We start from the raw sequence: 72,089 nt of genomic DNA on the forward strand, positions 1-72,089 counted from the left end.
GAAGGAGAATGTTGCCAAGGCCAATGGTACCAAGGTGGCCAAAAGAACAAAGAAGTGTTCAAATTATCATGTTTTGTATCCATTTTGGCACTACAAATTGTAACATTTTTCTCAGGTCTGTAGTACAATGCATTGAGATTGTAAACGCACGCGTCCGTCTGCGGTTCCCTAACCGAGACATGCTCTGTTGATGCTGTCACGACTGGTACGTTGCATAGTGACGAGGGGCTGCTACCAATTAAGCTGGCCCTGCAGAACGAATCGATCTCTCTGCCGACTTTGCACTCGAGCCCATCGATTGGTGGGATGTCGAGCCTGTAGATGCCATATTGATCGGTCGTTTTGTCTGCTGTGACTGAAACCTCGGCATGCGATGCGGAGTTCACTTTGAAGTTGCAGTTTATCCGGACTTGAGCACCTGATTTGAATCCAGAATTGAGATGAAGATACAATTACTGAGAATTGATCTATATATGAAAGAAAGGTAATGTACTTGTTTGGGAAATGGTGTAAATTGGTGAAAGAAATTAAGGCTTGAATACATAATAAAGGCAGGAACAAGATAAATTTGACTATTACTTCCTTTTTCCTTTCTAAGAGTTATCATCATTTATATATATTATACATACTTTTATTAGCAAAATTAAGTAAAGGAAAAGCAAGCAAGAAATATCATATGAGATAAAACAATTAATATAAATCTGTTAAAATTGTCTTTTACATCCTCCAATCAAATTTCAACAGTGCAAACTTTTATTTAAAAATGATGCTAAACAACAAAATGTCATACTAATAAGATAATTGCAAGTTTGCAACCAAACAAGCGAGCAATGCAAATTATATAAAAACTTGAAAATGTGAAGAAAAAAAAAAAAACTTGAGGGAATTAGAAATGAAAATTACCTGATATGAAGTAGCTGTGCTTGGAGAAAGTGCTGTCACAGCAGGCATCACAAAACACAGTGCCTATCACTGTTATATTTGAAATTGTTCTAACATCTGGATTTGGATTTGGATTGGGATCAAGCTCCAATGAACAGCATTGCACGAATAGAAGCGCCAATACCAACACAACAACTGCGCCATTCATGGTTTCAGTTGGGTGTTTTAATTCTATACTTTTTTTGAGACCTCTCTCACACACTCTAGGCTATATGGAAGCTAGTGAGTGTGACCAGTTATTCTATAAGCGTGGGGCAATTTATGGCCTTGCAAATTATAGCGGGTTCATGGGTCGAATCACACAAACCCGTTAAGCATTTTTTTAAATCAATCAGCTATATTTTTGTGTTAACATCCTGTAAATTTAAAAGGTCAGTTTCCCTACAAAGAATTATTACTCTATAAGCGAAGAACTTAACAGGTTATTATTTATTTATATTGGATTAATATTATGGGGTGTTTATAACTGAACCGAATTAGGCAAATTAAAGTTATAGTTCGGTTTAAAAAATAGAACTGAACCGAACCGAACCAAAGGTTATTTCAGTTTGTTCAGTTTGTTCGGTTTGTTCGTTTCAAATCGAAATATATTAATTTTTTATTTAAAACAATTGATTTATAATAAACCGAAGTATATTAAGAAATAAACTGGGACAGTCTGGACCAATTTCATAATATATAAAAGTTCGGTTAGTTCGGTTATTTTGGTTTTGAAAATTTCAAAACCGAACCGAACCGAAGCTATAATTCAGTTTTAAAAAACATACCGAACCGAACCATTAAACCAAAAAAAACAAACTGTTTGGTCCAAACTAATTCGGTTCGGTTCAAAACCGACTAAACCGGACCCAATGGACCCCTAATTAGAATGTCTATATCGGGTTATCAGGTTTGGATGCATGGGGAAACCATGAATTGAATCCGTTTAAGGGCAGGAAAAGCCGGAAAGGCATGGAATTATGGAAAGGGGGATAGCATCACATGAAACAAAGGCATGTGAGAGGCAACTTTTGGGCTTTTGTGAGGCATTTCATGATTGACAAACAATTTTCGGCTCTATTCACGGGTTAACTATTCTCTCATATCTTCTAAGCCCATAACATATTGTACTTTTTTTTTTTTTTTTTTTTTTTTAAGATTAGGCTTGTTGGCAGATGGTTTGTCTGATCTCGCCAATTTCTCCAAGTTGTGCTTCTCTTGTTGACATGTTTACAGATAATGTCGACCTAATCCCAATTACTTATGTTTTTAATGTCAATCCTTAACTTATAAAAAATTAAAAATATCGCGTGTTAAGAGATTTGGTTTAATTTTTTTTTTTTTTTTTATAGTTTGTAGTGAGTACATGTGAAGAGTAGTTATTGTAATACTTATTTTTTTATGTGGCATTGAAGAAATATCTGTCACTGAAAATTCGATATATGTCTGAACAAGTCGAATCTCTCGATTATAACCATCAAACAGAGCATCTACATCCGAGCAACTTAAATGAATTTCTAAATAACTGTTAACCACATTTTAGAAATTAAGATTTCTAAAGTTTTCAACTCTCACGTCTCTGAAATTAATTTTAGAGTTTCTATTAAAACACATCAGTAACAAATTAAAAATGAGAATTCATTTGAGTCAATTATTTGGCCAGCATAAAGTTTATAAATAGTTTCTTACTAAGTAACTTCTCTGAAATTGGATTAAAAACTGCTAAATCAGATTAGAAACTCTAATAATACCAGAAATGTAGATGTCCTTAGTTTTAAGTTTTATTGCATTGAGTTGAACTGGAGGCAGGAACTTCTACTCATCCAATTCACCTATTTTGCTCTTGTATCCCCGTATGGTAAATAATTTGTATAATAAAATACATCATTTAGAGAGGATATTAGGGAATGACTAACAATATCTCTCATTCAGTCCCCTATTTGTCCCCCGCACTAAAAGACAAAAAAAAGTACAACGGGGGACCACTAACTGACTCGCACGTGGTAATTACCACCAATGAGTAGGGTTAGCGCGATTTTATTAATCGTCAAAACGTATAATATTCATACCTACGAATTTATAGTATTCATACTTATTATCTATAATATTCGTCATATGTAAACACAAACTGGAGGGGATCATTAATCTTGGGGACCATTAATGACCAGGGGGGCCGTTGATGACGTCTGACAGCCTGTATTGGGGACCGCAACCGCCTGAAAGCGATATTTGCCAAGATTGAAGACCACTACAACGAATCTATACAATGAAGTATTCATATCTAACTAATTACGCATTCATATCTAAATAATGAAGTATTCTTATCTAACAAATGAACTATTCATATCTAACAAATGAAATATTTATATGCTAACAACATGAAGTATTCATATCTAACTAATGAAGTATTCATATCTAACCAATGAAGTATTCACACCTGACACTAACAAATATTTATATATGACACTAACAATATTCATACTGAAGATTACGAAGTATTCATACATGTACGAAATAATTTATACAATTCAAAATCAGACACCTCTTCATTTTACTTAAAAGTCTTTTTTTTATAGTAAATATGTTGTGTTTATATCTAACTAATGAAGTATTTATAACTAATTAATATAAATATGAAGTATGCATATCTAACTAATAAAATATTCATATGTTGCACTCTGACAACCTTCACTGGGCTAGCATGGACCCCCTCCGACAATGCACCACGCTCTCCCCACCAGATCTCATCGGAGACGAGGTAAGATTGTGCCGGATCGCACTGGATCTCTTCGTCGGATCTTGACGGTGCACCACGCTCTCCTCACCGGATCTCGACGGTGCACCACGCTTTCCTCTCCGGATCTCGACGGTGCACCACTCTCTCCGACGGTGCATCACGCTCTCCTGTGGTCGGCGATCACAACTGGATGAGCGAAGGAGCAGTGATGTGTGAGGGAACAAGATTAGAGAAGATAGCGTGAGGTGGAGTGAGAGAGACGCGTTATTTTTTTAGATATAAATAAAGATGGTTAGTTAGTTAGGAGGGATTGTTAGAGGACAGAAGTTAAACTCATACTTTAACAATCTGTATCGGGTTCAATATTTAATTTTGTATTAGAAAAAACAAATAACATGATTATCTGGCGGGTTTTTGGCTTTCTCCAGTGTTCATTCCATCTGCACATATAGCTGCACCTTAGAAGAACCAAGAGAGAGTACTACTGCCTACTGTCTTTTGATCATTGGGAACAAAATAATATATATATATATATTCTCTCTCTCTATAGTCTATATATATATTTTTCATTTTGCAAATTCTGGATACATCTTTCCAAATAACAAAGCGTACATTTGGTTTAGACTTTTCTGATGGCAGCGTTGAAACGTTCATTTGATAATAATAATAATAATGGGTTTTTTGTCACTATTGATAGGTGCACCTAACATAGCATTTCCAAACAAACTATATATAGTAATATAGGATCGTGGTCCCCATGTGGGCTATGGTTTGTGTGTTGTGTGTGTGTGTGGGAGGGGGTTTGGTTCCCATTAAGTATTTTAGTTTATCCTGGAGTTAGTCTATATATGGTACTATGCATATCACGATTTGATCCGTAATATGAATCAATATTTCTCTTTTTTAAATTCTAACACTCAATCTGAACCATTTAAAATGATTTTTATATGAATATGTACTTGTAGACCAAATTTTATATTTTTTAGAATTTTTTTTTTACTATTTTTGAAGACAGGTAGGAAATCACTGTTTTTGGATGGCCCAGAATTTTCAAATCAAGTGATTTTCTATCTATCTTAAAAAATATTAGAAAAATATTAAAAAATATAAAATTCAATTTGCAAATACATATTCACATGAGATCATGTTGAATAGTTCGGATCAACAATTAGAATTTTAAAAACAGAAATATTAATTCGTATTACGAACCAACTCGTAATATGCATAGTAGATAGTACCATAGACTCACTCTTTATCCTGCTATTAATTTACTGTTTGTTGAGAGTTACTGGCAATGACATAATGGAAGCACCAAGCATCAAATTAGTAAATCAGATGAAAACCTAATATTCAAAATATATAGATTGGTATAGTTCCATCAACTATTCCAAATAAAAACTCCATAAAATAGAAATAAGGATTAAAACATCACATTAATGGTGCAACTTTTAGTATCAATGTAGCAAGTGAATGTAAACCCAACATCACACAGCATTTAAAAATAAATTGAAAGAAGACTGTTGACAAGAAACAAGAACACGCACACCATAGAAAGATGGTGCAGCAGCTAACCAGACCAGAGTGAAAAATATATTTATATATATGAAACAGTCAGAATGAGGTATAAATTCGCACAAATATTTCCAGTCGAAAGACAAACATGACACCAAGGGAAATATATGTATAGCATGGAGCCATCTCCTTGACCATGAACTGGCTTGCAACAACAAGTAAAAAAACTAAGTACACACACCATAAATTCTACTTAGCGAGATGCACGAATAAACCTCCACCCCTGAGTCTCATTTTCTTCCAATTTCATTTCTTTCTTTTGTTTCATCTTTACTTCTCTAGACCACGCAAAAGACAAGTCCTGTGGGAGAGAGAGGGAGAGAGAGAGAAGAGCTCATAAAATTGAACAAGAACAGACTGGTGTCTTTTGTGTATCGTCCACTTTCTTCTTCTCTGAAAAAGCAATAAAAATAAAATTAAGTTCAAGATTGACAATTTTCATATTAACACACCATTAAAGAAAAGGATTGAAAGAATACCAGTTTTAGACTTGGTGAGAGAAGGCTGAACGACAACATGCATAGTTAGCACACCTGCAGGTGGGTCCCCCCCAAAAGCTGGTCTACACTGAGCGACAGTCTTGTTGTTCTCTAGAATCTTCCCCGCACTTATTAATTTAACATCATTTGCAACCCTGGGTATTATCTTCTTATCTGCTTTTCATTAATCACAGTACATTCATCATAAAGGGTTCAATAATGTTTATAACAATACCTATGCCAGTAACTGACTAGAATCTATTAAATTAACAGTAACAAAAGTAATAGTAAGGATAATTCAAGAACTTCCATTACAGATTTTGGCACAGCTGTAACATATCAATAACTACTCAGTATACCAGGTATTGCTGGTTGAAGTCAACAATTACCTTCATTTTTGTCTCATGAGTGTTCAATTGATGTCATGTACATGTATCAAAAGCTTAATTGCATTTAATTTATACCATCAATCATAAAAAAGAAAAACAATACAAAAGCAAAAAGTTTATATATTAAATGCATTTTACTCCAACACAAAGCACATTTTATAACCAAGCATTACAGGAAATTTCCTTTAACCATGGTACTATTGAGTAGATACATGAACCCTTGGCATATATTTATTGAATTTGTCAAAAAAGATAATATTACACAAACCTATGGCTGCTAAATTTGTGACTGTTACTGACAGAAGCCAAGCAACAATTCAAGGTCATAAATGATGTGTAGACCATAAACACAGTAAATATTTTTTAAGGATTTGCAGAAACCAAGCAACAATTTAAGGTCATAAATGAAGACTGTGAAGTGTGGACTAATAACATACTCATTGAAACAAATATAAGCAAAATACATAAAGATCATTGCATAGATATAACAATCTGACAGGTAAAACTCGTACACAACCAATTCTCTTTCTTTCGTTATACCACTAAAGCAAGCAAAATCCAACATGAAGCTAGCTAAGGTTGCCTAATTTCCAATTCCCAAATCAATACTCTCAAATCATCTAAGTATACGAATTAAGACCAATAAATTGAACAAAAAAATAAAAATAAAATGGAAGCAGCAAATTACCAAACCGAGGTCATATGTACACCAAATATGAAAGCGAATATTAAAAATTACAGATGTAAAACGCGAAGGAGATCGCACCTTTAGGCCACTCAGACAAGATCCGTTCTTTGACCATGGTGATTGTCGAGGAAGCAGCATAGCGAATCGGCCCGATATCGGATCCATCATACAACCGAAATTTGAGCTCGATAAATTCCTCCTCTGCCATTTAATCCTCGATTTTCCCTTCCTTCTCCCTTTCCTCAATTCCTAAGCCGCTCCTCTCCAATCCCTGAATCCTACTCGCGCAAGATGCTATCACAGATTAACCCAACTCGATCAACGACGAACCAATAATATTAAAAAATAAAGCGCAAAATAAAATAAAAAATAAAGAAATTAGAACCTTTTACGAGAAATTGAAAGAAAAGCGCGTAAAGATGGACAGATTGGTATTAGGAAGAGAAAGAGAGATATTTGCGCTCGATCCGGAGTTTCCTCGGGTTAGGGTTAGGGTTAAGGGGAAGAAGGGGGAAGATAGAGAGAGAGAGAGAGAGATTATTTTATTTTCTTCTTCTAGTTTTTTGGTTGGTGATACTAATCGTTATTTTTTTTTTGGGTTTTAAATTTAAATAAAAAATGATAATGTATGTCGACAGGCTTCCATGATCACTGTACTTCTCATTTTCGTTTCTTTTTCTAACAAAACACGCTTCGTAATTAATTAATTAATTATATAGCAAATAATGTTCAATTGTTACCAATTTACCATACATACATGTCTTGCATTGTATATGGTGAAGTACTTTATGAAGTGTTTTTTTTACAGTGAAGGAATATACCACACAGAAAGAAAAAAGTTATTTTCCAAAGTGGCGCTTGGCTGGTCTGTTTGTAATGCTACGGTTGACTATTGACCACAGTCAACAACTGAAACGCTTTTGTAATGGCGTTTAAACGGTTGCATTTGTTTGGTTTTAGTTTAATTTAAAATTATTTTGAATAAAATGATTTAATTTAGTTTTTGTAAAAAAAAAAAAAATCTGATAGTTCGATTTCAATAGTTATATGTTAAGAGGAGGGATCATTATTTTTGGTGATACCCGATTATATCTTACATTTCTAAAGTTTTTAAAGTCTAAACAGTCAATTCAAACATTTAACATGATGGATATATTAAAATGTGTTTGCTGATCAAAATTTTACATTTGTTATTTTTTTCATATTTATTAAGTATTTTACAAAATCATTGTTTTCAGATCATTGAATTTTTGTACCCATCTTAATAAATAGTAAAATTATTCAAAAAAAATGTAAAATTTGATATGCAAGCACATTTAATATATCTATCATGTTAAATTGTTTTATTTATTTAATTAATTTTTTTTTTTTAAAAACTGATAGTTCGATTTCAATAGTTATATGTTAAATAAATATCAAATAAGTTAAACAAACAAAAATATTAGTAAATATTATGTTTCTATTGTAATGTCATATGTATGAGTAGGGATCCACTTGCATCGTTTTTTGGTGACACTATATTACATCTTATATTTTTAAAGTTCAAACCATCCATTCAAACAATATGATAGATAAATTAAAATGTATTTGCATATCAAATTTTACATTTTTAAACAAAAATTCAATGATATGAAAACAACGATTTTGTAAAATAATTAATAAATTGTAAAAAGATTAAAAAAAATGTAAAATTTGATTTGCAAGTACATTTTAATACATTCATCCTGTTGAATAATTTGGATCGACTGTTTAGACTTTGAAAATGTAGGTGTAAATGGGTGTCACCAAAAACTGTGTAAATGGATCCCTCCTCATATATTAATATACAATTATCAAATTAATACGTGTATTAGTTATAACTTAAAATTTGTATTAATTTGATTTAATCGAACCAAATAAATTAGAGTTCGATTATATGATTCAATTTTTACTTCGGTTGTTTAAATTATGTGCTCAGGTTGATTTATATTAATGCAAACTGAATAAAACTTTAATGAATTAAATTTTAATTTGATTTGAATCCAACATATCAATAAACATTCTGCGTATTACACGCTCTTTTACAGATTCCGAATTGCAAATTCCTACCAATTTACTTCCGAGGGATTTTAGCTAGCTTCAACCGACAGTATTTTTCCTGAGTTGAAAGAAAAGATAGGAAATTTGTCTTTTTAGAATTATCGTCCGAATAAAAAAATTATTCTTGTTATAGGTCTTGTTTCTGATTAGAAATATAGTAAAATTGTCTTTTTCATTCTTTCTTCAGACCCTTCGACGAAGAAAGTGACGAAACTAGAAAATTTGAATAAGGGACCAATTTATAAAATGTAATATGTGAAAAAGACAAAAATAATGTGATTAGTGGGAATTGAATCCATGACTTTACACATATCAACGAGAACTCAAACCACTGGACTATTAACAAATATTTGTTATTTTATGAGAAGGGTTAGATTATATAAAAGTTTAAAAAAAATAAAAAAAGTTTAATAAATTTTAATGTACATAATTAATTTTTTTTTGAAATTATAGAGTGACTTAGCACTCCTCACATATACGTAAATCGGCACAGACTTCTTTCTAAAATAAATAGGCAACGATGTGCGGTTCATATTAATTTACAAGATCGTGTCTAAATTTTCAATTAATTATTTTTATAATAATATAAAATTTTCTGGTTGTAGTATACATCACTTGTGTTATGTGTTAGTGTGACCATACTATCTTTTGTGAAAGTATTTTGCCTAATTTGTTACTTTCTAATTTTCATGCCATCATTACTTCCAAGTTCAGTTTACTGTAAAATTCTGACATTTCAATTGTAATTTTTTTGGGAAATTTTCCTGAATTTGTTTTCGAGATTTTTGTATGCAATATAACTCCACAGTCAAGACACCTCGGATAAGAAATACAATACAAACAGGTAAGTATTTATTTATTGAGAAAATTGATTATTTGTCATTCTAAAACCTTCAAATTTGAAAAATATCATTCCGAAATTTGAAATTGTAATAATGTCACTCTAAACTTCATTAATTTTTAATTTTGTCACTCCAAATAATTAATAACTAAAATACTCTCAGGCTCTTCCTCTCCATCCGACTCTCTTCCTCTTCTCTCCTTGCCTGATACATTAGAGATGATGCACATTTTGTTCTAAACATTTGCTTTATAATTTTCTCAAGCGACAATTTCCAAATCAAAATTTAGGAATAATGAACAGCTCACTGTTCGTGACCTAAGTAATTAGCAAAGTTACCCACTCGATTACACTTCGACAAAGAAAAAAGAGAGATAATGAAGTTATAACAGGGGTAGATATTAAGAAGCGGGACCTACCTGGAAGTGAAAGTCAGAAGCAAGGTGTATTTTTCACAGAGCGGCAGCCAGGCTTCTTGCCGACATGGCGTCGAACTACGGGGGAGACGAAGGCAAAGATACAACCTCTGTGCTGGTGCCTCCAGTGGGAACACGGCAACTACTCCGATCAAATTGGAAGCTTATAAAATGAACAGCACTGTATCAGACAATGAGAGGGGAGGAAGAGATGGAGAGGAAGAACCCGAGGATATTTTAGTCATTAATTATTTGGAGTGGCAAAATTAAAAATTAATGAAGTTTAGAGTGGCATTATTACAATTTCAAATTTCGAAATGATATTTTTCAAATTTGAAGATTTTGAAGTGACAAATAACCAATATTCCCTTATTTATTTTGCAAAAGTACACTCGCTTTCCCAACCCAACCCAACAAAGGCGCAGCAACGAGAAGAGACTGTCGTCATTTAGATCGGATGAGCTTATGGCTGTGTTGTGTTCTATAGTCAAGCTTGTCATGATGAAAATGACTATTATTTTATACAGGTTGTATTTAAAGAAAGTAAAACAGATGTGAGTTGAAATCTCTTTAACTTTGTAATTATTTTTAAATAAATCAAAACATAGATTTAATAAAACAAATTAAGATGTTCGATGTAATTAATATGAATTTTTCTATGCACACAAAATTTCACATTGATTTTTTCGAACTTTTTAAAAATAAAGTCAAGGATATGTTAAGAATAACCTTTCGTTTTATTAAAATAAAGTCAAAATATTATAATTCGTTGTCTATAGATACATCCATATTTTGCCATTTCAATTCTTGAATTTTATAAAGTGTTTAAAAAGTATAGATAAAAATTAATGACATTTGAATGAGCTTGTCTATCTTTGTTTCTTCGTCGCTGACCATGTCTAGATCTGATATGAAGTTATCCATGTTCACAATTTGCTTCAACCTTGCATCACATTCTCTCTACTTTATGAGAATAAGTCATTAGTTTAGTAATAAAAAAAATATTTCTTTTGTGTGGGATGCCACAGATTTTAAACTCAAAAGAAACAATTATTTGTAAATATTAAATAATTGTTGTCCCTAACGACACATATGGAGATATGGAGATGTTTAAAATTTAACCTCTATAAATTGTAACTATCAATTGTTTGAAAGTCATTAACGTGTATAAGTAATCTATCTACTTTAAGTTCCTGGCGGAATCAAGAGCTTATAAATTAAATAAATAATAAAGTACATTAAAGTAAATAAATAGAGTTAGAGAAATTGACACATGAGTTGTTAACGGAGTTTGGCCACTAAAATACCTACGTCTCTGGGGCAACGCAACCTAACCGACGCGTCTTTCTATTTATCCAGTGAAGATAGGAATACAAGTTGTGACCGGTGAGACAATACTCTTACAGTCCACACAAACAGACAGATGAGCATAACAACTCAAAGAGATAAGTGAGCACAACAGCTCAAAGTAGGCGAGCAACAAAGGCTCTAAGTCTAGATAATTACTAACTTCACTCTAATCTCACAATGATCAATTTAGGTGAATTATATTTGAGGTTACTGGAAAGATAATTGAAGTTTAGGCACAAGCAACAATAGATTAGGTTAAACCTCTTAAAGGATTCTAAGTGCGAGATTTGTGAGGGTCATATGCCGACTTCAATGAAGGCACCACTGTTCTAATGAAGGCTAAGACTTCAAAATCAACATCTACTCTTCACAAGCTTTCCGAAAAGTGGTAATATGCCGAAATTGGACACTCAAGCACCAAGATACGCCTGTTTGAAGAGTGCTGAAGTTCCAGAACAGTTGATGACTGTTATAACGGTCCAGTGACCGTTACAATGATAAAAATACCAACAACAATGGTTAAATTCATCTGGATCGTCACCTGATGGTCTGGGTTCGAGAGGCTGACCGTTGCCAGGACCGTTGCAATAAATAATTCCATCAGCCTGCACACCTTTCGTATTTTGGCCGCCGTTTGGTCATACGTCTGATTTGAGTGAATCAAAGCTTGAAATTTCCAAGAGACTGAGATCTAAAACTTGTATGTATTAACTTTGTTCAAAATATGAACGTATGGATTTCTATAGGCTGTGGAAGACAGACGTCAGATATGGTAACGTCTATAAACCTAGATTTGCTTCTCTCCCTTTATATAGAAGCCAATGCTAGGTTTCTTGTGTGTGCTCCAGCCGTCAATCATCTTCTTCTCAACTCAAATAAAGAGCTACCTTGGTTGCTTGATCTTGAAACTTCAATACTTATTCAACAACCGAAAATCTACTCCACCATACTCAATCTATTGTAAGAATTAGAGTGATTTGTGAGAGATCTTTTATTCATTCAAACCTTATAGCCTTGAGTGCTCGCTTCTCTTGTATTAGAGCCTTTAGTGCTCTTGAGCCATTTCCGTGCTCGGGCCGTGTGACTTTCCAAGCTTTGTAAGGGCTCATCGGTTCCACCTTGTACTCCTTTCTCATTGGGTAAAGAAAGGCGCATCATCAAGAAGGTGTTAGTGCCGAACTCCGTAAACATCTCTCGTGTCAAGTGTCTCTAAACTCTACTATTTACTTTATTTATTTTATATTTTAGTTTAGATTCAAGTTATTCGAATTTCCGTCGAGAATAACTTATAGACACGCTAGATAATTTTAATTTAGATTAAAAGTTTAAAAATACCTATTCAGCCCCTCTAGGTGCCTTTGAGACCAACAAGTATCTCATTAATATCCAACATTCCAAATGACCCGTGTGAATCTTCCATCAGATCATTGATAACACCAATTTATATAGCGAAAATCACTACTTTTTAATACGAAAAATTATGGAAAAGCATATACAAAGTATCAATTTTTCCGAATTATTCACCGCCAACGTATTTTAGGCTATTTTGGCAGGTTTTGGAGAAAGTTGCAAATTTAGGCCGAAAACGGAGCAAAAATGTTATATTTAGGTTGATTTTGAAGGAAACGTCAAAATATGGCATCACATGGAGTATGCAAACACCTCACACAAAGTGCACGACATGTAACATGGTGAAATTCACTGAAATTCAGCTAAGTACAGTGCCGTACGATATAAACCTATACTGTATGTGGGTTCAGGCCAGTACCGCACAGGCATACGGATCCAATTCGTGGACTGTCTAGTTTGGATGAAATCTCGGCTGTTAAGCAGCAACCTTCTAGAAGGACGAACCTACAGATGTGGCAAGCCTTGCTATGATTGGAAGTCTACTTTTAGCGCTCCAATTTGGGAATAAATCTATAATTGGATCTCCAAATATTGCATGAAAGGCTATAATTGGCCTCCATGTTCTCCAAGACTACACGCTTAGGATTACTATATAAACCCTTCATGTAATAGAAATTAGTATACATGTTTTAGTTGTGTAAGTCCATAGATTAGAGTAGAATAGTGCGTGTAAATTTTGGAGTTGGAGAAGGGAAAGCACTCGAAGTCCAAGACGGAAGAAAAATACGTCATCTAAGGAAGAGGTCTCCTATTTTTGCAAGGGTTTTAGGTATGTCTTTCTTATTTAATTCCTTTTATTTTGTCATGGTTTCGAGTAGCTAAGCTTCTCCTCTCTAGGGTTTGGATGTATTGAATTCTATATTATCTCTTTATTATATTTATTTTTCTTTTATGTCTATTTGAGATTTCATTATTCTTTGAATGTTGTTGAAATATGTCCTTGCATACATAGTTATGTCTACTATATACCAATGTCCTCCACATACCTATAGGTGTTAAGTCATTATACCTCGGTGTGAGAGGGGATAAAAGTAAGTACTATGAACACTTTGACTAACAAGGCTTGGTAGCGGTTCAAAGACTAGGGTTAGAACCCAGTGGGCTCCCTTGGCAGGATATAGATTAGATAGCATATTGAATTATAATTAGGAATTTATTTATTACTTGTAATAAGTAGGGTTTGGGGTTATTACTTAGCGAGTAATAGGGGAATGTGATTAATTAGATTAGTGTGAGTGATTTAATTATATTACATCTTGTGATAATCTGAATTGTCCCCCCCCCCCCACAAACCAATCTTAGAGTAGAAGAACCTTTCAAATACACATAGAACCGAACCCTGGCATTCGTAGGGAATAATAGTACTGGTATGCGGCTCTGTCTGCAGGGTGGTCTATATCGCATGCGGTAGTGACAGTATCGTATACGGGTCCGTATGCGGCAGTGATAGAAGGTTGTATACGGGTAGACATGAGTGCCATAAATATGTATTGAGATAATTAGAAGGATTTCATCTAAAACCCTAGAGGCTCTCTATTCTTGGCTTACAACAATTAGCATCTCCACCTATCAATCTGCCAGAGTAAACTGTAAAATCAATCTGCATCTATGTTATTTATAATTTATTAAGTATACATGCTACCAAACAAATTTGAAGAACCTAGACTAGTGCTAATATTGTTAAATAACTTAAAATCTATCCCTGTGGATCGACACCCGACACTACTACATGGTAGGATTATGCGCTTGTAATCCGACATAGTAGAATTATGGTAAGTAAATATATATTTATATATACTAAAAGTTAGTAGTACTTATTTAGAGTCATCAATCATTTGTGTCAAATCATTCCTTGTAGCTCGAGGAGATCATGTATCTGATTATCCTGTGCAGCTTGTTGTGCCGACTTGTCATGATTTGCACCTTTGACTTGTTTTGACCTTTGGACACAACTTATTACATCAACTTGTCATAATATATATCGTTGACTTGTTTTGACCTTCAGACGTAACAACTGAACCAATATACATCTCAAACAATGAAATTGTAAAATTCAGTGTTTATATGCTTTACAAATTAGTCAAACAATACAGAATATTGCTTACAACAAGTAACTTAACTTCCAACCTTAACTTAAAAAAACATTCCATCTCCTTTATGAATTTTCTTAAAAAAAGATCGGCTTTACAAATGCATTTATTTATATCCTATTAGAAACTTTAGTTTGGGATGGATTTTTTTTTAAAGCCCTTGTCTCGTCAATAAGAACATCCGATGTATTTTGTTACTTTTTTGTTTAACATATATTTTATTTTCCAATTAATACATAGAATTACTTAAACTTTGCAACCCTTATTAAAAAATTGTATGTCCTTGGACCTTAGTGTTAGTTTGTAATAATCTAGAAGTCAATAATACGATAATTTATCATAAAGCTTTGTTCATGAATTGAATGTTTATTTATATATCATTTTGTTGCCTTGAGTATTATTGAATTTATGGATCATTTCGAGTTCATGACTGAAATTGTGAAACTCCATAATATAGATAATATATACTCTTAAAAGGTCACTGACCAAGGTAATTAGCAGGAACACTAATTACCGCGATAAGGTTAGTATGTGGATTAAAAATGGTTAAGTTTTACAAACCACCTGACACGAGATGTCATTTTAATCACATAGATACATGTTCTAGGAACATGGTATTTGACAGACCCCGAATGAAACATTAAATAGAATTGTGTTCGTGTCATTTATGTTTTATTCAGTGTCACGTTCTACAGTATGAGGTATTTATCGTTCCCACTGAGAAATATGTATGTGTAATTGTTATCTACCGCTGTCCGTAAAAAGCTGTCATAACGGTAGCATTTCCATATGTATAGCTTAGCTGAGGAAGTGATAGTTTACCAAGAATACTATTTGTCCCTCGTATCTCTATACGAGCTATAGCATCACTGGGCCCCTTGATAGAGTATGATTATCTGCTAGCGGTATAATTACAAGAGTAATTATATTTGATAATCTGCTCAAGATCAAGAAAAGATTCAGTTAGCAAGGATGACACACATCTACCTTGAAACTAATCTGATAGCTATGAGACAGAAGAACTGACACAAGTAAATAGTTTACTGGATCGTGATATTGTACAGTACAACATCATCTGTGTAATTGGATGGTCATGATGTGTTGCCAGATACCACTCATGATTATAGAAGTTAAAACAGTTTTAACTCTGTTTACCAACATAACACAGATCCTATTGGGTCACACCATATATGAGCTACTCGGAGAATCTTACTGATTAATTATAAATTGATTATAATTAATATTAAGATGGTTATAATTAATTATACGTGATATAATTAAATTATAAATGTCATTTAGAATGACAAGCATAAACAACGGTTAATTTATAAACGTACACGTTACGTTGTATAAAAGTTACCGAACAACAACCGAAAAGAAATATAATTGTATATGACAATTATATATATTTGATTTGGATTTTAATTTGTTAATTATGGATTTGAATTATGGGTTTAAAAGCCCAAAATAATCAAAGCCTTAATTAAAATTAAAAGCCCAAAGTCAAAGCCCAAAATCAAAGCCTTTTACTATTCATGCCTTAATGGGCCAAGGGCAAAATTATCATTTCACACCTATGCCACCTTGCATGACACCTTAGGGTGTAGAAGCATGGAGAAGAGTGTGGAAGGGTGTGGAAGGAGTATTTTGGTCTTTTCACATATAAAAGGATGAGGTGTTAAGGGTTTTTGGTAAATAGATTTGTTTTGAGGGGTATTTCGGTCTTTTGCGAATCTCCTCAAAACACTATAAATAGAGGGGGTGAGGGTAGAGAGAAAACTTACTAATTCACATGTTAATCTGATTAATTCGTTAATCGGAATTTCTCTCTTCCCCGGTTTTGGTTATTACGAGATTTGGAAAAATATATTTTTGCAAACTCTGCGGTATTTCTTGTTTTGCTTTTAAGTGAAACGGAATAACTTGGAGTCTTAAATATATTTATTCTATCCCTAGTTTGGTGAATAGTGTTTCTGCAGAATTCCGCAGTTTATAGTATTTCTGGCAGAAGAAATAAATCGCTCTCCGGTTAGTCCTGGTGGATAACTAATAGAGGTATCACACGTGTGATACTCCGAGTCGATTCCTTCCCTGGTGAGGCTCTACTCGCTCGGTCTGCATTCCAACTGTGATTTGGAAACAATGTATAAATATGTTATATTAATCTATTTAATTGGTAAGTAGATTAAAGTTTTAGAAATCAATCATGGAGTAGATCTGTAAAAAGGATTAAATTGGGTTTTGATGTCAAAGGAATACTGAAGGTGGACCGCCTTGGAAAGTTTCCTGACATACTCCGTTTAATCCTGAGCTTAAGTTGGCCGTTGAAATTTTTGTTCTACGGTCATTCCGCAACTTAAGCCTAAACGAGTTTTGGTTACCCCAAAACGCAACACTTGGACATTTATTATCGACTGAATAGAAATAATACAAGTATTTAGAAGAAATATATTTTTTATATTTTGTATTATTTGGTCTTCTATTAAAGAAAATATTTTTGAATGACATAATTCCCATTCTTTAGCATTACTATCAGAAGTTTTTTTTTTTTTTTTACATTTTACTAAAATTTCTAAAAAATTGTTTTGCTAAAGAGTAGGGTCAAAATATCTTATCGGTTTTTGTCCCATCATGCTCCAACATCGTTATCTCTATTTTCAAAATTTAAATAGTCGATCATAACTACTCAATATAATCTTCATATTAAAATATACTTGGATACAAAATTTTATAATTTTTTTGAATTTTTTTTGTTATTTTTTAAAATAGGTACAAAATAACTCTTTTTAGAAGATTCTAAACTATTCAATAATAATGATTTTGTACCTCTCCAAAGTCCAAACAATTAGTAAAAAAATTCTAAAAATTATATAACTGGTTATCCAGAAAAATTTTAGTATGAAGATCAGTTGAACAATTCAGATTGATTATATAAACTTTGAAAATAGAGATAATAATGTTGAGTGATGATGAAGCACAAAACTAATGGATGGAACATTTTAACCATACTCTTTGTTAAATTAAGAATGCTCATTTATTAAAGTAAAGCTAGGGTGTGATGTACTCACCAAGAGGATTTGGTGACCACAACTCCAAAAGTATATCAGATTGACTTCAAATATCGAATTCAAACCGTTGAAATCCATATACTTCATGAGTGATGCATGTACAAGCAAAATTTTGAAAGTTTCGAATTTATTTGCTACAAGGTCAAGTGGTCAAAGGAATGAACATTTTATAAATTAATTTATAAGTTTTTTTATATATTCAATTTTTATCATTTCTTTGACCGCTTGACCTTTAGTAAATAAATTCGAAATTTTCAAAATTTTGCATGTACATGCATTACTTATGAAGTACATGAATTTCAACGGTTTGAATTCAGCATTTAAAATTGATCTGATATACTTTTAAAGTTGTACTCACCAAACTCTCTTAGTGAGCACATCACACTCTAGTTTTACTCCATTTATTAGATCGGATACTATAAAATATCTCGAAGCTTTCTGTCATTTGAAAATATTAATATAGAATTATAAGAAGCAAAGAGAGAGACCGAAGCAGCACAAAACTTCTTTTGATCTACTTTTTGTCGTAATCTCCTAAATTATCTGAAACGAGTACACTCATTAGTGGTTCACTTTTCAAAAAGTAGGCATATATACGCGCTAATCACTTTTTAACATCTCCAGGTGTTAAATTGCATCTGAATAAAAAAAGGAAAACAAAAAAATCCTCTTCCAGAACAAATAAATGTCTCCGTATTCTACAACTTGAGAGAAGAAGAAAAATAACATTCAAACGCTCACTTACGAACCAGTCAAATTTGGGTGGCGGCCACGTAATTGCTCTCTTAAACGTGCTTACCATCACACGAAAGACATGCCAACCAAAATTGACAAAACTTGAATTATATCTCATCACTTTCATAGGCCAAAATTTCTTAATCAATCAATTTTATAAACCAATAATTTGATAATTTTTCACATGTTCTTTTCTAGAGCTACAAAAATCTTTAAGACTACTCTGGTCCACCTCCCCTTCATCGGAAATTTTAACACCGTACGAAGCCAACTTACGCACATCCCGCGAAATGGGGCTCTGCCATGTCTCATCCCACCATGCAGGGGGCAACACCGGTGTTGCCGTGCATTGGTCGGTCTGATTCTGACAGCTCAGGGGCCCTGCAAATCGGTTCCACACATGGCCCCACCCAACCTGGCTCGATAGCCCATCTGTTAATAAGTTTCTCTGGAAACTACTGAAGAATGTGAAATTGGAACCTTCCATATAGTTACCTATGATAGTAAAAATTTAAGTACTCGGAAAATAAGGAAATGGCAGGTGTAGAAAAAAAAAAGAATGAGACAGTACCTTGATGATTTGCTGTGGCAAGTGCAGCAATGAGTTGTGCGTAAGTAGTCCCAACACGACGGTGTGCCCCAGAGACCACCGCATGTTTGGCACGGGAAGCAAGAAAGAAATCAACGAAAGCAACCCATCTCGGTGCCGGTCCCCAATCCTTCGCTCTGAATTCCAATCTCTGTAATGCAAAGAGAGAATATATTTTTTTAATAAAGGGAAAATAAGACCAACTTCAGACTGGCCATTAATACTCATATTCAACTTATATTTACTTTTCTTATTTTAGCTACTCAGCGACTTATCTGAGGCCAAATAAAGCCTTCGTTACCCTCAAGCTGGTATGTGTTTTGTTTGTTTGTAAACACTGGTACTGCATTAGAGAGAGAGATACCTTATGCGATGTATTGATGCTCATACCAGACCTACCACTGGCTTCATAAGACTTGTAATCAAAATGCAATACCTGCTTGCATTAAAAAAAAAAATTTAGCAAATATAGTGTCACCACAATTAAATTAATTTTATCTAAGCCATGTATTACCTCAGCAAATTCCGAAATAAATGGTGTTATCTCTCTGACAAAGGAAGGTGTATCGGAGACCAGTACTATACGAGGCCTCAAAATCCTGGCACAGCATCTTTCTACTGCTTTCTTTATACACTCTATAGCTGATTTAGTTGCTCTAATTGACCTAAATTCACAACGAAAACAAAATGAAGAATAGAATAACATTATTTTGAGGCCAGTTATGGGTTACATAAGCAAAACTAAAACACAACAAATACCTCAGGAAATAAGAAATATCATGCATGCACCCACAAAAGATGGGAATATCAGATAGAACTCTGCAAAAGGATAAATAAATATGACATGCAACCACTTCATCACTCTGTACGACATTCACAATTTTCCAAACAACCCAATTTACGTCCCTGGTGAAGAACAAAGGCAGTGCAGTTTGAGCAATTTGAGGAAACCATAAACCGAGCCACATGTTACATTGGATATGAGGACGAATGATGTTGATATTTTCTCCTGATGCATTATGTTGAAATTGTCATACTTTTTTATACCTATTGGAAAGCATGCGCATGTGCAGTGCAACATCAGGATCTACACCATTAAGGACCCAATTGACAGCTTCTCTAATTGAATCCGACGGAGCAGCAAGTACCCGCATCAGCTCCCCAAAGACATTAGGCCTTGAACTCATCATATAAGGATCTCCAAAGAGATTCAAAGCCGCCCTCCTCATATTAGGATGTATATTCTTCAAGAAAAACTGTATCCCAACTGCATCTGAAGTGCCTTGAAACCTTTTAATTGAGATTTCGGAATCAATAGAATTTGTCAAATATTTTTGAAATGAACAAGTCAGATTTGGAAAAAGGTTCCTATGAAAAAGGGTCCTGGCTTTTAATTTTTCTTGAGGATAGGGACTTGCTTTTGCAATTTCTTCAGCCATTTCTCAAATTTAGCACTAATAAATACAAGGATCAATTTTGCAAAATTATGACAATAAAATAGGATGCCAAATAAATACCAGATGATGGGTTGCTTCCAGTGAGTCCAATCACTACAAAGTACATTTGTTTCAGTTGGTGATTCAAAATTGTCAACCCGAACTTTGAGGGCTTTCTTATAATCTTTGGCACAACGATTCTTCCTCCATAGGTGCTTCACTTCTTCTAGAGTAAATGAATTATTTGTGTAAGAAATATACTCTCCAAAAGGGTATAGCCCCCTGAAAAGATAAGAGTAAATGATTTGTTTTTGTAAGAAATGTACTCTTCAAACAGGTATATGTATATCATATGTTTGGCATAGTTGTTGTACAAAATTTAATTATAAAGCCAGTCTATGTTTTGTGTCCTTAGTGTTTCTATGTGATGCTTTTCTTCCGGTCTTAATTTCGAGCCTGGTTTTCTTCAGCTAATTTTTTGTACCTGCTTGAACAACTAAATGGTACTGAAGCAAAAGGTTGATAATGTACCAGCACTGCACAAAGTTCAACCAATTTGGAACTGCGGTTGGCAGTACACATTTTAAATCACGTGTGACAACCCAGCATAGGGTGGAACACTGATGCTGAGCCAGCTGCTTAAAGCTAGCACAAGTTAAAATGCCCTGGCAAGAATACAAATTCTTTGGCAGAATCATTCTGTACTGGTACATGCACAGGATAGTAGAGTCCACTGCTGGTTCAGTAATTAGACCAGCAGTTGAGCTCAACTTTTTTTTTTGAAAGCTTGGTAGTGGCTACCAAGGAGTTATGCTCAACTTTTATTCAACTCTTTTGTTCGAGAATATGTGCATAAATGTTTTGAGAAACGTAAAATTGAATGTGTGCAGCTGGGATTTGAACCCAAGTCTCCACAACCACAAAGTGACATTCTAACCACTAAGCTACACGTACAGATTTAGCATTTTATGAAGAGGGCTAAACTATATAAAAACAATTCAACTGAAGTTCAATATATATCATTAAAAAAATTTAAATTATGGGGGCAGCTAAGCACCCCCTGGTTTGGCTGTAATACTGCCCTCGACACCAGCACTTGTCTTCAGATTCAAGCCATATGTTGCATGCATGTTACAGATTGTTTTAGGCTATGTTAGTTTGGGCTAACTTACCTAAATGACGAGCTTATCAGAACAGCACAAAACCCAGTTTAACCTTGGTCATGCAAGGAAGCTTAAAAATGTCTACAGAACTTTACTAGTGGTCCAAACCCAGGTATGATATCTTGGAGTGCTTGCAGCTTAGATAGGACCCAATCAATTTAAACTTTGTTTGATGCTGGACAGAAGTCCAGATTAGTCCAATAGAGGAATTATAGAACAGAGTAATACGCATCATCTAACTAAATTTGACAACTGGAATCTCAATGAGGTTTTGGTTCCTGTCTATATTTATGCACATACTAGAATTAGGTCAGCTTCAAGCTGAAAACTGCCAACCTAAACTAACCAGAAGAGCTCATTGCCACATTTAACTAAACCAGTACTAGGTCTTCCCAGAGGGACAGGACTAACAAGATAAGAGAGAGAAAGTACAGGAGTTAGAGTGCAAATATGCCTGGTCTGACCGATGATCAATGATCGGTTTAGCATGATACTGAGTGCAGCTCCTGTCAAAATCTTGTACATCTCATTTCCAAACCCGGCTTCTGATGACTTTCCCAATACAAACCCATGCCGGCAGAACTCCTTGGCCGGTAGCTGCCTCACTCTACCGGATCCTGGCACAATAAAATTTACTTTCAACCTACAAGTTTTTCCTGGTACATTGGCAAATTAACACCTTAACTAGATGTAACGCACCATTAGTATCAAAATGACGCCTTATTATCTCCCGGATTCGGAGGCTCTCCTTCCCGGATTCTGATCCTGAACCCGATAACGATTGCCCCATCTCCTCCACTGTAGCGCAACGACTTCGGCTAACGTTAGTCGTCTCCGGTTTAGTCCATTGACCTTCTCGTAGGGTTTGAGATTTCTCGGATTGGATTGGCAGGGGCAGATCTAACGGGTCGGGTTTGGAGAAAGAGGGGGTCCGAGAGTGAAGGATAAAGAAAAGTGTAGTGCATGAGAGAGTGATGAGCGTGAGTGGAGAGCTGACGCCGTACCTCCTCCGGTAGGGTTGCGGTGGTCGGTGCTTCATGGCCAGAGAGAGAGAGAGGAACCGCAGGGGAAGCGAAAACAAAACGAAACAAAAACAAATAATAGTGATCAACTTTACAAATAACCCAGCAAGAGATGAATCCATATCACCTGAGGTACCTGAAATATTAAGTTTGGATCCAGACCATCTGATATGTTTTGGCACGGATATTAAAGAAGCCCAACGCATTTTATCTCGGAATGGATTGGTCCGGATTGCGATCGGACGGTCCATATCTAAACTCAAACTTTGAGGTATTTCATGAAATCCGGTCTCGCTAGAGAAAATGTTGAGTTGAATAGCTGCTACCATTTTTCTCAATTAAAACGAATAACAAACATGCAAAATCATGCAACACCCCACGTCAAATTTTCTAACTTGAGAAGGCCAACGGTAATAACTGTTTATGTAGACTTTCGCCGTATAATCCGGTCTGTTAAATAACTTATTTACTTTTTATGTTTTACGCTTCTATATTACTTTTTTTTTTAAAGAATTTACAATTGAAATTTGGTACTGGTAAAAGTGAAAAATTAAATGCCTTGTTTTAAATCAAATATGCAACTCATCAGATTTTATATAGTATTATACTAACAAAACTATTTTATGAACCAGACACAGACACAAAAAAATGAAAATGGAAATGTAATTTACAAATAATTTAACTCAAGTTTCATATTGTATTCAACTAAAAAATGTTTCATAAATTGCTACATGCTATTTTACCTAAACAATTCTAAACAAGCATTCCTAAATAACTTGTATAAATGTTTGAAAATGTCAAGCCAACGGTAATTTGTCTAAACAAGCATTCCTAAAAGAATCTTTGTGAAACAAAATTTCACAATCTTATAGACCATAATTGAAGTTTGTAACTCATGTAAATAGACTTATATAGAGTTTAATTATATGACATATTGCATTGTGAATTTAATAGCAACATGACCTACATAGATAAAACAATAACTCAGAAATTTTCAGCACTAAAAATTAAAGTGAGGACCTTAAACAGCATATAGTAATAGTTGAGGGACCTAAAGTCTAAATATAGTCTCTAGCAAAATATCAGAAGGAGAGCTATCTTTAATAAAAATTTTGCAGGACAGGGCTTTACTGTAAAATTGCCAAGACAGTGGCACTTGATTAGTTGCTACTGTTTCAAGTCAACCGTTAATAAGCATGAGAGGAGCTAGTTTTGTTCCTCTGCATTGCTATACTGGATCAATTAATTTCGGTATTTTGGGCTTTTGGGCTTTTTCTTTACGAGTTAAAAGTTGAGACTTAGCATGATCCGGGGTAATCCGTATTTAAATTTATAGTTGGGCCCGGTCCATATTGTGGCGTAGTAAGTAAGTAAAACCCATAAAACCGAAATTTTTATTAATACCACTGTCAAAAAAAAAAAAATTACGTGGATTTCGAAAAATACCATGACCTGTAATATCAGGTTTTTGGGGGTCTCAACGTCAATCTGCAGCCCTCTAAGAATTGAACAGCAGATTAACTTAGAGACCCTGGAATTTTTTGAAATTCCCAATTTCAGTGGTGTTTTGTTTTTTTTTTAAATGATATTAATAAAAAATTCGTCCCAGAAAATATGTTTATTTACTTACTTTATTGGATAAGAAAAAATGACAATTAAAATAACAACGATAACCAATAAAATATATATTAAACTAAAAATATAGAATTAGTTATTATTCTTTAAATAATGAGATATCATATCTCATTATGTTACTGGAAAAGCAATTGACCCCATCAATCGATTTGAAATATTAATGTTGCACATTTTATTTGCAGTTAATTAGTATTAAATAATTTTCAAAATATACTAAATTCGATACACCACATACTTAAATTATAAGAGTATATCCATCATTAATAAACTGTTTTCAATTTCAACGAATTTGTGTTTGTCATCCTGATTGTTAAATATGCATGTTTGGATAATAATATATCTCTTAGGGAAATTTTTTTTATGCCACTTCAAAACATGGAAATTATCAAATTGCCACATAAAAACATGAAAGAGTGAGTCTATGGTACTATGCATATTACGATTTGGCACCGTGCTACAGCTCTATATTAGAGTTTTCAAATCCTAACGGTCGATCCGAACCGTTCATCTTGTTCTCCATATTAATATGTGTTTGGAGACCAAATTTTACATTTTTTGAAATTTTTTTACTATTTTTTTAGATTTATTAAAAATCACTGTTTTTGGATGGTCCAGAATTTTCAGATCAAGTGATTTTCTAAATATCTAAAAAAATAGTAAAAAAATTTCAAAAAATGTAAAATTTGGTCTCCAAACACATATTAATATGGAGAACAAGATGAACGGTTCGGATCGACCGTTAAGATTTGAAAACTCGAATATAGAGCCGTAGCACGGTAACAACCCGTGATATGCATAGTACCATAGACTCACTCAACATGAAATTAGGAAATTGGTCACCCCAGAGTCATTATATTTATCAAATTGTCACAATTATACATCTAATCTACATATTTAATTAAAATTAATTTGAAAATACAATAAATGTACATGTGGACTAAATACCCTTGAATTCATCTCTGATATTTCTATTTGCTCCCAGGAATCGAATTCATATCATGCCCCCTCCTCCGCCAAATCACGGGAACCCTAAACTCGATTCTGGGGGATTTTTTATTGGTAGTAATTGATAGAAAAGAAGAGAGGGAAACAACAAGAGTACAACTATTTTTATATGGGTAGTAAGATCGGTACTGTTCATACCGATCCTAACTTCTTCTTTTTTAAGTTGCAAAAAAAAAAGTTTAGATCGGTATGAACAGTACCGATCCAAACTTTGCAAAAAAAAAAAAAAGTTTAGATTAGTATGAACAGTACCGATCTTACTACCCATAAAAAAACAACTATACTCTTTCCCTCTCTTCTTTTCTATTAATTACTACCAATAAAAAATTCCTCGATTCTGCCTCCTCCTCCGCCAGGCCTCATCTCTCCTCTGCCGAACCTCCTGCCTCTCCGCCACCAGCAGTGCTTTCAATCGGTATTGCTCTCCTCCAGCCGCCTCCCTTCACCTTTCAAAGCTTGCATCTCCCAGAGCAACACCAATTAAATCTACGATGATCATGGATTGGTAATAGCTGAATGTTTGTTCCAATTAAATCGAATTGACAATTAGTGCATAGCTTTTTTAGTAATTATTTAAGTGATATTTCCAGAAATGTTGTGAGTTCGATTTTTTTTTAATCTATGCAGAGATTGAACAAAGTGTAAAATATCAGTGTTAATTTTATAGAAACAGAGAGATGAGAGAACTTGTAATTTTTCTGATTTTTCCTTGTATTTTCTAAAGTATGTACAGGGGTATATATCTCTTCCTTTCTATTTTACCGTTGACATTCCAACGGTTCATTTCTAACTATTATAAATTACAATTTTATCCTTCTACTTTATTTTATTTTTCAACACTCCCCCTCAAGCTAGGATTATAAATATCAATTAATCCTAGCTTGCTTGTTATTTGTTCAAATATTCTCGGAATTAGTCCCTTAGTGAAGATATCAGCTAATTGGTCTTGACTCTTCACATAAGGGGTTTCGATCTCCTTTGCTTGTACTTTCTCTCTTATGAAATGACAATCAATTTCAATATGCTTTGTTCTTTCATGAAATACGGCATTTGAAGCAATGTGCCTTGCCGCATTGTTATCACAAAACATCTTCATTAGCTTGTCAATTTTAAAGTTCAACTCTTCAAGCAATTGTTTAATCCACGTGAGTTCGCTTGCGGTGGATGCCATGGCACGATATTCCGCTTCCGCACTTGATCGAGCCACGACATTTTGCTTCTTGCTTTTCCATGTGACTAAATTTCCGCCTACAAATGTGCAATAGCCGGTTGTTGATTTTCTATCAAAGCTTCTAGCCCAATCTGCATCGGAATAGCCACACACTTCATTAGATTTATTATTTTTCATCCATATACCCTTTCCGGGTGATTTTTTCAAGTATCTCAAAATTCTATCTATGGCATCCAAGTGAGGTTTCCTTGGTGCATGCATAAATTTACTAATTTGGCTTACCGCAAATGATATATCCGGCCTAGTTACCGTTAAGTAAATTAACTTACCTACAAGCTGTTGGAATTGGTTAATATCTTCCAACGGTTCCCCTTCTTCGGAATTTAATTTACAATTACTATCAATTGGTGTTGAGACCGGTTTGGATCCTAATTTTCCCGTTTCTTTTAGAAGATCAATGGTATATTTTCTTTGTGAGATAAATAAACCCTTGACCGAATGAGCTATTTCAATTCCTAGAAAATATTTAAGTCTACCAAGGTCTTTAATTTCGAATTTTTCTTTCAAGTATTTTTTAACATTGTTAATTTTTTCACAATTATTTCCGGTTATAATTATGTCATCAACATAAACAAGGACAATTGTGGTATCATTATTTTCATGTTTTGAAAACAGTGAGGTATCCGATTGGCTTACTTTAAAATCAAGAAAAATTAAAAATTGAGAAAGTTTTTCATACCATGCCCTTGGAGATTGTTTAAGTCCGTAAATTGATTTTTTTAACCTACAAACAAGGTTAGTATTTTTTTCTTTTACATGACCCGGTGGTAGAGTCATATAAACCTCTTCCTCAAGTGTTCCTTGAAGAAATGCATTTTTAACATCCATTTGATATAAATTCCACTCATTATTTACCGCGATGGAAAGTAAAATCCTTATGGTGTTCATCTTTGCTACCGGAGCAAAGGTCTCTTGGTAATCAATACCATATGTTTGGGTATACCCTTTGGCAACTAGCCGGGCTTTATACCGTTCTATGGTACCATCACTTTGGTACTTTATTTTATAAACCCATTTGCATCCAACCGGTTTTTTATTTTTTGGTAATGGTACAATGGTCCATGTGTTATTTTTTTTCTAAGGCTTGAAGTTCTTCTTCCATAGCCTTATACCACACCGGTTGGTTAATGACTTCCTCAAAATTTCTTGGCTCATCTATTTTAGAAATTGAACTAAGAAATGCACGGTGGGATTTTGAAATATTTTTATATGAAATAAACTTTTCAATAGGATATTGAACCTTATAGGTTACGAAATCTCGTAACCTTGTTGATGGTTGTCGATGACGAGTTGACCTCCTCCTAGGTTCTTCTTCAATATTTTCATTTTCTTCCTCCCCGGCTCCACTTTGAGGAGTATTATTATTTTCTTCTCCTTCTCCTTCTCCTTCTTCTTCGTCATTTCCTACAATCCTTTGCTCAATAATTTGATTAGTAGACATGGGAATGACAAAGTCATTTGTGATTATTTGATTATCAATCTCATCTTTATTTTTAAAATATGGCTCATTTTCAAAAAATGTTACATCTCTAGAAATATAAAGTTTTTTATTTATAGGATCATAACATTTGTAACCCTTTTTTTGAGATGAATATCCTAAAAAAATAGTTTTTATAGAAGTATGATCTAATTTATCTCTTTTATTTTGGTGTACATAACATGTACATCCAAAAATTCTTAGGTGGCTAAAAATTATTTTTCTTTGGTAAATAATTTCTAATGGACTTTTATTTTTTAAAACAACACTTGGCAACCTATTTATCAAATAAGTTGCGGTGAGAACGGCATCCGACCAATAGATTTTTGGAACATTGGTTTGAAACATAAGTGCTCTTGTCATTTCAAGTAAATGACGATTTTTTCTTTCGGAAATTCCATTTTGTTGTGGAGTATAAACACAAGTTGTTTGATGTATGATTCCCTTTTGTTTCAAATAATTTGAAAATTTTTGATTTACAAATTCCGTTCCATTATCGGTTCTAAGAATTTTAATTCTAGTATTGTATTGATTTTCAATTAAATTCGAAAAATCTTGGAAATGAGAAAAAACCTCACTTTTATTTTTTAATAAATATAAGTATGTTAGTCGTGAAAAATTGTCTATAAATGTAACAAAATATTTGAAATCATTATAAGAGTTTACGGGAGCGGGTCCCCAAACATCGGAATGAACAAGTTCAAATATATGATTACTCTTAGAATTTGAGCTTGCAAAAGGAAGTCTTGTATGTTTAGCTAATTTGCATACTTCACAATTACTACAATCTAAATTAGAAAAATCAAAAATATATTTTAAGGTTCTATTGGAAGGATGCCCAATTCTTCGATGCCATAAGTGTCCCATGTCTTGCACTTGGGTGTTAAAATTGTATTTTCGACTATACAAAAAATATAATCCATTTTTGAAAACACCTTCACCAATCATCCTCTTAGATACTATATCTTGAAAAAATATATTTTGAGGTGAAAAAATAATTTCACAATTTAATTCTTTTGAAAGTTTACCCATAGATAATAAATTGGCGGTGCAATTTTTTACATTTATGACATCTTTAATTTCTTTTGAAAAAACAATAATTGAGCCATAACCACAAATTTCCATTTTTTCACCATTTGCAACATAGACAAATCCTTGACCTTTTTTTATTTTATAATTACGTAATAAATCTTTATTTCCGGTCATATGGTCGGTTGCACCGGAATCTAAAATCCAATCTAAATTATTTTTGGAATATTCTTGCTTTAAATTTCCTAAATGTGTAAATTTTTCTGATTTTATTTCACAGTTTTCGGTTTCAAATATGTTTGGGTTTTCATTCACTCTTTTGTTTGGTATTATATATTTCTCATGGTTTGAATTTGGGCTTAGACAAAGTTTTCTGCAATTGTCATTTCCCCTATGGTTTTCTGAGCTGGGCCAAGACAAAAATGGGTGAGATTTAGAAAAACCTGAGGTGGGCCTGTTTAGCAGCTCACTTAGTTGGGCCAAAATAGACGCCAGTTCTGCACGGCTTATTTGGGCGGATCTAGATCCGTTTACTTGAGCGGACCCATTACCCTCTGCTGTTTCTTTCTTCCCATTGCTAGGTTCTTCGTTCGATCCGACAGAGAGGCAGAGCGCCGCATCATCGAAATTTTTCTCCCCCTTAGGGTTTTTCGTTCGATCGCCTCCACCGTTCTCCTTCCACCATTTCGGTCGGAGATGAGGATGAAGAAACCAACAACTGTTACTGGTGTGGCCCTCTATATTGCAATTGGTGCACCGAACAGTGATGGAGGCTCCTCCCGTCTCCGACTTGAGGTTAGGGTTTCGATTGGATTGCATCGTAGTTGTTTTCTTTGCTGATTTTTCTGGTTTGTGTTTTTGGGGTATTCTTTGTATTGCTAATTTCTGGTACGTGCCCTGCTGGATTTTTGTATGATACTGCTTTTTTTGGGTTTTCTAGTAAATGAAGTAACTGGTTTTGCTCGTTTCTGTTTTCTGGTTTCCTGGTCTGATTTTGCTGTTTTTGCTGGTCTGAACAGGGTGGATTTTATTCTGACCTGGTATGCTGGTATGTATTTCCTATTTGGAATTTTTTTATTGGTATATGGATGAGCATGGAAGCTTGGAGCCTCCTTTTTGGGTTATTGATAAGAAAAAGAGTATTTCTCGTTTTATGGTATAAATCTGATAAGAACAGATTCTTTTGTTTATATAGGAAATATATGAATTTTGTAGTTTCTGACAAGAACAGTTTCTTGTGGAGAGGATTTCTGTGATGGGTTTTATCAAGAGTTATTGGAAGCTTGAAACTCTATCGAGTTGTTGGGTATTTGTATCGGATTTTTAGAATTGCTCTGATACCATGTTAATTTTATAGAAACAGAGAGATGAGAGAACTTGTAATTTTTCTGATTTTTCCTTGTATTTTCTAAAGTATGTACAGGGGTATATATCTCTTCCTTTCTATTTTACCGTTGACATTCCAACGGTTCATTTCTAACTATTATAAATTACAATTTTACCCTTCTACTTTATTCTATTCTTCAACAATCAGAAATGTATTTTCAATCTAAAATATCAGATTGTTCTTGATAATTGATATTGAGCAGTATACCATAATTAGGTGATCTATGGTTTCCGGAAAACCACAAAATTGACATCCAGTACTCTCTTGCCAACCTTTGTATTTTTACTAGCGTTTGGTATAGGTAAATTTTAATTTGTGGGTTTGTATTATATGCAAAATAAATACTGTCAACATTTAGTTATTCTTGAATGAATCTGTATAGACATTTTTTTGGTGAAATTTACACTCAATCAAAAATCAACAGTGTTTAAAATCAAAAATCAAAATTATATGGTATGTGTTTTGATTCTGGACCAATGATTTTCTTATGTGCAAGAAAAAAAAAGGAAGACGTACTCGGATGGACACATAAGGTTGAGAGTGCTATTTTTTTTTTTTTTTAGGTTTCTTTGTTGTTTTTGCTTTATCATTTATCTAAGGAAAACTTTCTGTCAAATGATTTTAGTTTTTTTGTGCATATATGGCGCTAGATGCAGCTGGGACTTGAATTTCTGTCAAATTCTTCTTTACATTTACAACTTGAATTTCCAGTGCAGAGTTGAATCCAAGTCAAAGTTCAAGGCTGTTTAATTTGCATTTGCATTTACATTCTGCTTTTTTTTTTTTTTTAATTTCCAGTTCAGAGTTGGTTTGCGTTAATTAGTTTGCTTTGTTAGCTTCAATAATTTTGGTTTCAAGTTCATTTGCATTTGTTTGCATGTGAGCCTTGTCCTTCCTTTGGAAAGTGAAATGAATATATAATAGAATTGAACAAAATAGTTAAAATACCCAACAGTTGGAATTAGAATTGAACAAAATAGCATCCAGACATCGTCATCTTTACAAAGCAAATTCAACAAGGTAGCTAAAATTAAACATAATCCTAAAAGTCTAACAGAATCCTAAAATTCTAAAATTCTAACATCCAAACATCAACGCTACTTGCATATTATTACAATTAAAACACCGATCATCACAAAGACAATGATAGCAACGAGAAATTTGATTTGCTCCACATCTCAACATCACATCGAGCTTCATTTCTATGAACGTCTGATACCACATGCATGACATCACTCCGTTGTTTCACAATTCCTAATTCGCGAAGAAATTGCAACTATAAGTCCACTGCAATTACAAAAAAATAAAAAGTTCATTATCTATAATCCAAATTAAGCTTATTAGCAGTTACTGTACCAGACAGGTACTGTACCAGTTTAATTATTTCTGGTATAAGGTATTTCTTGGCGAACAAATGTTGAACCTAAGGGTAAATAAAACAGAAGAATTAACTCAATTTTATCTTGGCGAACAATTGCTGACACTTTTCTCAATTTTATCTGGTACAAATAAAACAGAAGAATTGACTCAATTGCTTGTAATTACTGGCAGAATTACTCTTATGGTAATAAGGAAATGTAAGGCAATCTTTGTGCAAATGCCACCACCTACCAAAAATCAAGGCCTACATTTTGTAAGAGTTGAACTACAACTAAACTTGCTTACGCAGGTGCTACAACTAAAAGTTAAACAAAATGTATATATTTATCAGTTGCACAATTTGCCATTACTTAGATCAATTTATTTATCTCACTTCTTGTCCATTGGATATGCTTGGTAAATAAAAATAAATAAATAAAATCATTAAATTTGTGCACAGCCTTTGGATTGTATTTTCATTTGCTAGAAACCGGTTGCTAGGATTAGCTAGGATAGCTCTAATTTTATTTGGGTGATATCTCAAAAAGAGGAAAGACAGTGGATCCCGTGATATTGCCTCGACCATTCAAGTATAATACCAAAATACCATTCTAGAATACTTTTAAAAATCATATATCTCGTTATTATTCTTTTCTAGATCCTTAAGTTCTCCTGGGAATTAGTGGTATCAGGCAACCAATAGAGATATTCGGTTTGATACCTCAGAATAGCAACACAATTCAATATAAAAAAGTACACTTTAGTATGATAGCTACATGAATCGAGGGAAAATAGCGATCCCTGTCAGCTCAACTGAAGAAATGCACATAAACTAATATGGGGTGATGTATGAACAAAACATATCAGTAAACATTGTAATTGAAATATATTCTGATAAGAATGAGGCTACAGTACTATGCATAGCACAGATTGAGCCATACTACAGATTGATAATTTTGTTTTTAAAGTCCAACACATCTGCTAATTTCTTATCCTTGACAGGTACTGTACCAGTACCAACTACAACACATTTAAGCATGAGTTGTTGGATTTATTTTATGCAAAACCGTATTGCATATATAAACCCTAAATTGCCATGATCCTCTAGTGAACCATAATCTGAAATTTAAAGTTACCTTGATCGGTAGCCACGGTCTTCCAGGGATGCACAATCACCGTTGAACACCGGAATCCCTTAGAATTCCAAGTAATCCCTCTCAAGTCCGATGGAGAGAGCGAGAGAGACGGTAGCGACAACGTTCTCTTCTTCACAAGGAGAGATACCCGAATCACAAGTTCTTTACCGAAAATCCCCTTCTTAATCACAATATATCAATCTCTGTTCTCTTTTATTTTCGGTAGAGAGAGAATCAGAGAAACTGAGATATCAAGAACCGTATCTTATCAAAATTGGTACAGATCCATATAAGTATATTCCGTATCTATTGCAGAGGATACAGACCCTATATATACATCATTATTCATTATCCATTTTGAATAGGGGCCACCTATTATTAATTAATTAATTAATTAATTAATTAATATTGTTTCCTTATAGGATCTGTAGCCTATTTTCTTATTGGGTCCTTAGCGGGTCTGAATTCAGAACTTGTCTTATTGGGTATTTCCTTATTTATGGAACATTGTCATATTTGATTGTGTTTCCCAGGGACCAATAGCATAATTGTATTATTACTAAACTTTATATAATTTAGACCATCACTAAATCATAAAGTTATTAATACGCGTTCTACACATTAAAGGTCCCACTTCTCATGACACATATTGAACCCGATAAATAATACTTAATTTGATCACTTCATAACGGGTCTAATTTTGACAGTCTATTATTCAATATATATTTATATTACATATAAGCCCATATATATTGTAATTAATAGAAATTAATTCCAACAATCTCCCACTTGGGCTATATGTATAACCGAATAATATATATTGATAAAACCGAATTGAGTACTCAAATTGTGCTGTCATAGCCTTTTGTGTCATCAACCAATTCCATCCATCAATCATATTCACAAGGACTTAAGCAGTATTTGTCTCATGAATTGAAACTAAACCAACATAAATCACAGTGTAAACATAACCGAATGACATGAATCATGGAGATGTGTAGTTTGGAAATTACATGCAATGTGATCCACATGCCTATCTCCAATTTGGTCACTTTATCTTAATTTGACTTTGAGGTCAATCATAAATTCAGAGTGCATAATAAACTGAATAACTGAAAGCTGAATAACTGAAGTCTGAATAACTGCATGATACATACAAATTACAGAATATCATATAAAAGTTAACTGCATGATATCTAAAAAAGTATATCATATAAAACATGATACATAAAATACAAACTCCCACTAAATATGACAATCGTCTTTTAACATAGATACCCATGTGAGCAACATGCTCGTGAAACTGTTTGGGTACTAATCCCTTAGTTAGTGGATCTGTCAGCACAAAATTTGTACCAATATGCTCAATACTTATAAGTCCACTCTGAACTCTTTCATTATTCGGCTCCGATCCGGTAACCGCTTCTTATCCTTATTGGGCTTCTTCTGCAAACTTGTAGTTGCAGTATCTGAATTGACCTTACGTTTCTGTTTTCCTTAGCAATAAGTCGAGTTTTATATCTTTTCACATTACTTTATGAATTCCTCTTGGTCTTAAATATTCATTTGCAACCAACAGGCTTCACACATTTAGGTAATGGGACGATATTCCATACTTTGTTGTCATACATTGACTTCATTTTCTCATTCATGGCCTCGATCCATTTTTTTAAGAATTGACACTTTCCAAAGCCTGATGGAGACTAAGAGGGTCATCCTCCATTATGCCAATGTCGAATTCATGTTCTTGAAGAAACACAACATAATCCTTAGATATTGCACTTCTTCTCTCTTTGGTGGACCGCCTTAAAGGCACTATTTCTTGAAGTTCTTGAGGTGGTATAAGTTCCTCTTCAACATTGTTCACACGAAAGTGTATCACAAAGTTTCAGTACAGCGAGCTGTACCTTTTAACCTTAAATACGCTCTTCGATTCAGACTGCAAGTGCACAGTCCTATCGAATAGTATATTGTCGGGTATCGATCACAGGGACTGTTCAAATCTAAACCGGACTCTACTTAAATCGGTTAGGTACTAGAAGTGAGAAAAGGGTGGATTTGTTGTTTAAGTTTCCTAAATAGTTCAATTGCAATAATTAAATGACAGAAAATAAAGTTTGGTTTTGAATTAATAATAAAAGACGTTTCCAGGGTTTCAGACTCATCTCAGTTCTGCCTCTCAATCCCTGATACGGGTCATATCAGGTGATACGGGTCGTACAGGAAGCTGTACGACCCGTACTGACTTCGAGTTAATGCACCGGTTATTGTTTCCTTGCGTTGTTCCTTTGTGTAAGGTTCTACTGACCAGACCTATTATTACTAAACCTCAACTCTCGTATATTGATTCATAAAACTTGGTATGGAGTTGCAATATGTACCCTCTTCAGATTCTAGACTTCGACTTTCGTGTTGGTCCGAATTACCTAGTTGGTTGATTGGTATTCTAAAGGTATTCTCTTATCCGTCGATAAGAGGAAATGTTCACATTTCGGCTATTATTTGGTTTCACCTTTCGGATCACTAGACCTACCTCATGTACTTAACTTTGGTTGAGAGATTTTAAAGGGGAGAATGCGCTTTAGATGTGATCATGCATCTAGTGACAAACCAATAAAAATCAACAACTTAATTTAAGCAATTAAAATCAAACACAATCAATCAAACACAAATTTCAACATAAGAATTCAATAACTTTCATGCAAGACAAAACATTCGAATATATCTTAACCCTAGAAACAAAGAAAACTACTCAGACATAGTTCTAAAACAAGTAAAAGAAATAAATAATAAAATAGCCATGACAAAACCCGAAGTACTAAGAAGATCCGTCGAAATCTCGCGTCTTTCGCTTCTCAACTTCGTCTCCCAGCTTAGCCGCCAAGTCTCTAACCCTAGAATATCTCCCTCTGGTTCAGAATCCCCTCCAGGTGCAAGAATTCTCGTCTATGTAGCCTTTGGGCTGAACTTCCTCATTTTCCGATTTGTTTCCAAAATAGTTCTACTTCCGGATCTGTCTGATACGACCCGTACATAAGTCTGTACGACCCTTATTCCTGTGTCGCTTCAGGAGTCGAGTCAGCAGTCATGTCTGTGGTTGAGTCGAGGTTGGTACGACCCGCACAAGGTGCTACACGGGTCGTGTCAGGACTTCTCAAATTTTAGATTCTCCTCGATTTCGTCTCAATCCTGCAAAATAAGAACAAACTTTCAGCAGTACCACATTCTAAGGATATTTTAATGAAATACGACCGATTTAATGCTTTAAACACATGTTTCGATACAATATATGGGTCGGAATATAGATATGTTTATGAGACATCAAACATCAACATTGTCTTGAACCGGATTCTCTTCCATTTCTGAAGGTTCATACACTGCAGGTTCATTCACAGTACGATCCGGAACCAATGAGTCTCCAGATATTCTTATTACAATCGGTACCGTTGTTGGCACCTCTTGTATATATAGGAGAATCATGTTTCTCTTCAAAGACAATTTGATTTGTATTTCCCCCTTGAACCATAACATCCTCAAAAAACTTAACTGTATTTGTCTTGAAAATTGTTCTGTTAGTGAAATTAGAAACTGGTCCCCTAAAACTTTCAGGAATGGTCTTTTGCATGACCCGAAGACACAAGCGATTTGACCTTCATCCATTGTGCATGTGCAGTTTGTTCCTTTTTCAGAACTAGTCGCAACAGGCATAGTAGGTTTGGCCTCTTGCAATGTTGTGTCCAGGTCAAGGCACCCAAGGATAATCTCAAGATTATCTTTCCAATCCTTGTAATTAGAACCCGTCAGCATCGGAATGCTATTGATGTCGGCTATAAGATCAGCAATTTTTATTTGCTGAAAAATATTCGCAAAAGAATGAATCAAATAACCGAATAGTAATAAAAAATCAAAATAAGGCATATTCCATCAACTAAGTATCCTCGAACAATAAGTGCTCTTTGGAGTCAGTTATTATTCTAAGATAAATAGGTGTAGTAATCGAATATAACAGTCTATTTGATGTCAATTAGTCAACCTTCCTTTGGGCCGATTAACTAATTACATCTAAAACTTATTGACTATTACCTATTCATTACCACAAGAATACACATATAACACTTAATTATTGTCTTTTCTTTGGGCGAGTCCAATAACCAAGCATCATATGTATATTTATTGTGTATAAATTGGTAAATGATTAACGCCAGTATGAGAGCTTACTTTGGCAAGATGATACTTTTATTAACCATTTTTCAAAATATATCTTAATCTGAAGCCTTCATAATGATTTAATATTATATGAAGAAAATTTATCAAAATTTGGCTTAACCGAATTATTACTCTGTTCTGGTTTGGCCAGTATAATGTCTTACGGAAACCAAAATTTATTACACCTTTTACCTATGTTCCGGCCGAATAATTAACAACTCTGTTCTGGTTGAAATTCAATTGATTGGCCGAAAATCAATTATGCAGCGGAAACAAACAAAATAGTTTAATTAAAAAATTCGGTCAATTGAATCAATTTTGACTCTGATAAGAAATCATGAAATCACTTAATGATTTCGAAATCTTTAAATATTTTCATTGGCTTGGCCTTTGATAAAACAGAGTAACGCAAAACAGTTAGATCCGACTAAAACAGAGTTACGATATTGACCGGAAATTAAACAGAATTAGGCACAACACTTTGAAACCAAAAATTCAACCTTTCGGTCAAAACAGAGTAACGCACAAGCCAAATTAAAAACAGAGTTGCGCCTCTGACTTCAAACCAGAAATTTCAAATAATTAATTTATGAAATCTTTAACAAAATATATTTATGCAGAAATTAATCGGTTCAACTAGAGTAGGCTCTAATACCACTTGTTGGATTTATTTTATGCAGAACCGTATTGCATATATAAACCCTAAATTGCCATGATCCTCTAGTGAACCATAATATGAAATTTAAAATTACCTTGATCGGTAACCATGGTCTTCCAGAGATGCACAATCACCATTGATTATCGGAATCCCTTAGAATTCCAAATAATTCCTGGATGCACAATCACCGTTGATTACCGGAATCCCTTAGAATTCCAAATAATTCCTCTCAAGTCCGATGGAGAGAGTGAGAGAGGCGGTAGCGACAACGTTCTCTTCTTCATAAGGAGAGATACCCGAATCACAAGTTCTTTACCGAAAATCTCCTTCTTAATCACAATATATCAATCTCTGTTCTCTTTTATTTTCGATAGAGAGAGAATCAGAGAAACTGAGATATCAAGAACCGTATCTTATCAAAATTGGTACAGATCCATATAAGCACCTTTTAATTAATCATCAAAGATGATGTATATAAGTATATTCCTTATCTATTGCAGAGGATACAGACCCTATATATACATCATTATTCATTATCCATTTTGAATAGGCGCCACCTATTATTAATTAATTAATTAATTAATATTGTTTCCTTATAGGATATGTAGCCTATTTTCTTATTGGGTCCTTAGCGGGTCTGAATTCAGAACTTGTTTTATTGGGTATTTTCTTATTTACGGAACATTGACATATTTGATTGTGTTCCCCAGGAACTAATAGCATAATTGTATTATTACCAAACTTTATATAATTTAGACCATCACTAAATCATAAAGTTATTAATACACATTCTACACATTAAATGTCACACTTCTCATGACACATATTGAACCCGATAAATAATGCTTAATTTGATCACTTCATAATTGGTCTAATTTTAACAGTCTATTATTCAATATATATTTATATTACATATAAGCCCACATATGTTGTAATTAATTAAAATTAATTCCAACATGAATCACAATCAATTGTACCTGTACCGACTACAATTAATTTATCCATGATAGGTACTGTACCAGTACCGACTACAACACATCTGCTAATTGGTTCACTCTTTCTCCGAGCTTGGTACTAGTACCGACTACAAAGGGAGAGGAAGAATCTCTTTCTCTGTCTCCAAAGAGAGAGTGGCTTGGTTCGCTCTTTCTCTAAGCTTGGATCGCTCTTTCACAAGCAACTTGGTTGCCGAAGAGAAATGAAGTAGCGAAAGGGGACTGGAAGGGTGAAAGTGATGAAGTATTGGTGGAATTTGATCTGTTCAATTGAAGGGTATTATTAGAATATTAAAATACGTTTTTTTATACACTATTTTTCAGATTAATTTTAATTTAATATATAGATTAGATGTATAATTGTGGCAATTTGATAAATATAATGACTTTGGAGTGGCAATTTCCTAATTTCATGTTTTGAGGTGGCAATTTGATAATTTTCATATTTTAGAGTGGCATAAAAAAAAAATTCCTATCTCTTATCTTATATATTACATATTGTTTAGTTTTGTGCTTGTTGAAAAGTTGAATGAACTTTTCTAAGCCACCATGGAATATTTTGAGTTTAGTATAATTATATTTTCGTTTCAACTTATTGAAAATTAGTATATTTCATATTTCTCTAGTTTCAATTTTTCAATATAGTATCTTCCTACAGACTTATTATGGAAATTGTGTTATATATATATTTTTTAGGGTAAGCTGGCAACTACTATCTTACAATTTCATTGATAAAAAAAAATTCTTACAATAACTCACTTCGATCATCCTATATATCTAATTACAACATAGCTAAATCTCTATTTATCTGAGATCAAATTTTATTCACTTATGCAAAACACCAATTCAGTTGGTGAAAGACCACATATGGTCTCCCATCCCTGCCCTGCTAACAAAATCTACCCCCACCGCTACACTTCGAAACCAACTCCATTTACCAGTATAACTATCGGATGCGTTTTATCTTTGAAAATGACTGAGATCCATCTGTTGTTGTTCAGTTGTCGCATTAGGTGGCCCCACACTCGCATTGGCCGCATCATCCGACGACTGTAGTCGAATCTGATCGAGAGGAGACTTCCTTTGCATCTCTGCGGCCCATAACGCCTCTTCGATCTGCCACTCTCTCTCACCTTGAAATACTGACAGCACCAGTAATCGGTACCAGCACATAGCACAATCCCCTCCTTGTGAACAACATCTACACTAAGCTGGTACAAGCACTATCCAAGCCATACTAGTAGCCACCTCCGGTACCAATCCACTGTATCAGCAACCAATTCACTTCAGATTCTGTACCAGAATCGGTACTATGTGCTTACTTCCTTGTATCTCCCTCTTCCTCTCTCTCTCTCTCTCTCGCCTCTTAGCTCTAGGCATGCATAGCCGCTCAACTCCCTCTCCTTCTCCTCACCTTCCTCTCTGCTCTATCGTAAGAGACAAGAGAGGAGGAGGGGTTGGAGAGAGACGGGAGGGGCAGAAGGGTGGAGGGAAAGAGGGGGTGGCAGCTTAGATCTAGAGTTTCGTCTCTCTATCGTGAAGAGGAAAAGAGTCTCAATTTTTGCATTCATTATGTTAAATTGTGTTATATTAGAGATATAATATCAAGTTTAAAAAAAAAAAAAACAATTCATGTCATTTAATGATTGAATGATAATCAGAACAAATCGATTTAAAAAAAAAAAAAAACAGTTTATGAATAACTTTTCATGAAAATGTCAGACAAGATAATTGTATTTTAACCTTAAATAGTGTTGGAAAATCATAAAGGTAAAACCATTTTTGGACATAAAATTTGGTTAATTGGCCAAAATTGATTAAATTTGATTTTATTTAAAAGAATATTGACGACATGGAGTCTGAAATTCGATTTAACCGTGAAATCACATTTTTTTTTTAAAGTTTATATAACATAAACTAGTTTATATTTGAGCACACATAGCAACATTTTTGTCTCATGTCAGAATTCAAGCTTTACTCTAGAAATTGCACGTAGGCATAGCAGCATTTTTGTCCGCAAATTTTGACTACTTGACATGTATTTGACACACCAAAAAAGGGAATTTTTTTCATAAACCATAATTAATAAAACGAATTTTACAGAACCAATATGATTGGTTTTTTTTTTCAAACCATAAGGACCGTATGGTCCCTACGGACTCCAAAATTGTATTTTTTGAGACCGTATGGACCATACGGTCTTACTTTTTTTTTTTTTAAAACAAAATATTTTTATTTTTTGTATTAAAATATTAGAAATATTGAATATATTTCTTTAAAAATAGATGAAATATAATATAATTTGATTTATTAGAAATACTGCAACAAATAATCCGGATCAATATTTTTCAGATCGGATTTTTCGCGGCTGTAAGAAAAATTAATATATTTCTTTATGTGTTATTGAAAAAAAAATAAAAATGCTTAGATTCTGAGTTATTGATCCTGGTTCAAAAGTCACTTCTAGATAATCCAGAAAATATTGTGATCCTTCTAGGACATTTAATTTATAAAAAGTTGTATCTGTTTTGAGAATTCTTTTTGAATAACAATCATTAAATAACTTAAAGTTTTTTTTTTTTTCAAAAATAGATACAACTTTTCATAAATTAAATGTACTACAAGGATCACAATATTTTCTGAACAGGGATCAATAACTCAGAATCTAAGCATTTTTATTTTTTTCCAATAACACATAAAGAAATATATTAATTTTTCTTACAGCCGCGAAAAATCCGATCTGAAAAATATTGATCCGGATTATTTGTTCCAGTCTTTCTAATAAATCAAATTATATTATATTTCATCTATTTTCAAAGAAATATATTCAATATTTCTAATATTTTAATACAAAAAATTTAAAATTTAAAAAATTTCTGTTTTTAAAAAAAGAAAAAGAAAAAGAAAAAAAAGAAGAAGAAGGTAAGACCGTATGGTCCATACGGTCTAAAAAAATGCAATTTTGGAGACCGTAGGAACCATACGGTCCTTATGGTTTTTGAAAAAAAAAAACCAATCATATTGGTTCCGTAAAATTCGTTTTATTAATTATGGTTTATGAAAAAAATTCCAAAAAAGGTGTATGCATTCCGTTGACTTGGAATGGAATTTGCGGTCAAAGCCAGTCGGCATCTAATTGAGGTCTAATCCTTTTGAATTTAAAAAGTGACTGCAAATTTCTTTAGCAATTACCACACTGCCAAGTTTAACGTCATATTAGTTTATTGGAAGCCGATAATAGTATCCGCACCATATTTATTATGATTACACGAGAGAACGGTAAAAACTCTAACACTATTTTTTTTTTCTAAAATATTAATATCTATGCAAGAAAATATTTATAACTATGCACGGAAATATTTATACCTATAAGGTGAATAATTTTTACGTAAATAATTATTTTTCCAATCAAATATCTCAAACGTATTCGCACCATAAATATCTGTGAGTGACCGCTCAAACTACATGAGGGGGGTGCAGACAACTTTTTAGAGGTTGGTTTATTTTTCTTCGTTCAATCTCGTCCATATTTTTGACGATATGTGAGAAATATTGCGAATCTAAACCACAGACGTCTTCTACATAATTTTTTTTTTTCAAATGAGATTCATGATGACGTACTTTCGGACTCATCATCACACAAGCATTTATACCTTGTTGTGCAAGTATTTATAATTATATTTGCAAGTATTTTTTTAAATATGACACTGTATGATGTCTGAAAGTATTAATATCAAGTACTGTAAGTATTTATACTTATACACCGGAGTATTTATACCTATGTGGTCAACTATTTTGAAGGTTGACGCAGAGAAGATTGGGAAAGATTGATGCGGTGATACAGGGTCCTCATTACTTCATTAGAGGAATGCTGACACATGGATGATTGCGCGACTGAAAAAAAAAAGATGATCATAACAAGTTACACATCAAAGCATTAATGTTTTATTTTCCAAGTATTTATATCTTCATTGTTGACGTGGGAACGAGCGCAGAGAATGAGAAAGGGGACCATGTAATTAGTGGGGACCATAGAGGAAGAGAGCTGCAGAGATTTTAGAATAATAATTAGTCGAGACCATATAATTAGTGGAGATCATATAATATCTTTTAGATCCTTAGAATAATAATAAGTGAAGACCATAGTACATAATTTCTCTAAATGGAATGCAGAGATTTTGAGGATACTGGAGTGAGGGTACTCAAATAATTGCTCTAGTTTATTTGAGGTAATTTCATGATTACACCTCGAAATAACATTTTAACCGAAAACACAACAAATTGAATAAATTTGTGATTTTTGAAATTTAGAGGGATAAATATGATGTTATAAATTTTAGAGGCAGAGAGATGTAATTTTGAGGATTTTGAGGAGTATACATGAAATTCTGTCTAATTTATTTGTTGCTTTGCTTTTTTTTCTTTTTTTTTTACCGTGCCAGAATCTATAGAATGGATCAGATTTTTAAACCGGCTTCTCTGTTAATTATGAAAATGATAAATAAAGCTTGAAGTTCACCCAAGGAGAAAGATACGGTTACTTGATGTTGAACTTTGGCGAATTAAGTAGACGGTTAATGAGAAACGGTTCGCACCGTTCCTTCTTGGCTTCTTGCAACAAACAAATTCAAGGTGGGTCCCGCGTGATAATGTAATCCTCAAGCGAAATGATCCCGGCCTTGTTATAACGTGACACGTGTCCTTTCAGTATAGGGTTTGCACACCTGAGAGGTGAGTGGATCCAACAAATGAACCCCACAGTAGATATTCTATTTCTCCACAATTGTGTGGCCTTTCGTATATGGTAAATTGGTAATTAGTCATGACCTCATGGGTGATTAATCGCAGTAATTTTTTGAAGTTATTTGATTACCGTTAATGACATGTTTTGTTTGATTTCATTTTATATTTTGACAAGGGTTGTATTGGAGGTGTACTTAATAATATTACTTCATACTAGACAGAAATATAATGTCATTAACATGAAATATAAATAATACTTTTGTGTTAATAAGGAAAGAAAAAAAAAATATAACTTCTTTGTATTCTTGTTATTATTAAAATTACTATTACTGTTACTGTTACTATTACTATTATTATTATTATTACTATTTGAAGAGAAGAAGTTGGTTTGATGAGTTGGATTAATAACTGTGTTATCCTTAACGACTTATATGATGCACCTTATTTAATAATACGAGATTTAGTTTCATTCTTATAATTTAATACTTAATGGAAATATTAAATTCTAAATCACTATTATTTTTTTTTTTTTTTTGGAAATGTGAAAACACCTGAGCTATTACTTAGTCGGTGTGATTACCCATGTTAGCGCAACACTATGGAGTATGGATTATGGGTCAATGCATGTCTAGCTGCATAGTAAGCGCCGCAGAGAATTGGGATTCCGTTTGGTGCGTGCACTTTTAAGGATCCCATTTTTGGGGCAAAAAACCTCGAGTTTAAGAGAAAGAGAAATGAAGCAGCGTTTGAGAAAAGAAGTGTGACATATGCGGTGAGAGAGAGAGAGAGAGAGAGAGATATGGGGCGTGTTTCTTTTGTATTCTTGTGCAGTTGTGCACCCCCTTCCCCCTATTCCATGCCTAAAGCATTATTCAAGCCGAAAGAAATGCATCAAAGCATCAACAAACTATTATGGACAAAGGACTATCTTTGCATCCATCCTTTACATAGCCTAAAGTATTCATAATTAGTAAACAATATACAAAAGAGATGGTTAACATCCTTGGTTAATTAATTAATTAATTAAGAACATTTTTGCTGTTCAGAAAAGGACATTTAACATATTTAATTAATTAATCCTCTTCCTTTTTTCACAAGATGACATATGTGGTCAACAAATGGTCAATTTTATGAACAGAGCAGCAGGAAATTAATTACTCAAATTAAGCAAAATCACTTTCTATTATTAGAGCAATTTGGTTTTTCACTAGACTCTTGAAGCATTGATATCAACCTGGACAAACCTTACAACCTTCCTTAACAAGCAATTTAATTAGGCACAAGCATACACAAATTGCAAATACAGAAAGCGAGATACACTAAATTAAAGAAATGCCAACAATTAGGCCCATGAGCGATCGAGCTTAGACGGTTATGTTTTCATGGCCTTCTTTGTTTTCATGATCATTGTTATTTTGTTCTTCTTCCTCCGACGCCTCTTCATCTGATGACAAGCTCGGTGATTTCAAATCGATTGGGTGCACCTCTGATCCCTTTTCAGTCGCACTGATTTTACTAAGATTTGCTACACCAAGCTCCAGGTCTTTACACTCTTCTTTGATGGTTGGTTTTGGATTCCTGTAAATTAAGTAGAGCACCATTTGCGCCACGCCAAAGACAAATCCTAGAATATTTGGCAGCTACAAAAAAATGTGGTAAGTTGCGTTAATACGGATTGCGAGCATAGTTGATAAGTAAAATGACATATCGAACTTTCAGATATTTACCGCAACGTATTTGTCCTTCGAGAGTAGACCGTAAAAGAACCATGCGACAGCGCTTAGTGTGAGGAAAAAGGAGAGGAAGAAAGGCATGAACTCCACACTCTGCGTGCGTATCACAATCCTCTGCATGACAAAAAAAATGTTAATCTATTTAATTCTCTCTTCACAATTTAATATATATATATATATTTAATTAACATTTGCACGAGCATATATACTCACGATAACACTTAGAGGAGCGACAAAGACGCTCACTGAGAACGCCACACAAACCCAACCAAGGATGCGAACTCGGTTGTCTCCCGCAGATAGAAAGAGGGTAAGGAGGAGAATCAAACCAAAGATGACAACATTGAAGAGGAAGAGAATTTTGACAGTGAAGATCTGAAAAAATGACCGAATTGCAAATCAGTTATCGATATAAAATAGCAATTAAGGTAAGATTTTTGGAATAATATAAATGATACCAACCTTAGCTTTCTTGGGAGCATAGATTAGGTACATGACAATGTATATTGTCTCAATCACACAACCAAACGAGTTAATGGTGATGAGGAGAGATACACTTGTGTTGAGAAATGCATAGTAGATCCAAAGCATTGAGCTAAAGAGCGCCACAACATACGGAACAGATTGAAACCCCTCGGTTGATTTTTTTTGGTAGACCCGATAGAATGTTGGCCTGTAAAAAATAATAGCTAGACGTCACTACAGATCGAGGTAAGTGATACGAAAATAGTAAAAGTAATGGAAATATCAGGGAGAATTTGAACTCACAGTGGGGCAAGGTACACCATAAAGGAGATGATGTTACCTGTCACCATTGTATGAAAAAAAATGCATGTTAGTAATCTAATAAAAAATAATAATATTGTTAATTGGAAGTTAGTTTAATTAATTACTTTATAAGGCTCTCTCTCTATATATAACAATGTTAATGGACAAATGTTTTTTCATTAATTTTTCCTAATTAAAGGAGCATTAAGAAAACACCTGAAAGCAACACTAGCTAGATGGGAAAATTTAAATGGTATACTATATTTGTTAATCTATCAACACTATCTACAAGAGAAACCAACGAGAAGTATTCTATATTAGGAAATTTTGTTATGATACAGGTATAGGTATCTCTAGTTTAGTACATGTCCACTTCTTGATTAAGGTCCACCACCCCCTTTGACCACTAAGTGCACCCAACTCAAATGAAAAAGATCTAATATATATATATACACATATGTACCGTATAAGATTTTAATCATTTTATCTATGCATTATCATTCAGAGCTCCTAAGTTTGTTTTGTACAACATGTAATGCTAATGAAGTAGCAGAGGGTGGGGGTGGGGGGTTGAGATAAGAAAAATTTATAGTATTATGAAGTATATATATATATATACAAAATGTTAACTGTACCTAGAATTCCAAAAGCGAAGGCCCAGGGGTGTTCCAAAGAAAGCACAGCCATCTGATCAGCTCAGAGCAAATAACTTGACAGATTAATTATTTATCTGATCTCTTGCTCTCTCTCTCTCTACTTGAACGATTCTAACACAAATTATACAATCACAAACACACACACTCTTTCTCTTTCTCTCTGTGTTCCCACAATTGTTGAAGAGAGAAATGGAATGTGATGTAAGAGGAGCTCTGAATGCTTTGGTTGAGGTGAGAGTTAGCGGCCTTTATATAGGGAAGGTTTGGAAAAGATTGTTAGAGAGCCAAAATATGACGTGGCATTGGTATGAGCCCTCCACAAGTTATTAATGTTGCATATTTAACCTTTCCAAATTTTATACATAAAGCTGGTTTAGTGAAATATACGTTATGGCATTTATTCCAGGAAAATAATACACACCCCAAACTAACTACACAACTTTTATTGGGAGGAAAACTAGTGTGTTTTTTTTTATTGTAATAGTAATTATTATAATTAATTAAACTTAAAGAAGGTTAATTATATTTTGAAACTACATCACTAGACGTATATCCTCCCGGATGCTTTCGTACCCTTCTGTCAATATACTATTGCGGATAATCATTTTTTACCCTCGCGGATACTATCCCATTAAAATATATTACCTCTCTTTTAGCATCTCTATAGGGATTCTCGCACGAATTATCATGTTATTTATCATTGTACATGTATTATGTGTTTCAAAAAAAAAATATTTGTGTTTGAATTTGACAAATACAATTTTTTTTAATATTGATTTAATTCTCTCATATTAAAATTTTATTTTTGTAATATATATTTTTATTTCCGAAGTGACGTCCAAAAAACAACAATAATAATAGAATAGTAACGTCGGTTATGATCTTCGAGGAAACTTTCTACCTCAATCATCCACTAATTAATAGATGCATCAAATATATAAAGCACAAGTTGCACTATCGATCGTGCTTAATTAGTCAAGTGTTAACCATGAACAAAATTCAAATTTGTACTAGCTAAGCACTTGAGAACAATATGGTACGTTCATAATATATAGATCACGTGATTTTTACCTATTTAAAAAATATTGAAAAAAATATATAAAAAATGTAAAATTTGGTAAATGCAGATTAATTTTCAATTGAAAATAATGTTAAACAGTTTGGATTGACTATTCAAATTTTGAAAATATAGATATAAATTCATACATGAACCTACGTGAGCATTACAAAGTACCATAGAAACTAGGGTAAATTTCGATGTAGGTCACTAATTAAACTTTGTTATTTGTCACGAATTGGTCACTTAAGTTTGATTTGTCCCTTTTGAGTCACTCAACTTTGTTATTTGTCCCAATCAAGTCCTTCTATACTTTTTCATCCAAAATTTTAACGGAATATTCCGATTCCGTCCAAAAAATTAACGGAATATACTCATTACATCCAAAATATTAACGGAATTAGCATATTCCATCCAAAATATTAACGAAATTAGCCTATTCCGTTAAAATTTTGGATGGAAAAAATATAGAGGGACTTGATTGAGACAAATAATAAAGTTGAGTGACTCAAAAGGGACAAATCAAACTTGAGTGACCAATTCGTGACAAATAACAAAGTTTAGTGACCTACACCGAAATTTACCCTAGAAACTATGAACATGTATACAAGGGCAGAATTATAAAATTTTGATAAGGATGACTGAAAATTAAAATGCACAATTGTGGTGAGTGAGATTTGAAGTCCAGACCTCTAGGCTATATAACAAAACATTTATCATTTATTAAGGGTGGCTAGACTATATAGAAAGTAAAAAAAGAAAGATAAAATTTAATTAAATTTCTAAACATATAATTAAAATTTTGAAAACACAGAGGTGACTTAGCCACCTTTGACTAAGCCTTAGATCCGCACCTGCATGTATATATAGGTCAATTAATTGATATACATCTATGTTCTAAAGCTCTCTTGCTTTAAATTTTATTCACATAATACAAGTAATTGCTATTGAGAAGTCTTATTGAATCTAATTACTTATCATCTAATTATGAGTTCCATATTGTGATATTATATTGCCTATTAAACAAGTATTAACAATTGGAATTTGATCAGTTTATATTTTTTATGTGTGATTAAATGAGGTCAAACTAGCTAAATATATGGTCTCTTAAATTTCAATATCTAATCTTTTGTGAGCAGAATTTCGTAATTGTGACTTCTTACGTAAAAGACTAATTTATTTCAATCATTAGATCAAAATATTTTTTTAGTTTATATATTGTTAAAATTGAACTGACTCATATATATATATATAGAGAGAGAGAGAGGCTAATGTGCTTTCGGTAGCATATGGGCCAAAAAACACACGGTCCAAATTTGAAATTTCAAAATTCAAAAAGTCGATCTGAACCATTCATCTTGTTCTCCATATTAATATGTGCTCAGAGACCAAATTTTACATTTTTCTGAATTTTTTTACTATTTATTAAGCCACTTTGAAAATTGCTGATCCAACGGTGGCTTAACAAAACAGTAAAACTGTTGGATTAGCGATTTTCAAAGTTGCTTAAAAATAGTAAAAAAATTCAGAAAAATGTAAAATTTGGTCTCCAAGCACATATTAATATGGAGAACAAGATGAACGGTTCAGATCGACTTTTTGAATTTTGAAATTTTAAATTTGGACCGTGTGTATTTCGGCCCATATGCTACCGAAAGCACATTAACCCTAAATATATAGATTCATATCTAATTATCTATTCATGTGTCATAATGAGTGAGCATATCAATTTAGTTTTCTTTGTCTTGGCAAAAACTATATTAGATTAGAAACGGAAACATATATAACTTACTAATATTAACAATTTGTGCCTTTTTTCATGTTATCAATCTAAAATGGAAAACAAGATTAAAAAAGAAAAGAAAAAGATATTAAACTGTTACAGGTCCATAAACGTTTCAGCAGGATTCACATGAAAAAACGCAAATGCTGAGTCAGCACAACGTGCCTTGTACACCTTTCAGATTCTGACTTGTTTCCAATTTGGCCACTTAATGATGCAATTTTGGGTGATAGTTGACAATTCAGATGCCATCTATCGCATTACAAGTACTATGATACATCAATTTAGAGCTCAACTAATACTGTACCAAAAGGGACATCCAAATAGAGCACTAGAAGATGCGAGGCTGTTGCTGCGGTTTTGCAAAAAATGTAAACATGCGGTATCAGGAAGGGTACTGACAGTGGGAAGGAGTTGATCAAAACCAACTAGGTTCGGTTTGATAGCTGTGTAATAACTTGGATATGTGGTTGTAATCAAAGCTATTAATACATCATTGGTAGTCACTATTAATTTTTCAAAAAAAAAAAAGGGACATCCAAATAAATCCTATGAAGGGTATTGGTCAGAATCAAGGTAATTTTAAATAGCACGCTATAGCATTGTTATAGCGTTTTCGGATCATAAAAACTATAACGTTATCAGTGTTATAGTGTGCTATTCCGCGATATAGCGGTGCTATATATGTATAGCGCCGTTTTTTTAACCATTCTGCTATGACGCTATAAACGTTATTTAAATCTTTGATCATAATTATACAATTAGAACTGTTTGTACGTAAAAAAGTGTGCATATATACATTCTGTACAATAGCTGTCAAATTTTTAAGGGTAAAAAGGTCATTTATAACATTAATATCAATTTGGATATTTTTATATAAGTAAAGCTAGGGTGTGATGTGCTCACCAAGAGGATATGGTGAGCACAACTTCAAAAGTATATTGGATCGACTTTAAACTCAAAATCCAAACCGTTAAAATCCATGTACTTCATGAGTGATGTATGTACATATAAAATTTTGAAAGTTTCGAGTTTATTTGCTACACGGTCAAGCGGTCAAAAAAATGATAAAAATTGAATATATAAAACAACTTATAAATTAAGTTATAAAAAGTTACTTTCTTTGACCGCTTGACTTTGTAAAAATAAACTTGAAACTTTCAAAATTTTATATGTACATACATCACTCATGAAGTACATGGATTTCAACGGTTTGGATTTTGAGTTTAAAGTCGATCCAATATAATTTTGAAGTTGTGCTCACCATATCCTCTTGGTGAGCACATCACACCCTAGCTTTACTCTTTTTATATATATGATTTTTTTTTATCACAATTGATAATCTGCACTAAGTACTCTGTACATAAAATGGAAATTATTTCTTTCCATCTATTAATAAAATAAATTTACCAAAATATCCATTTTGAATATTTCATATTTAAATTTTGGGCATAGGATATATACTAAAATTGATGTACGGGAAAAGTTAGATGTGTGCTAAAATATCCAAAAGGGTTCAAATTATTACAATTCTAGCATGTATCTGATTTTTTTTTTATTGAATTCTAATAATATTATCAAATTGAGTATCTTTCTGTAAGAAAAATTCAGTCACAATCATTTATCACCATATTTATAAATTTAATGTAAATTTATTTTATGTTTACTTCATTAAGTTCATTGACAAGTACATGATAGAAATAATAAAATCATAATGTTTTTGCAATTAAAATACAAAAAAATATCCAGAATCCGTAAATAAAAAATGAAATAGCAAACAAACTTAAATCTCACAGTTCTAAAGTGACAACATCGTTAGACGGAAGCGTAAATACTGATTTTCAATGATTTTTCTCAGACGTGATGATGGAGACCTTAGACGTTTTCTTTTACTTCTCTCTTTCAATAAAATAAATGGATGAAGTTTTCTAGATGCTTTTTCATTAATTCAGTAAATAAAATTGATACAAAATAATAGCATAGATCATGTAATAAAATAAAAAAACTAACAATATATCTTTTGTCAATGAAGAAAATTATCACAATTTTCATGTTTAAACTTGAACCACAAAATATAAATGTGAAGACAAAATGTGTATAAAAGTTGATTGATGTCCCATTATTTTCGTTATCCGACAAATGTTGGGAGTTGGCATTCTCTACTTTTGTTAAAAAAAAAAAAAAAAAAACATAGTTCGCTATTTCAAGTTGAACCTCATGATTAAAATTCAACGGTATCAAATTCAGGTAAAAGAAGGCTCTCGAAGTTCTAATTCGGATCGACTCAGTCCGTTCGTTTATATTACACGACATGCATGTGATATTTTGGATGATTTAATGGTCACACTCATGTCATAATGCACTAGTTGTAAGGAATAGATAATTTATTTTCTCTAGTAATACTCTTTCATGTAAATCAGATAGGGGTGCAAACGGGTCGGATATATATTATCCAACCGTATCCGGATCCGTATTTAAAAATTAAATATAGATATTAGAATATCGGTGCAGATATAGACATGGATATAGTTTTAAATTTTAATTATCCTTATTCAAATAGTAGATATATATTATAAAAATATTTAAGTATATGATACTATCCGTATCCGTCTGTATTCGAAAAATAAAAACGGATATGGATATGATTTTACCACTATTCGATCTGTATCCGATCCCTTTACACTTCTAAAATCCAGTGTTGTAAAAAAACGTTTGTTTAGGCCGATTAGTCATTGGCGGTAACTAAATTGTTATGAATTTTTTCGATTAATAAGTTGATTATGGCCGATTATTCTCAATTATTCTCGATTAATCGCTTGGTGGTACCTTGTCCTTCCGATAACCACATACCGTTATTTACAACACTGCTAAAATCAGATGATTGTTGCACTGTGCAATGCAATGTGCATTGTAGAAGATAAGCTTCCTAGTTATCTTCTTTCTTTTTAGGAAAAAGTTGATGAGCTTGGTAGTTATCACTTTCCTTGTTATTACAATATTACCCAATCTCATAGTATTATTATTATCTTTTGTCAACAATGAAGATTGGACACTTTATTCAAGAGTTATTATTATTATTTTATCACAATAAAATTAAGTGAAAATATTCAGAAAATTATTTTTACTTCTTACAATACGCATGCCATATATTTTTTATTTTAAATTATTGTTTGTACGTCGTATAAAATCAAAACAAGGTTGTCAAAAAAAAAAAAATTCATTTTAAATTTATTGTTTTGTCACTTTCTAGCTTATCTTCCCGCTTGCAAAATTTTGCCATCTAAGTTATATACAGGATCCAACCCAGCTTAGTTCAAGGGTCAACTGCTTTTTTCTGAATTTTTAAATTTTGAACCGATTTTGTCCTTTTTTCAGAATTTTAGTTGTCCTTCTGAATTTTTTGTTTATAATTAATGTTAAATTTAGAGTTAAAATTATGATAAATTTTTTGAATTATAATTAATAATTAGAATTAGAAGTCAGAGTATTGAAAATTAGAAATTAGAACATTATTATTTTTTTATTTAGTATCTAATTAACTAATGAATTTGAATTTGATTAACTATTCAAATTTGATTCGTTATTTTATTGTCTCTATGAAAATCCAGAATCCGCCTTGTACATAGATACTTGGACATGCATCCGAAGAAATATTTTGCTTGGGCAAGCTACCCAATATTTGAGGGATTTGAGCTGTACCACATTTATTAATTTTTTATTGACACTTCATCTTATTTTCCAAATATAACAACCAAGGTTGCTTGCTTGCTTTGTTTAAAAACCAAGGTTGCTTAGTGACATCACTCCATGGAATTCCCACAAAATTAGGGAATTATTAGGGGGGATAATAATGAGACCAAATTTGAATATTTTCATCAACTTAACAACTTAATTCACTCCAATGTTTGACTTCCTATCCATTTCTTCACAACAGAAACATCCAAAATCATGTGACCAGTGATTAAATATTCCCACAAATTAGTACTTAAAAAAAAACTTTTTTGGTAATTAAGCAACTCAATTCTTATATTAAGGAATCAAGATTTGAGATTACAATACTGGAATTAAAGGATGTACAAAAGCAAAGTTTAGGAAAATTTTGGAGAAATTTTTCTGGAGGACTCTTTTGTGTGAAGATTGCCTCGGAAAAATAATTATTTGAGAATTTAAAGTTGTTTCTATGAATTTTGATGCAGATTGAACGGTTCTGATCGGACATCAGACTGAATTTGTTCTGATGCTCATCGGACCGCCCTGGATTATCCGTTAACGTGTTAGAGTTTATACGTAATAGTAAGACCGTGAGGTATACATAAGAATGTTCTTTTTAAAATTTGTGTTAAAATTTTCATAAACAATGTAAATTATACAAGTAGCTTACTATCTAATGTGTAAAATTTATCAATTAAAATATAGGTTTTTAAGTGGGTGTTCAGCAACCCCTTTTTAATTTGCTTTAGACTCTTTAGAAACTTAATCCGTCTAAATAACATCTTCTTAGTGAGAATTAACTTTTGCTCATTTTGCTCAAATTCCTAAACTTAAGTCTCTCTTACTTCAATTCTTAAAACACTATTTCTCTTAAATTAAGTTTACTCAACATCTTTTTTTTGTCTACTTAACATATTTTTCTTAATATAATTCTACCGACTTAAAATTTAAGGTGCCGAACACTAGAGTAGGATACGACAAAACGAAGATTAGGCTACTATGTTAACTAGGTCAGTAGGTCTTCTTTGTGTCTTTCAGTTCTACGCTATCTCCCATCATTTGATGACAGCCATTGCGCAACATATCTTTCTTTTTGACTTTTTCCTATTCTTTGTTTTTTTTTTTTTCCTTTTCACTGGTAGCACGGCAGCTCGGAATTCCGTTTTCTCTTCCATTCATTATTTTATTTTATTTTTTTGATAAAAGTGGAAATATTCTACCAGTTTCATTGCGAAACTACAAAGTTCATACAAAATTAGTGCAAAGCACCGAATATAGATCCAACTAGTGGAACCTCAACCACTAGAAACTACCATCCACAAAACACAAAACATAAGAACATAAAAGGACCTAAGATACAAAATTAACATAAGAGCAAAAAATCACAAGAAAATTCACTAAATGTCACTAATAGCACTAATATCACTAATATCACTCAGAAGGGACGATCCATTCATTTATTTTTATGATTCGTGCTAATACGCGTTTTGAAATTGTTCTTATGAAATTTGTAGTGCAAATTTTTTTTTTATTTTTAGAAATTAAAAAACCGATTTGTCAGAATACATTTTAATTACTATTTTCTTTTGGAAATAGTAATTAAAATCATAAAATATATTTTAATTACTATGTTTGATGGCTTGCTTTAAGATTAAGGGATCGAGCTATAATCTTAACTCATAATTATATTTAGTTGGCTCGTTTAGTTCACTGGATTTTATTTTAACTATTATCATACAAATTAAAGAAAATAATATATAATGAGACCATCAAACAATGCATCTGATATTCATTTTCAAGTGTACAGTTAAAAGAATGAAACAAGCTTATCAAACACAACAATTAGTAGAATGACAAAAATGCATGAATATTGAATAAAAAATAGCAAATTGTAAACCCTAAACATTTCATCCAATATATCATATTAAATTATAAAATATATCTAACAAGCAAGCTAAGTCTAGCTTAGATTCGTTTAATCTGAACCAAACCAATAACAAATTGACTCGTTAACTACTTGGGCTAGTAACGAACAAATTATTAGCGATCGAGTCACAAGATGATCCCAATCGATTCATGAGCTACGAGATTTTTTGCCATCCCTAAATTAAACTAATTCAACTATTCGTTAGGTCACCCCCTCCTAAACTCTGATTCGGTCCTTAATTATAATATATTATTGGAGAGAAAATTTTATGAATTTGACAAATCAATATTTTAATATCTAAAAAATAAATCGAACTGTATTGCGCCGACATTTTTCTTTATAACCATTTTTTAATATATTTTATTAAAAATAATCAAGTTTAAAAAAAAATTAAAAATTGGAATTTTTATTCCAAAACAGTTTGGAATTTAATTTTTTTTTTTGCACTATGAAAACCCTGTTACACTAAATCTCTTTGAATTTTGAAAAAAATAAATCGTTATCGTGTAAAGGACATATACTGAATAATCATAGATAATTTAAATGATCTTTGAATAATAAGTGAAACCATAATCCATTAAAAAATAAGCAAATGCACACAATAAATAGTAAATGCATTTTAAAATAATTATATGGGTAATTTTTGAATAATCTCTTAGGCTTTTGAAAAAAACTAATACCGATCGTTGTATGTCTACTGTTGATAGAAAACTTAAACTGAATTTTTGAGGCACTAAATGACGTTTTTTTGCAATTTTAATTCCGTCGATGCCTAGGGGGTTCGCCCAAAAAATTCGGATCCATCTCGTCCCCCCTTTCCGAATTGTGGTAATACCCGCAAATCTGACTTTTCTAGCCAAAGTTATAATTGTTTAAAGTAAAAAAAGAAGAAAACAATGCTTTTGTGCAAAAACACCGATGCTTTATGCCCGGCTTAACGACGGCAGGAGTGCATCGATGTTTCATTGCCAAAACATCGATGATGCACCCATGCTCTCTAAATAGCCATAACTTTATTATTGTCAAAACATCGATGACGTCAAAACATCGATAACGCACTCATACAGATTGGCCATAACCGGTATTATTGTTTTTTCAAAAGCCTAAGAGATTATTCAAGAATTACCCATATAATTATTTTAAAATGCATTTACTATTTATTGTGTGTGTTTGCTTATTTTTTTAATAGATTACGGTTTCATTTATTATTTAAAGATCATTAAAATTATCTATGATTGTTCAATATATGTGCTTTACACAATATTTTTTTTTTCAAAATTCAAAGAGATATAGTGCAACGTGATTTTTATAGTGAAAAAAAAATTAAATCCCAAACCGCAAGAAATTATTGCGGTTTGAGATTTAATTATTTGTTTTCACAAGTTTTACATCAATTTTTTTAGGGTTTAGGGTTTATAGTACATCAATTTATACCAACAACTTGCGGTTTAGAGTTTATAGTGCAAAAAAAAAAAAACCTAAACTGAAAAAATTTCTTGCAGTTTGGGTATTTTTTTTTTGTTTTTCAAAAACTGGGTTATTTTTAATAAAATATATAAAAAAAATGGTTATAAATAAAAATGTGTGTGTATTGGGGAAGGACATGCATTTCCTGTAGGATGAGATAACAATTGTGGCAACTTGACCATCGCTCCTTTTTCAGATTATTTACTAGATCGAGTTGGTTTAAACCGTTCGATCTAAATTGAAGAGGGACACACTGTTCCTAGCTGGCGGCGAGTCGGCGACCACTTGGAGTATTGCTTTGTGACATCAAAATTAAAACGAAAAGTGTAATATTATAAAATTGATCAGGTACCAGTACCAGGTGTGAGCATTGAGCCATTGAGCAAGGAAGGAAGGATGGATGGATGGATCTTGTTGTCGTCAACTTGGGCCATGTAACATCCGTTCTTTCTGGTAAACTATTTCATGATTAAAGGTTATGATCATCTTACTTTACTCTTTATTGATGCGTTTTCAATTTCTTTTTTCCAAATAGGAGGACTAATTTTTCTTCTTTTTTTCTTTATATAGGAATTAAAGGGAGACAATCATATAAGATAACATAAGCGGTGCACTTTTGAATAGATGTTTTACTTTGAACAAATATAAATCCATGACACACTTGAGAATTAAAGGGAGACAATCCTATAAGATAAACATAAGCTATCTATGGATTCCTTTTAAATTTGTCCATGATTGCTGATACAGAAACAAAATAAAGCTTTGTATCCATTATCTTCCACAATTTTATAAAAATGCATGCAAATACATTGAATAATTCTTAGAGAAAATTTCCTTAAAAATTATTTTTTGGCCAAAACGCTACGATAGTTGAGAATTGAGCCGTTTTTTTTTTTTCCTACCACCCTCAAAAATCAGAATTAAATTAATACCATCCGAAAAATCAGAATTCAGATTCCGCCACGTTCGCACCGTGGATCTGCGAACGGGTCAGTGCGCAGATCCACAGTGCGAACGGGTCACTCGAGCGGGTCATGACGCGAGCGGGTCAAAGCGAGCTTGTCAGTGCACAGATCCACGGGTCGGTGCGCTTGTCAGTGCACAGATCCACGGGTCAGTGCGCAGATCTACGGTGCGAACGGGTCACGCGAGCGGGTCAGTCCGCAGATCCATTTCGCGAACGGGTTGGCGATTCGTCCGCAGATCCACCGTGCGAACGTGGCGGAATCTGAAATCTGATTATTCGGGTGGTATTCATTTAATTCTGATTTTTGAGGGTGGTAGGAAAAAAAAAACGGAGAATTGAGCTAGTGGCTGGATTCACAACCTGATTTGTCAATATAGCTGGAATAGACTGAGCACACAATATAAACGGGGTTCTATTTTACACTTACTACTACTGTCATGTAAATAATTATCTTTTATTTTCTCTTATTTTATTATTTTTTTCTTTTTAAAAAACTTTGTAAAATTGACACCATTTGTTCTGATATATGGAATTTGAAAGCTCGACTCTTACATTTCTCATAAAAAAAAAAAAAACTCATGTTTTTATATAAGATCATATGAGAAATTGTCTTTTAATTTGTACAAGAAAATGCTTTTACAATTTACATACCCACATTGGGAATATCTCTTTTAATTGAAAAGGTTAGATTAGTATTTTCATTTTTTGTGATTGATGTTAGAATAGTCTAATAGAGATATTTCTCATGTTTTTAATTGAGATCAGGTAAGAAATTGTCTTTTCATACATATATTCTAACAATTTTTTTGTTAATGGTAGTAGTTGGAAATGCTTTTAGAACTTAATATAGATGTTTCTCATGTTTTTAATTGAGATCACATGAGAAATTCTCTTTTCCTACATCTAATCTAACTATTTTCTTGTTTGAAGGCAGTAGTTGGAAATGCTTTTAGAATTTAATATGCAGAAATCTCCCTTCCGATTGGAAAACATAGAATATTTAATTATCCCACTTAATAGAAGATTTCTCCAGAAGAAAAAAAAATTCCTTCAAAAGTCAAAACATATATTAGCTTTTGGAAAATTTCTGAAGGCATCTAATTACAGTGAGGATATTAGAGGCGGATCCAGGATTTTCATTACGGAGGAGCAAAAAAATATTGAATCGGGTTTAAATAATTAATCAGATTTAAATCCATTAACTAATTGGGTACTTGATTAAAAAAAACAATGCTTTGACTTGTATTTTTCAATGCTCTGACTTAAAATTTTTGATGCTCTAACTTATAATTCTAATTACTGATTATAATTCAAAAAAATTATTTTTATTTTAACACCAAATTTAACCTGAATTACAAATCAAACATTCAGGAGAGGGCAAAAAAAAATTTCCGAGCAGGGGGGGAGGAGACTCAAAATTCAGAAAGGGGCAACCCCCCTCCTCCCGGGACCATGTGGATCCGTTCATGGAGGATATGGTATTCTGCAATGCTATAAATTTATTTTTTTTGTTTTTAAAGTTCAAATAGTAAATTCGGACCACTCAACATAATTTTTATATGAAAATTTATTTCGAGACTAACTTTTACATTTTTTAGACTTTTTTTTCTTATTTTTTTAAATAAGTAGAAAATCACCAGAATTTTTTGGACCATGCAAAAGTTGTATTTTTCTTGTACGGTTTGAACTCAAAGAATATAGTGAGCCGCAATTAAAAATGATTCTACTTTTTATCTACGATCTCTCAATTACAATTGTTGGTACAAATTGGATTCAACAAAAGGCACAACTTTACTTGTGCTCCCTCCGTTTGAAAACCAAATAGTGTTCTAACGAATAGAAAAATTTGCAAGTTTCGAAATATCTAACAAAAAAAATACCGATTTGATGTGGCATATTCTGTCTAGTTTCGGCGTTGCATTCTTCATAGGGAATTTTGGTTCCTTTCAAAGTCAATTCAAAAGAGAATTAGAATGAAAGCAATGGTAGCAAACTTTTCGAGTGAAATTTACAATTTTTGCTATGTAGCTCCCACTATGCTTCTCCAAGTATGTGGAGTCAATTATATAAATTTTTTGGACTACAAATGGGATCAAGTTTACTCTATCCAAAGTATTTTATCTTAAACTATATAGAAATGTACATATAAACATAGAAATTATAAAAATAAATGGGGTCAATTGATCTCCATTTTTTCTTACTGGCTCTGCCACTGATATCTCACTGCAGTGGCAACATTAAGATGAATTCTTCTTCTTCTTCTTTTTTTTTTTTTTTTAAATTATAAGGATCCGGTTAGGGATGGAAACAAATTGAATATGGGGCAGATAGTGGTAAAATCATATTTATATCTATAATTATTTTTTGGATACAGGTACAGATTGAATACTTGACATATACTGATACAGATACAGATCGGATAAGATATTTATTAAAAAATACCAAAGTCATAATATTTATTTAACTATAATAATGAATAACATATTTTCTTATAATATATATTAAACTATATGGTATATATCTACTATTCGTGTACAGATAATTGAAACCTAAAACCATATCAGTGTATATATCCACACATATATTCAAATATCGGATATTCATATCTATTTTTTTTTAATACAGATCGAATGCAGATAGGATATTATCCACTCCGATTTCACCTCTAGATCCAGTAAACCCAGCATGTTTTAGATAATACTGTAATATTTTGATTGAACCTAATATATCTACATTATTGGCAGAAAAAAAAAATCTACGTTATTAAAAAAATAACTGATAAATAAATAAATAAATAAATTTTATTTTAAGTTAAATATATGAATCAGTTGAGCAAGAAATGCTAGGTTCAACTGATTTTGAGCAAGAAAACTATTTTTATTTTCATGTAAAAGCTACTCACTATATAGGTTGGCTAAGCTCAAAACATTTGTTCCTAGCCTCTAAAACAAATAATTCGATTTTCCAATTTTGAAAGTCCAAATAGCCGATCCAAACCGTTAGATGTTTAATCTATATTAAAATGTGCTTGGAGGCCAAATTTTATAATTTTTGGAATATTTTTACTATTTATTAAGATGGTTTGAAAATCGCTGTTTTTATTAAGACTTTGAAAATCGGAAAACCGAATCGTTTGTTCTTGAGGCTAGAAACAAACATTTTGAGCTTGTGCTGCGTGTAAATTTAAGAGCATGTTCATTTGTCACGGGATGAGATTTGACGGGGATGGGAATCCACTTTTGAAAAAGTGGAAACCTATAGGTATAGGTACGTACGAGATTAATTATGGGAATGTATTAAAATGAGTGTTCGGTTGTACCGTGTGATTAGTTGTGGGAAATCATATTTTTATTTTTAAAATTTTTGATACTGTACATTTTTATTGATAAAATTATTAATAATGTAATTAAATAAATATATTAAATAATAACATAACATAACACGCCATTACTTATTAATTATCACTTTATAAAATATAGATATATTTAAAATTAAATAAATTAGGAAAATAAGAAAATAGGTACAAATAAAAGATTTAGGTTTTAAAAATAAACATCTAAAATATGTCAACATTTAATCATCTATGCCACGCGATAGGATGGTTGAATGAAATATTAATTGATCTTTGATTGATTAATATAGTGATTAATTTTGTGACCTCCAAAATATCGAACTCCAATATGTTTGGATGTAGTGAGAATAGCGAGAATAGTGAGAACAGCAAGAATAGTGTTGTTCCGATCCATTCAAACATACTCAGGAACAGCGAGAATAGCGCTGTTCTCGCTGTTCTCACTATTCCTACAAAAGTTGGAATAGCAAATGTACTCTCTCAAATGTTCAATCGCTGTTCTCGCTATTCTAAATGTTCAATTCAAACAACATTCTGAATAGCTCTGAATAGCGCTATTCTTAAATAGTAGCTATTATAGCTATTCTTAACTTATTATTCTTAACGGTAGCTATTTTAGATTCTTGTCCGGATCCGACCAGTTGGATTAGTTCCACTTCCACTATGAAAAATGTGTATAAAGTAGAACTGATATATGTAAAAATCAATTTCACTCAAGTTTGAGATAGGAATAGGAGAACAGCGGAGAAAGAGAGTGGAGATAATTAAAGCTGTCAGAGAGAAGGACAGAGAGAGGATGGGAAGAAATAAGTGAGATTTTTCAACTCAAAATTTTGTACTGAAAAAGAGAATGTTGGATATTTAATTTCCACGGAGACATTTGAACAAAAAAGTGTGCCGACTGAGAATGATGAGATGAGTGAGCCCAGGGCGGAATTTTTCGGAAGATTATTCACAAGAGATCGAATCTTTTCCTGCTCTCAGAATCACAGTTAGTGGATCTCAAATTTCACAAGAGATCGAATCTTTTCTTGCTCTCAGAATCATAGTTAGTGGATCTCAAATTTAAAAATAAACAGTGACCGGCCCTCTTTAAGAGTAACCGATTCCAATTGCAGAGATAGAGAGAGCAGGATTTTCCTGCACCCGGGGGTAGGTGATCTGCTCTCTATTCACAATCCTCCAAGCACAAATTGTGATCGCAAATCAAAATAGAAAATTATCACAGTACATTTATGTTTTTGTCATATAATTATGTTTTTTTTTTTTTTTAATTCGAAAGGTGGAGATTTAGTCTACAAATTTTTCTTAATTATCTATAAAATATTTTTATCTGCATTTTGAATTAATGACTTCTCACACGGAGAGGGTTGCATTTCAGACACAAGATTTTGAAAATTGTTACAGTACATTTATGTTTTTGTCAGATAATTATGTTTATTTTTAATTCAAAAGGTGGAGATTTAGTCTACTAATTTTCCTTAATTATCTATAAAAGATTTTTATCTGGATTTTGAATTAATGACTTTTCCCACGGAGAGGGTTGCCTTTTTCAAAGGTGGACGCAAGATTTCTGTTAAGGAGAGACAAAAATCAGGTTAAATAGCTTATCGGATTCAAATTTATTAACTAATCAGGTACTAAATAATCAACATAATAAGAAATAATAAAAAATAGTATACTCTTACATAATAAAATAACAACAAAATAATATCATTTTATATATTAAAAAATAATAAAGTTGGTCGAGAGGGGATATGAATTTTGAACAAGATAGGTTATGCACTTGTGCTCAACTTGCGTTAGAATTATAAAGTTGATAGTGATAGATTCTAAAGTCAATTTTTTATTATGATTTATACTTGAAAAAGTACTGTTAACCAGTAACCAGTTAGCCACTATTCCCAAAGTGTATTTTAAATTCACACAATATTTTGGAGCTTGTTTTTATGTTATTTAAAAACTGGTACGACGCTCGTGTTTTTTTTGCACAAAATGATAGAAAATGTTCAACTCTACATTTTTAATATTTGTTTTTTCCTTTGAGGAAAGAAGAGGTTAAGATTTTTTTTTCATGGTTATAAACTCGAGAAAATGTTAGATTTGGAACGTGTAATTTTATATTATAAAAATATTATCTTAGCCACTAAACTAATGTAATTTTTGTCTCTACATTTTAGCCACTAAATCTATAATTGGTCCTGGGCCCACCCCAATATCATATTTGTAAGCAAGTAACAATGATATCGTAGCTTGCCTCGTATTTTAAATTCTATTTTAATTGAACCAACTATGTGAAAAACAAAATATGAGCTCTATGATATAGATGCTAAGCATTTAATTATGTATTCATATAAACCCAACAGGACTTTGCATTGTCAATTAGAGGATGACATTAACAGACAAATTTATTGAATTAAGCAACAATTTTGTCGGTCTAACATAAAGTAATATATACCTAATGTACTATGTATCTAAAAAGAATAAAAAACTTGTACTTTGTATTGAAATTTAGAAATTCTTTACCTATTATATTGTAAAGTGATATATTCCATTAGGAGAGATTCACTTGCAACATTTGTAAGTTATAACGTCTTATAATAATTTGGTTTTGTTATTTTCAATGTCCAAACAGTTGATTCAAACTGCTTAATATGTTTTATATATTAAAATGTGTTTGAAGATCAAATTTAGTATTTTTTCAATTTTTTCAGTATTTATTATGTATTTTTACAAAACTGATATTTTTCAGTGGTCTAGAATTTTTAAAGACAGCAATTTATTAAAATATTTTATTCAAAATTGTTGAGTTGTGTTGATTGGACATTTTAGAAACAAAGAGATGCATAATATTTTTTTAATTGCCAATTTTGCAATAAAAATTAATCATATTGTCAACTCCTGCTGATTGGAAGTAATAGTAGACTCAATATGCATGTATACGATAAAAGAAAAGAATTGAAATGGTTTTTTCATAAGTATTTTAACTCCATAGTATGTATTCCGCGTCAAAAATTGTAGACTAAATATGGCAATAATTTTTGTCAAAACAAAGGTTCTAAATAGCGTTTATAGCGTCATAGCGGGAAGCTTACAAGAAAAGTTATAACGAATAACGTCGCTATAGCGAAAGCTATGCTACATAGCGTTTTTTTTATTATAAAAAAAATATCATATATTTGTACTAAATATCAACATTATCTAAGTCTCATAGAACGATAAATAACATCAAATTGATTAAAAAATTATAATATTCATATTGAACTAATACAAAGTCCAAATTGCGACTCAAAATATCATAAACTATTGATATTTTTATATTCAAAATATATTTAGCATCATGACATAATCTATCTTTTTTCTATTTAAATTTCAAAATAACATAAACATCATGACATAATTAACTATCTTAATCTATTCAAAATATTCAAACTACCATATAGTAAGTATCACTTTGTTACTTCAAAAAATATCTTAATATATTCAATCTGAGCCTTTATTTAAAGCCCATATAAATTGAAAAAAAAATAACTCATGTTGCATAGCGCGCTGTAGCTTCCTTATTTGATTTCGTTTGATGGATCTCTCATTTAATAATTAATAGTTTAATATAAAGCTTAATATGTCAATTGCAAAAAAAAAAATCACGGTTAAAATCCAATATGAGCCTTTATTTAAAGCTCATATAAATTAAAAAAAAAAAATCATGTTGCATAGCGTGCGCTATTTGCGCTACACGCTATGGGCTATAGCGGTAATGGACCGCTATATATTACCGCTATAGCGTCCGTAGCTCAAATAGTGTGTTTTGATGTCATAGCTTAGCGTTTAGGGTCCAAAAACACTATAGCGCGCTATTTAGAACACTGGTCAAAAGAATATATTTCTTTAAAAAAGTTAAAAATCAAGTTGCTGGTTTTTAATTCGAATTTTACATAGAAGATAATTAGATATTGTCTTTAAACATTAAATTTAAGTCCGATTTTTTTTTCATTAAACATTAGTTGATAATTTATTTATTTATTTCAGGTAGTGCTCTTACAATATGTTCAGTATTTAATTTTAAATTACTACCATGAAAGATTAAAATGTTTTGACTTTCTAACAACAACATTAACAATTAAGCCTTTAGCTCCAAATAAGTTGATATTGGTTAGAACTGAAACCCAATCACAATTATAAAGTATCTATGGATGAAATCCATAAGAAAATGATTGTTTTTTTTACTATTGATATCGTTGGCTCGTCACGTCTATCACGACCCTCCTACTTTATCCTAGTTTGAAACAGACTGTTATGAAACTACACAATTCTTACTTTCCAATAAAAAATAAGCATAGCTACAATCTAGATAATAAAATGAGCTAAATTAACTAGAGAAACGAGATCAGTATATAACAACATAGAAGGCATAAGTGCTTGCCCTTAATTATTACATAATTCTTACTTTTGCACTTTCTCAGGCACTTAATTATTACATAATTCTTACTTTTGCACTTTCTTGGTTGATTTTAATGGTTGTATTCTTGATTGAAGCTCTAAATCAAATTTACAAAATGAAAAAAATATTATTTTACAAAGGAGGATTCAAAATGTCTTCATTTTTTTGTGTCTTTAACATACTTTCACTTTTAATCTTCTAATAACAATTTTTTTAAAATTTATATGTCAAAATAAATCATTAGATTAGATTTATATTATTTGCTCTTCATGTACATATAAAATATTCACATTTCAGTTTTGTTTTCAAATGAATCAATAAGATAAAAAAATCAATGACCTAAATTCATTCATATCAATGTATTTTTGCAGATATTGATAAAAACAAAGTCCAAATAGTGTAATATTTTATATGTACATAGAGAAAATAATATAGATCAAATCTAATGGTTTTATTTTGATATTTGACTTTTAATTTTAAATTTATTAAAGTTTATAAAATAGAGATAATGGACAAAAAAAAATAAAGACACTTCAACCCTCCTTCTTTTACTATATAGATTTTTAAAATAAAATTAATGGAAGATAAATATTTCTTGAAAGAAATCTTCAACTACACTATTTCAAATTTTCACCATGATATGTGACAAGAACTATTATTAAGGCGTTGCACCAAAAATTATTTGACAAAAATGTTTATTCTAAGAATAAGGAAAAATATGGAGAAGGTGACAAAATTTATTCGTCTCTTCAACACTATAGGAAAAAAAAATCTTTGAAAGATAAAAAGGTGAAATTTTTTTTTTTCCATATTTTTTTACTAAAATGGATTATGAATGTAGCAAACACTACCTAACATATAGTATGAGGAAGACATCGGAATTACCGAAAATTTTATTTTATACCATTAAAAAAAAACCAAAACCAAAACCAAAACACCTCAAATTATGAAGAATTTCACATCTGCCAGGGCCTTCAAACCAATCTGCAACTCCATTCTTGGAAACTGCAGATTTGTTTGGAAGCCCCTCAAAATCTATATATATTTAATATTACAATGCATTTTGAGATTTTGAGAGGGCTGTCAAGCCAATCTGCGCCCCCAAAATATTTCACCTTTTTAATTTTTAAAGATTTCTTTTTTCCAAAATTAGGGTTTTTCTCTCTCTTTCTATTATGGTATAAATTAAAATGAGTGATGCTTCTATGGACCTAAGGATTTATTTGTAAAATGAACATATTTTTTTTTTCAAAGTTCAAACAGTCGATCCGAACCGTTCATCTTGTTCTCCATATTAATATGTGCTTGGAGACCAAATTTTACATTTTTATGAATTTTTTTACTATTTAATAAGATGGGTACAAAAAAATATCAAATTCAGACCATTGAATTTTGTACCCATCTTAATAAATAGTGAACAAATTCAGAAAAATGTAAAATTTGGTCTCCAAGCACATATTAATATGGAGAACAAGATGAACGGTTCGGATCGACTGTTTGAACTTTGAAAATAAAAATATGTTCATTTTACAAATAGGTCCTTATGTCCATAGAAGCCTTTGCCAATAAAAATTTCGGTCGGAATTGTAATACAGTGACTTTATTAATTTTTCAACATTTACTGGGACTAATAAGTAATTTTGCCATTTGTGTTTCAAAATTGTGGCTGGCTCGTACTCCACCAGCCCATTAATTTGTAGCAATACAGCGTATATTTCTTTTGCACGCTTAGCACCACTGCACCAAGCAGCAGTGCAGCACTTATATTAAGATATTTAGATAATTAATGTACACTTTTTGTACGATGAACAGCTGTTCAACAATCCAAAAACCGAACAACATTATTTTTTTTGGTTCCGAGCACTTGCACTGATAGATCGATAATCATGTAAAATTTTGTCAATTAAGTAAAACATAAAGAAATTATAATAGTCATCAGATTAAATTAGGTCTGATGTTAGATAATATTCATTTGATCTTCAATCATTATTCAAAGAAAGAAAACATTCATTCAATTTGTATTGAGATTCGCATGAACGATTTTGATCTTTAATGGTTTTGTCAATCTATTTTTTTTTGTTCGGAATTTTGACACGAATTAGATGATTTGGATCGAAAATCGAATTGAGTTTGATTAATATCCATTGAAATCTCATGTTTCAAGTTATTTTTCCTCCATTAAGATAAATTATAAATGAAGATAGAAGTGGTAGTATGGTTGGTTAGAAAAATAATAATTATAAAATTATGGTTACTCAAAAATCGAGAATTTGAACTCTCACAAAACTTTGCAGATTCTAAGAAACTTAAAAAAAAAATATGAATGTACAAAATTCTGCACAGTTCTTCATCAAGTATGTGACATTTATCTTTAAAAAATGAAATTCTTGACAGGATTTCAGGACCTTCTGATTCTTTCTCCATCTCTATCTCTTTCTCTCTCTTCAAAAGAAGGAGAGAGAAAGAGTAGAGAGGAGAGAGATAGAGAGTGAGATGAATCACAGGTTTCTGAAATCTGATCAAGAATTTTAGCAGATTTGCTTTCTTAAAAACTGGGATAAATCCGAAATGTTTACCTTATAATTGTTTGGCAAAGTTTCAGAAACAACAATTAAAGATAAATGTCACCAATTTTCCTAACCGTACTTAAATTTGAACAATCATTTTATTTGTAGTTGTTTCTAGAAATTATTTACCAAGATTAATAATGTTCTATCATTTCAATCGGCAGAATTAATTGTTATATTTTTATTTGATAGAGATAATTAATTAATTGAAGCGTCTAATTGTCCATAGACTTTTGTCCACCATTTGTCCACAGATTTGACTTGTGCGAATACTGTAAAACTACTTCATGCTGTATAATTATACAATATATCACATAAAATATATTAGTTAATCACAAAACATCCAGCAACTATTTGAAGTGGTCCCATGATAGTTAGAAACAAATTGCAACTTCCACAACAGGACAAAAAAATATACTTTCAAACTGTACTTTCGGAAGTTGCAGTTATAGAAAGTTATTGGCAGTTAATGTTTGTTATTAGCAATTATTTTGACAAAAAAACGTGATAAAAAAGCAAAATAATGAATACTGTAAAATTATCAAGTTAAACTGTCAAAACAAAAGGCAAAAACTATATATTTACCAAATTATAAAATTAGCATATGAAAACCATAAAATAAAATGTTAACAAATACAAATTTCAATATTGTAAAATTATCAAGTTAAACTGTGAAAACAAAAGGTAAAAATTATAAATTTACCAAATTATAAAAATAGCAGATGAAAACAATTAAATTGTATTTAAAAAATATGAATTTTCAATACCGTAAAATAGTCAACCAAAATTTTGAAAACAAAAATCAAAACTGTAAAATTACTATATCTAAACTATAAATCCAGAACATTCATAATAAAAACACAAAAAACTAAAACAACAATAGCTCAATACTATAAACTAATACATCTTCACTACAAATATAACGATTCCAAACTATAACACAATTGTTCAACAAAACACATCAATTCAACACCATCTGTTCAACTGTAAAATAAACAAGTTGATTTGAATACTGTAAAATCACAAGATGCATATTGTAAAACTACAAGATGAATACTGTAAAGCAACCCGATTATGCTCTAGATCGCCTCACTCTCATCTCTCTCCTCTAAATCGCCTCGCTCTCATCTCTCTCCACCAGATCGCCTCTCTTAGATCGTTTCTCTCCATTAGAATCTAAGAAAGATGTCGGAGAAGTCCGTCGGAGAGAAAAAAGCACCGGCGAGTAGTGGTGCCGACGAGCAACGAGTAGTGGTGTTGCCGTGGAAAAATGAATTGTAGGAGAGGAGGCCGTTCAAATCTGCACAATCAAGAACCCGTCGAAGAGGAGACTGCCAAAGGAGAGGTCGTCGAAGGGAAGGGGTTAAGGAGAGGAGAACTGCATCTGCACCGATGAACTTGACAGGCCTCGCATCTGCACCGGTCCAAGTGGCCGAACTGGAGACGGCGAGCAAGGAGAAAAGAAAGAGAGAGAGAAATTCAAAAATGAAAATCTGATCGTATTGGAAATTTGGGAAATAAAATTCGGAAGGTTCCGTCGGACGACATGTTTAAATACGAGCATACAGACTGTTAGAAAGTGAGAACCGGATAATGTAGTGGACAGACGGTGAACAAAAGATAATGGACAAGAACCTTTTATCTTAATTGATAGCGTCCAAATGAAAAAAATTATAGGATTGATTCACTGCATGTAGCCAAATAATCTTCGTCATATTTTTATTTTATGTGTAGAATTAAAATGCCACATTGTTTTCATATCACAATCATTATTTTACATTCTTATCTTTATTTTTGAAGTCTAAATATTTTTTTCAAATCACTCAACATGATATCCATGTGTTAAATGTACGCATACACCAAATTTTTACAGTTTTTTTTAAGATAGATTTCATTATTTTTCAAAAGATTTTGAATTATTCAAAAACAATAATTTTATATTTATCTAAAAAATAGTAAAGAATTTTCAAAAAGTATAATATTTGGTCTCTGGACACATTTTGATATGAAGATCATGTTGAGCCATTGAAATTGGCTATTTAAATTTTGAAAATGAATATAAAAATGTGAGGCACGATTGAGCACGACAATAATAGAACATTTTAACCACACGCTTTCACCAAGCAGCACTTATATTAAAATATTTAGATAATTAATGTACACTTTTTGTACGATTATTTTTGTCAATTAAGTAAAACAACATTATTTTGGGTTCCGATCGAGCACTTGCACTCATAACTCGATAATCATGTAAAATTTTGTCAATTAAGTAAAACATAAAAAAATTATAATAGCCATTAGATTAAATTAGGTCTGATGTTCGATAATATTCATTTGACCTTCAATCATTATTTTAAAAAGAAAATATTCATTCAATTTGTATTGAGGTTCGTATGAACAATTTAGAATTTTAATGGTTTTGTCTACCTATTTTTGTGCTCGGAATTTCAACACGAATCGGATGATTTGGATCGAAAATCGAACTGAGTTTGATTAATATCCATCAAAATCCCATGTTTCAAGTTCTTTTTCCTTCATTAAGATAAATTATGAATGAAGATAAGAGTGATAGTACGGTTGGTTAGAAAAAAAAAAATTATTAAATTGTGGTTACTTAAAAGTCGAGAATTTGAATTCTCACAAGACTTCACAGATTCTAAGAAACTTTCACAACAAAAAAAAACTATGAATGTATAAAATTTCACGCAGTTCTTCATCAAGTGTTTGGCAAAATTTCAGAAACAATAATTAAATATAAATGTTACCAATTTTCCTAATCGTACTTAAATTTTAACAATCATTTTGTTTGCAGTTGTTTTCAGAAATTATTTACCAAGATCAATGATGTTTTATTATTTTGATCTGCACAATTGTTATATCTTTATTTGATGAAGCTAATTTGACTTCCCGTTGTGCGTGATTGATAGAGTCAAAATGGAGCTAATTTGTCAATATTTTTATTGTATGATTAGGATTAAAAGTGTGTGCCCAAAAAAATTAGGAAATATTGTTTTTGTGGCCCAATCATTATGTCACATTCTTATCTTCATTTTTGAAATCAATTTTTTTTTTCAAGTCAGTCAACATGATATCATGTTCAATAATTTACATAGAGACCAAATTTTTTCCAATTTTTTTAAGATAGGTTTCACTGTTTTTCAAAAGAAATTTAAACCATCCAAAAATAATAATTTTATGTCTATCTAAAAAATTAGTAAATAATTTCCAAAAGTATAATATGTGGTCTCCAGACACATTTTAATATAGAGATCATGTTGAGCGATTCAGGTCGACCGTTTAGACTTTAAAAAATAAATATATGAATGTAAAGCATGATTGAAGCACGGAGTCTTAGACAGAAAGAAAAAAAAGTTTAATTCTTGCTCAGGAGTCTTAGACAGCTCACACACTAATACAGAGGTAGAGGCATATAGAACAAATGGAGTTCAATTGACTTTTATTTTATTTTTTTGATATGATTTTTTGTATAAATTAAAGTAAAATATACTGGTTATTGTAAAATAATTTCATTTTCAGCATGGAATTTTTATAAGATTGATTCTTATTCACATTTGGCTCTTATAATTTGAAAATCTCGTTCCATTCCTACACCATTAGACCCATTAACAAACATTGGATTAAAATAGCATAATCTTGAATAATTACCCTACTCCTGAAAGAAAGAAAAAAAAAATACATGGGAAATCAATTATCCACTATCAATCCTCTCCTATGATTAAGGGTTAATATAGACATTTCTTCCAATTTCGTTATCCCAAATGACGCATTCAAACCTTTTGTTCGCCATTAAAGA

At 32.2% G+C, this 72,089-nt stretch overlaps 4 protein-coding genes across 5 annotated transcripts in view; all 4 read right to left on the minus strand.

The window, feature by feature from the left end:
• The window catches only part of LOC144565727 (Pollen Ole e 1 allergen and extensin family protein), a 1,756-nt gene extending 606 nt beyond the window's left edge, over positions 1–1,150 (minus strand). The window contains exons 1-2 of the mRNA XM_078315551.1: positions 904–1,150; positions 1–418 (exon numbers count right to left, since the gene is read on the minus strand). The exon at positions 1–418 is cut by the window's left edge and continues 606 nt beyond it. Coding sequence (XP_078171677.1) covers positions 1–418; positions 904–1,090 — 605 coding nt within the window. The 5' untranslated portion in view covers positions 1,091–1,150. The remainder of the gene's footprint in view (positions 419–903) is intronic.
• Positions 1,151–5,240: 4,090 nt separating this feature from the next.
• On the minus strand, positions 5,241–7,453 carry LOC144555981 (membrane-anchored ubiquitin-fold protein 3-like). 2 transcript variants are annotated; one of them, XM_078304455.1, is made up of 4 exons: positions 7,172–7,453; positions 6,865–7,064; positions 5,710–5,883; positions 5,241–5,623 (listed from the first exon to the last, which is right to left on the minus strand). In XM_078304455.1, the coding sequence occupies exons 2-4, from the start codon at positions 6,992–6,994 to the stop codon at positions 5,565–5,567; spliced, it is 363 nt and encodes a 120-aa protein (XP_078160581.1). In that variant the 5' UTR covers positions 6,995–7,064; positions 7,172–7,453; the 3' UTR covers positions 5,241–5,564. The 2 variants fall into 2 exon arrangements, with proteins under 2 accessions (XP_078160581.1, XP_078160574.1); XM_078304448.1 differs by having other exon boundaries at positions 6,865–7,080; positions 7,172–7,363.
• An 11,417-nt stretch (positions 7,454–18,870) lies between these two features.
• Positions 18,871–23,023, minus strand: LOC144555997 (uncharacterized). Its single transcript, XM_078304465.1, has 8 exons — positions 22,663–23,023; positions 22,418–22,580; positions 20,882–21,082; positions 20,412–20,654; positions 19,879–20,029; positions 19,729–19,800; positions 19,347–19,515; positions 18,871–19,270 (listed from the first exon to the last, which is right to left on the minus strand). Exons 1-8 carry the CDS (start codon positions 23,000–23,002, stop codon positions 18,930–18,932), a joined length of 1,680 nt encoding a protein of 559 aa, XP_078160591.1. The 5' UTR covers positions 23,003–23,023; the 3' UTR covers positions 18,871–18,929.
• Positions 23,024–45,011: 21,988 nt separating this feature from the next.
• LOC144565737 (bidirectional sugar transporter SWEET14-like) lies at positions 45,012–47,226 on the minus strand. Its single transcript, XM_078315562.1, has 6 exons — positions 46,983–47,226; positions 46,348–46,384; positions 46,042–46,252; positions 45,793–45,954; positions 45,574–45,693; positions 45,012–45,486 (listed from the first exon to the last, which is right to left on the minus strand). Exons 1-6 carry the CDS (start codon positions 47,032–47,034, stop codon positions 45,211–45,213), a joined length of 858 nt encoding a protein of 285 aa, XP_078171688.1. The 5' UTR covers positions 47,035–47,226; the 3' UTR covers positions 45,012–45,210.
• Between the last annotated feature and the right edge of the window lie 24,863 nt (positions 47,227–72,089).

Source organism: Carex rostrata, chromosome 1 (assembly GCF_964058835.1).
Source record: "Carex rostrata chromosome 1, lpCarRost1.2, whole genome shotgun sequence".
Taxonomy (NCBI): domain Eukaryota; kingdom Viridiplantae; phylum Streptophyta; class Magnoliopsida; order Poales; family Cyperaceae; genus Carex; species Carex rostrata.

Excerpts from the sequence above, each read along its gene's own strand:
- LOC144555981 (XM_078304455.1), bottom strand. The coding sequence starts at position 6,994 with ATGGCAGAGGAGGAATTTATCGAGCTCAAATTTCGGTTGTATGATGGA. Across the intron at positions 5,884-6,864 it reads CTTGTCTGAGTGGCCTAAAG|ATAAGAAGATAATACCCAGG; the intron begins GTGCGATCTCCT and ends AATGAAAAGCAG. Across the intron at positions 5,624-5,709 it reads TCTCACCAAGTCTAAAACTG|AGAAGAAGAAAGTGGACGAT; the intron begins GTATTCTTTCAA and ends TTGCTTTTTCAG.
- LOC144555997 (XM_078304465.1), bottom strand. The coding sequence starts at position 23,002 with ATGAAGCACCGACCACCGCAACCCTACCGGAGGAGGTACGGCGTCAGC. Across the intron at positions 22,581-22,662 it reads GCGTCATTTTGATACTAATG|GATCCGGTAGAGTGAGGCAG; the intron begins GTGCGTTACATC and ends TTATTGTGCCAG. Across the intron at positions 20,030-20,411 it reads ATGCGCATGCTTTCCAATAG|GTCAATTAGAGCAACTAAAT; the intron begins GTATAAAAAAGT and ends TTGTGAATTTAG.
- LOC144565737 (XM_078315562.1), bottom strand. The coding sequence starts at position 47,034 with ATGGCTGTGCTTTCTTTGGAACACCCCTGGGCCTTCGCTTTTGGAATT. Across the intron at positions 46,253-46,347 it reads ATGGTGTACCTTGCCCCACT|GCCAACATTCTATCGGGTCT; the intron begins GTGAGTTCAAAT and ends TATTTTTTACAG. Across the intron at positions 45,694-45,792 it reads TCGCTCCTCTAAGTGTTATC|AGGATTGTGATACGCACGCA; the intron begins GTGAGTATATAT and ends TTTGTCATGCAG.